This window comes from Ambystoma mexicanum, chromosome 12 (assembly GCF_040938575.1).
Source record: "Ambystoma mexicanum isolate Mex_15411 chromosome 12, UKY_AmexF1_1, whole genome shotgun sequence".
NCBI classification, from domain to species: domain Eukaryota; kingdom Metazoa; phylum Chordata; class Amphibia; order Caudata; family Ambystomatidae; genus Ambystoma; species Ambystoma mexicanum.
Genome location: NC_090936.1, coordinates 144,854,755 through 144,926,843, shown reverse-complemented (window position 1 = coordinate 144,926,843; position 72,089 = coordinate 144,854,755).

Genomic DNA, 72,089 nt, shown 5'->3' with positions numbered 1-72,089 from the left:
GCCATGGTGAACATGTACTGTGCATGGTACACCAGCAGATTTGTTGGGGCCTGTTAACCATTACTGAGTGCCTCTCAATGCTCTCTTTAGTTCAAAGCACATTGGATCCAATTCAATCCAGTCCCGGTGAAGTCTGCCTTCCCCTCCGCTTTCCTGTTGTCCGCTCCCTTTTGTGTGGCAGTGTCCTTGGTCTCTGTTTCTCATTCCTTTCTCATATCTGCTTGTCTCTTTCAAGCCAGTTGCCTCAGTTCCCTGCCTTCAAGTATGACAACGCCTCTGCGAAGAGCTGCCTTCTGCCAGATCTTGTCTTCTGTGCAATTGTTGATATTTTTCCATCACATTGTCTTGGACTTTACATCACCGGATCCCCTGATAGTGTTTACTGCACTGTCCCACTGCCATGTTAATCAGGAGATGCGATATAGTGGCACTGGGAGTGCTTTCAAGGTGATCCTGGGTTTCTAACCTCTTAGTGGTCTCTTTTTAGGAGCCTTCTCAGTGTCATACTGACTATCGCTGGATCACAGGGTTCACAATGTCCCATAACAATGATAAAAGGTAAGTGTCACTTGGTCATTCACTGCATGGCACTCGGGGGCGGGGGGGCAGGCAGTGTAGGTGTTGTGGGTGGGTAAGGTGTCACTGGGCCTCATTACGGGACTGGCAGTAACCCTGCCGGTGCTACCGGTGGGTTGCTACTCGACCTATAATAATTTACTGGCGCCTGACTCCCGGGTGCCACCAGGAGATTCCAAGTCTGGCGGCCAGGGAAGTCAGGTGCCGACAAATTGTTAGTCCCCATTCCAATTGAGTCCTATGGGACTCTATGGGAGTGGGGACACGGAAGCACGGTCACTGTTAGCAATGGTGCCAGTGCTTGAGTGAACAGTCTGCCTACTGTGGTGACAGAACCCAGCAGGGTCAGACCTGTCAGGCACAGCGGCCATGGCAGGCAGACTCAGAGTTTGCTGATCCAGAAACAAGGGTGCTGGTGAGCTTACCAGCACCCTTGTTTCTGGACTGGCAAACTCCTAATGAGGCCCACTATGTGGGGTGTTCATATTGTATTGGTGTGAGGTGGGCAGATCTGGCTGCATGGGTGCAGGGAGACATGGTGATGGGTGGCTGGTGAGTTCTTGTTTGCATTTGTTGCATGTCACTCAGAGGGGCACATGTTGCTGTGTAATTGGGTGCATGCACGTGCTGCCTGCTCTCATATTTCTGTACAGAGGCATTCTGCAGTGGACGATAGTCACTGCAATTGATGGGGAAGTTGCTACTATATGTATGTACAGGACACAGCATCCTACAGAGCGGGACATCCATGGATTCCAGGGTCTGGCTGGTGCAGGCTGACAAGGGATAAGGTGTGAGGCTAGATGTCCATATTTCTTGCAGTGCACTTGCATTTTTCGGAACCTGCTTGACTGCTATGATATGACTGTGTATTGTGAGCATAGTTGGTGTCAGGGAATGGGTTGGCCATTCAACCTGTTTATTGTGGTGGAACATGCATAGTGGGTCCAGGGCACTTCTCACATGTCTTTATTGAAAACTTCCATTTTGGACTATGCCTTCCTACTTGTGGTCTCATGTGTGTAGTTTGGTGTCTACATGCAGAACAGTTGTCCATGTGACGGTAGTCGGGGACTTAGTTTTTTGTGCTGTGTGCTTTTGGGTGTACTACATCAGCGCTGTTGGTTCAAGTTGCTATGACTGTGTTTGTGATTTGTGCACAGCCATACACATTTGGGGTATATCTGACAGTTTTGCTCACTTACAAATTGGCTTATACTCTGTTGAAATTTAAATATGGAGTTCAAATGCTCCCTGGTCACAGTATGTATGAGACATGTGGAATCTTGCACCCCTTCTTTCACACTCGCAGCTGCATGGATAGGTTTCGGCCTGTAGTGTACATAGTTCCACGGGTGTACTATAGTATTTTGACTGGCTGATTGAAAAAAGTAAACATGTACCTTTTGATGGCCATGAATGACTGGCTGCTAAGAAGTGAATGTTGCCAAGTAGATGTTTTTTTCTGTACCAACATAATTTTACTTGTTTATGTATTTCTCACTTTTGTGTTTTGTACTTACATTTTGTATGCCTCCAAAATCATTTTACTCCCAACTTTGCAAAGGCGGAGTGGAATACTCCCATGTACAATTCTTATCTGGGGCTCTGTTTGTTATGTCAAATGGACGCACACAATTTGGCTCTCCCAGAGACACATTCCCAGGGTGTTGTTATGGCCACAGAGGATCGGTCCCAATTCATCACTGAATGGCACCTGGGATGTGGTCTCACTGTGTGTGCTCCACAGGGGCAGGTTTTTATGTGAAGTATGATTGCACCAGCTGGGTGCATGCAGCCACTCCACGTGCCCTTTGGCCAAACAAGGGCAAGGGCGGTGCCTGTGGGTGCAGGCAGTGTCCTACCTACTTTTCCCCTGGTACACCACACTGTGTGGCAACATTGTGCAGTACACATGCAGCCACTATGATTTTACATACTACTAGTGGTGCATTTAGCAACACCCCACCAGAGTGGTCAAGGGAGCAGAACAGTGACTTCCGCAATATGAATGTGTGCACCACTATGCCAATAGTGGCAACATGTGCTGTATTGGATGTCCCCTCAGCTGGTGCTCTGGGATTCCGGATTGGTGTCATCATGAATGTTGACAGCGGGTAGGAACTGTCCCCTGTAAATGTTTACATGGTTGTCAGTTGTCATTGTCATTTATTGTTAGGATCTGCTGTTGATTGTGTTACATGCATGCATGTGTATGACCATACATACTCACTGATGAGCCATGCATTGGCATGTTTTCCAGATGTCAGAGCCCCGTGCAGTGGTCACTGGCAGAAGACGAAGCTATCAAGTGTGCTGCCTGGAAAATTGGCATACACTTCCATGAGGATTCTATTGACATCACACACTACCTGCACATTAATATAGTGCCATTGCTTTCAATTCCGGTAGATGTGCTCCGTCAATCGGGGGTGAGGGGCATAGCACAAGATGTGTGCAGTCAATTGCACCTTCTACACGGGGAAAGTGTGCTACTGCATAGAATTCCTGGATCACTGTCTGCCTTTGCGCCAGTGTTCGGGGCATATATATGTGCCAGGACACACATGCACGTGCTGTTATGCATGACAATACCTTGCGGGATTGGGTGGCCTGCGATTTCTTTTTTAAACCTTTATTTTTGGTTATTTTCAATAATAACAATGATACATTACAACATATTACAATGCTGCACTGCGTGATACCTGTACCCCCACCCACCCCTCAGCATATCCAAGAAAGTCTTTTTTCTACATTAATCAATACCACGATTATTACACTGTTGTTACAAATAGAAAGGGATCTGGAATCAGGTTAAAAAGTAGGACAGTGATATCTCAGTAGAGATTAAGTCTGTTGCCGTTAACAAGTGGTTGAGTAGGGCCCCCATATATATGGAGGTCTTGTATGAAGGGGCAGAGTTCTGATGAAATTCGCCTCCATGTCCTGACAGTATGCCACATCTTGTAGCCACAGTTGTAATGTGGGAGGGCGACCCTTCCCCCATGTTATGGCAATACGACGTTGTGCCAGTACTAGCAGTAACCCGGCTAATCTCCTCACCGAAGGCTGCAGGTTTTTTGTGTACCCTAGCATTGCTACCATGGGGTCTGGCTCCAGGTGTTCCCCAATGATTGCTGAGGTTTTCTCTAGTATATTGTTCCAGAACCATCTGATCTCTGGACATTCCCAGGCAAGGTGAAGGAACCACTGCATTTTTCACAAGCTGCTGATTCAGATATGCGATGTCTATGCAGTCTGGCTGGTGTATGATATACCTGGTGCACAAAGTTAAAATGGATCAGTTTATATTTAGGGACACCTTTTGTGTTTGCCCTAGTATGTATGTCCAGTCCTCTTCCTCTATCATGTCTCTGAGTGCTCTCTCCCATCTCCCCTTTGGAGCAGACAGTTGCTTTATGACATTTGGCAGTAGATCTTTGTAAATATTAGACACTATCCTGCCCACACCCTGTGTTTGAATAACTCTGTGCAGGAGTTGCCATGTGGGTGGTTGCTTTGGGAATGTAGGGAGTAGTGATTTAATTGTGTGCCTGAGACGGAAGCATACAAAGACGTCTAAGGCTGAGTCAGCCACGCGCTCCCTTGCCTGTTGAATTGTTAGAAAATTAACATCCACGAACCAGTTGTTTAGTGTGTCTATTTGTAATTTATCTGCCCATTGAAGGTATACTTTCTTGGTTGTAAGTGGTATCCCTGGGATGAATCTTTCCGGGAGCAGGGGGAACAACCGGACCTCTACACCACATTTTCGTGCAATCTTTTTCCATATCTCATATGTGGTCAGTACTATATTCGTAGTTTTGAGGGGTACGTGGAGATGGCCTATGATGGCTCCTCGTAGAAGATTAGGGCTAATCAGGGCTTGTTCAACTTGGACATGCGGACGGATGGGTTGGGTGGCATACCAATGACCTAGGAACTGTGCTTCTGCGGCCCAGTAGTTGCACTCCAGGTCGGGTAGCACTAGTCCTCTCTTCGTTATTGGTTGAGTAAGGGCCGTATGGGCAACTCTCGCTGGTTTGCCTGCCAATATTAGCTCCAGGATTAGGGTTCGCAGTGGCCTGCGATATCCCACCAACTATTTCAGTGGTTCGCTGGAAAGACCTGGTTGCTATGAAATTGAGTACAGTCAGCACTTTTTCTAGGGGAGTAAGGGCCTCGCAGCAGATGGTAGGTGATATTAAGCCATCTTCATACACCCTGATGAGGTGTAGAATTACATGGCGGGGGACCTGTACCTAGCATATACCTGGTCATCTGGCATTGCAAACAGCGTGGTTCATGTTGTGAAGATCCAGGCCCTGGGCATTCTACTCCTCCTGCGGTATCCGTCCACGATAGCTCCTACTATTGCTGGGTTCATCGTGGCTGTAGATGTTAGTTTGGTGTGCACTGTGTGCTTTATACGCATTGGTTCTTATACAAGTTGAAACTTATGCCTGCTATCATGTGGCGGATGGATGACAGGGTTTGCGCGTACCTTTTCCCAATGCAAGGTCGCACCTTGACATCCACAAATTCTTTTTTGTTTGCGTAGGAATGGGCGTATGCTTGCTTAGCCATGGATGTCCCTCAACAAGCCCACATTTTCTGTGTTATACTCATTCTGCATGTTCCGCCCCCTATTCCAGCCTCTGCATAGGCCCGGCCCACACCATGCGAGGAGCCTTGTGCAAGGCAATGTTCCTCTCGCAGAGATGTGACAGGCCTGTGCAAAGTCCACGCAAGTCCCTTGCAAGTCCTGCTCAGTTGATTCCACGAATCTTTAAAAAGGGTTTCGTGCACGGTTTGCCACGCAATAAATTCCTTGAATCAGGGCCTTATTGTCTCCATAAACCTCAGGGGATTTGCTGAACCTGGCACTTATGCCTATGTATCAATGTATGTCATAAAAGTGGCTAGTATAGCATGTGTTCTTTGATGTTGCTTCAAAGAACTGAGAGACAATACGAAGGGACATGAGAGTAAAGTAGTATTTAGGAAATGGTGAAGGAGGGTTCAGCAGAAATGTAAGGGGGGAAGCATGGTGTTATAACATTGCTAACATAGCAACTTGTCCACCTTCTGGTAACCCCAAAGTTCTTTGCGGAAAAGAGGTAGAGACTTGAGTCACCAGTAGAGATCAGGGAGGAGGGTAGAGGAGACAAGTTAGTTACTTGTGGAGTCTTCTGCCCCTTTTAAATCAACTCAAAGGACTAAAGCAGAGCAGAAGAGGGGAGGAGAACTCCTAAGTGTGAAGGTGGGATAATGATGTCAAGTCATATGTTTTGCTTTTCCTATGCTTTTGACACTTTTAGGCCATCATAAACCACTGGAGTAGGAAGGGGGAGCAAAAGAGAGAAGGAGATGACATGAGCGAGAAGGAGGGAACAGGAAATAGGGATAGGAGGGAATAGGAAAATGGCAGAAGGGAACATTGTTTTATGCAATGTTATTCACTTTTATAGTGCTTGCTGCAGACTAACCCTATAAGCTATTGCACTATGAAAAGTTGTCCATGGAGCGCAGGGGAAACAGTAGTTCTGGACTCCTGTTTATTTTAGTGCTCCTCATCCCCCCATCTCACTCTTCCAACTCCCTGGGCTCTTCCAGTTAGAAGATGTGAACGAGAATTTACATTTCTGAAGGCAAGGCCTACAATTGTAAAAGGTATACCAGAGGATCAAGGTTTGTGCTACACAGTCACCGTTCAGCAGAGTGCCCAGGCCCAAGGAACCCTCCCCGGTAATGACAGAGGACTCAGCCAAGGGAAAGTTAGATCTGTTCTTTATTTTGCATAACAGACAGGGATCATACAGGAAAACAAAAGAAAGTTCTATTATATTGTTGCAGGGTTGCAAGATTACCATTGACAATTGCACATTACCCTCCACCCCAGGACTTGTGCTCCCTGATTAGCTGCAGCGGGTCTCTTCAGGCATGGGAGCCTGCTCTGTTCTCAGCGCTCAGTGTACCTTCTCAAGGTAGTGAGAAAGACTCTGTGTCCCAATCGTTTCCACTGATATATCCACCTAGCCTGAGAGAGTGCCTGTGACTTGCAATGTTTGACAGGCAACACATGTATCAGTTATTGTCTGCTTTTCTGGGAACAGCTACTCTTCCCACCACGTGTAAATGGCTATTGTTCGGCTTGGCTGCGTCACGTGGGTGAGGACCGCAAAATGGAGCCTTTTGGTCTGCAATTAGTGAGGATTTATTTTGCTATTTTGCAGGTGGCACCTTGCCCCTGGTGTCAGGAACGTTCCAAGTACCTTTGTCCGTTGCTGCGAGCACTGGCCCTTCGCTTCATTCTACAGGGTCTGCATGTCTTTGTTCCTTGTTCTGAGGCCTGTGGCTTCATGCAATTCCACTACAGTTGGTTTATGGTTTCTCTATGTTTATATATGTTATTGTATTGCTTTCTGTTGAGGTTAGTAGAATTCACTTCTTCCAGGTTCATTACATGTCCCGGAAGTTCCACATGGTTAGTTGTAGTAAGCGGCTGCAAGCTTTTCTTGGGTAACCCTTGCTCTTTTGCATTTCTGTGTTTTTGCATTTGTCTAATGAAATAAAATAAGAAAGAATTCTGACAGTATGTACATGTGAATTTCGACAGTATGTACGTATCTGTCCTCTATTTTATAGAACTGTGTATGCATGTTCTTTGTGTGTGCACGTGTGTGCATGTCTAACTTTGTGCAGGGATGTGAGTTTGCTTCGTGGTTAACGTTACAATGTCATGGTGTCTCTAACGACGTCAGCACAGCTGTATATTTATCATTAGACAACTTGGTCCAGTGATGAGGCACCTGGGTCCGCGAAGATGTCAGCTGGATAGGTTTTGAACGGTTGTCTAATAGAATATCTGCTCACATATATAGGATGTACTTGCCCTCCTGGGGGCTGGCCAAACAGTGACTAGCATTTCTCGTTTCTCAGTCTTTGAGATGTCATGCGTATAGGGGTCACAAGGTATATTTACAAATTTTGTCCTAATATTGTGGAAGACACTAGCACATATGCTGGAGGGGTGTCCCCCTTACATTACTTCCATGATATATTATTCTTGATCCTTACTTGACCCCAAGTCAGGGCTTTCGACTCTCCCGCTTTCACTTAATAAATACACTTTTCTTCAAATGTTAAATTGACAGTTCATTATACAAATTGGCGAGCCTATCCAGCTCTCAATCAATATCCTGGGAGCACTCTGCGCACCTCCCCTTTATAGCCTTCTATTTTTTCTAGCACACCCACTATTCTCGTGCATGCGACTTCCGCACACTGTCTCACAATACCACAACACTGTCGCACCTCCTTGTGCTCTTCAAGTCCTACACAGAAACCTCACTGGTGACGTCACCTCTAAAATGCATAAGTGAAGGAAACAGAGCTCACAAATACCATTTGCCAATGACACTGCTATATTTACAAATATAAACAACATATACCCACAGCCGTCATCCTGCCGCATAACAGAGGATACCAATATTTCACGTGCTCAATCTGTACCCACAGCATTGCCTCATAGATAAAACGCATCCGCGAGACTTATCCAGAACAACACCTTCCGTGGTTCAAGTTAGCTTCAGTTGTTAAGCCCTACACACGGAGATACCATCATCCATGACCCAACCTAAAATGCCAAATCCACAGGAAATCCACAATTGACTTCTATCAACCGTGCCCTTAAGTCAATAGTCTAGGCTAACGGCCTGAACCTTCTACCTCAAGATTGCATGTTCCCTAACCATGAACAAATAACATCTACTTCCACTCCTTGCTCAATGGTACTTGACAACACTCAACAATACTTCAACAATACTAAACAATACTCATCACCACACCGCACCCAATATCTTTTTACCACCTCCCCAATTGCTGTGTGGCTGAGACAATACTTACACTCTGTGATCTGCTGATGCTGCTCGGCCACCGGCTCTCCCCAAAGCTGCCACTTTGCCCTTCTGGTCTACTGGGCTTCTCATGGACCATGGGCAGTATTTTCTCCAATGCGGCTCCTGACGGCCTCTGTATGGAGTGCACCTATGTGTGACTCTCGCGCTCTGTGGGTCACCTAACAGATCTATAGGTGTTGCATCGGGAAAGGCAGCTTCGTGACAAATGAACACAGCGAACCGTCCTCTCTTACCAATTTGTAAAAGGTATACCAGAGGACCGAGGTTCGTCCTGCACAGTCACCGTTTAGCAGAGTGCCCAGGCCCAACAAACCCACCCCCGGTAATGGCGGAGGACTTAGCCAAGGGCAAGTTAGAACTGTCTTTTATTTTCCATAACAGACAGGAATCATACAGGAAAACAAAATCTCCAGCAATCACAGCTCCTGGGCCTGTGTCACTGGCTTTTGTTATCAAATTGCATCATAGCTGTTGACCTCTCCCCAAAAACCCAAGAGCCCACTCTATTGGGTGGCTGGGGTGATAATACCTATAGAAGGCAACAATATCTGTTAGCTAATTGGTCCTTCCATGTCAGGTGGTCTCGACTGTGACTTACCCAAAAACTATCTATTACATTGTTGTAGGGTCGCAGGATTACTATTGCCCATTGCCCATTACCCTGCACCACAGGATTTGTGCTCCCTGATTGGCTGGTGCCAGTCTCCTCAGGCCAGTGACCCTGCTCTGTTCTCAGCGCTCAGTGTACCTTCTCAAGGTAGTGAGAAAGACTGTGTGTCCCAGTTGTTGCCACTGATATATCTACCTATCCTGAGTGAGTGCCTGTGGCTTGCAATGTTTGTTGGGCAACACAGATATCAGGTCTTCTCTACTTCGCTGGGGACAACTTATCTTCCCATGACGGGTAAATGGCTATAGTTCAGCTCGGCTGCGTCACATGTATGAGGACTGCAAAACTGAGCCTTTTGGTCTGCAATTAGTGAGGATTTATTCGGCTATTTTACAGGTGGCTCCTTGCCCCTGGACTCTGGAATGTTCCACCCACCTTTGTCATTGACACTGCGAGCACTGGCCCTTCGCTTCATGCTGCAGGGTCTGCATGTCTTCGTTTCTTGTTCTGAAGCCTGCGGCTTTGTGCAATTCCACTACAGTTGTATGGTTTCTCTATGTCTATATATGTTATTGTATTGCTTTCTCTTGAGGTTAGTAGTATTTGGTTCTTCCAGGTTTCTTATATGTTCTTGACGTTCCATATGGTTAGTTGCAATAAGTGGCTGCAAGCTTGTTTTATGCAACTCTTGCTCTCCTGCATTTCTTCGTTCCTGCATTTGGCTAATGAAAGAAAATAAGAAAGACTTCTGACAGTATGCACGTGTATCTGTTCTCCGTCTTATAGAACTGTGTATACATGTTCTACTTGTGTGCATGTGTGTGTCCGTGTAGCTCCGTGCAGGGAGGCGAGTTTTCTTTGTGGCTAATGTTACTCTGTCATGGTGTCTCTAACGATGTCAGCACAGTTAGATATTTATCATTAGCCAACCTGGTCCAGTGATGAGGCACCTGTGTCTGCGAAGACGTCGCTGGATAGGGTTTTAACAGTTGTCTAAGAGAATATCTGCTCAAATATGTAGGATGTCCTGGCCCTCCTGGGGGCTGGCTAAACAGTGACCAGTGACTGGCATCTCTTGTCTCTCAGTCTTCGGGCTGTCATGCGTAAAGGGGTCACAAGGGCCATTCCAGGAACCCACTCTTCACAGTACTAGTTGCAACTGGCTTTAAATACTCATATCTAGCCTTCTCCCCCTCTCTCTCTCTCCCTCTCTCTGTCGCTCACTCTCTCACTCGCTCTTTTCTTGTTCTCTTTCTCTTTCTCGCTCTCTCTTTCTCGGTCCATGCCACTGTCTCTTTCTGTGTGCGTGAGATTCACGTTGTCAGGTGCGTGTTTGCTAGAGCCACTTCATCCTTTTCTGACAACTATGTGAACAGAGTACAAAATACAAATATGTTGCAAATGCCGATATAAAAAAAAATATATATATATATATTTAATTGTACTAACTTTCTAATCTGGATTTTTCCCACACGTCCTGTGAGAGGAGGGACCAACATTTAGGAAGCAGTCAAGCATTCACTGGCCCTCTGGCATGGAGCGAACATTTGTAACTTGAGCTACCTGCATTTCAACCAAACCAAAAGTCCCTCACTTGTGAGCGGGGGTGGACTAGGAACCAAAAGAGGCCCTTGAAATCATTTTCAGACTGGCCCCATATTGCACATTTTCAGCGAGCCCAAACTCTTTTCCTATATTAAAATTTGGAAATAAAATAGGTTATCACACAAAAGAGGACCAGGGTGCAGAGGCCTACGGGGAACTCTCCAGAATTCCCTAGAGGACAGTCCACCCCTGCTTTTCAGTCAACCCTTTCACACATCAAAATAATTTGCTGACCTTTTGTCACGCAAAATGAAAGCAACATGTACATCTTTGACCCATGCCCAGACATAATACTAATCAGGGGCAACGTGCACACCTCGGATGCAAGACGACACAGAGCAACACAGGTTCGATCCCCGGTCCGCGCTTAGAAACCTCTGGGTATTAAGCTCGTTATAAATAACCTATCATATCATATCATATATCATATCATAGAGAAGCAGATCAGCCCCCAGTGTACAGGCTAATAAGAAGAAATGGGGCACGACTTTCCCAGTACAGGGCTTTCTCTCCACGCAAATCAATTGTGCCTGCTGCGTAAGTACAATGGGCCTCATTACGACCCAGGCGGTAAGTTACCGCCTGGGTCGTACCCTTACCACCATGGTGTAAACTACGTTTACACCATGGTGGATGGTGGATTTACCGCCCCATTCCAAGGTGAGTGGGGCGGTAAATCCCCATTTCCCATTTACCCTTCCCCATTCCCATTTTTGCCACATAGGGCATAATGGCAGTGGAGAAGGCGCTAATTACGCCACCGTAAATTACGGTGGCGTAATTAGCACCATGTTCCCTTAGCACCATGTATTTTAACGCCTGCAAAAAGCAGGCGTTAAACTCACCATGGCGCAAAGGGACACGGAATCAGGCGTTAAGGGTCGGCGCCGTTTACAGCGCCGTTAACCCCTAAACGCCTGACTCGTAATGAGGCCCAATGTGTGCATTCCAAGTTTACGCAGAAGACATCTCACAGAAGGCAATGGTATGTTAAATCAAAGCCCAGGACTGAAAAAGTACCCTTCCACCCACACAAGTCGAGGGAGCTTTTTTTGAGAGGACAGACGCCCCCACCGCCCCCGTGTATTTAAGGAATTTAAAGAAATAAGTTCACTTTTGCTGCACACACTTGAAGGGTGCAGTGCAGCGCTGGAACTCAAACCCAGGTCGGTCGTTTGAAAGGAGTCACACCCAACACCTAGATGAAGTCTGCATGAAGCCATTAGAAAAAGTCTCCTATGTTCACTTTCTGTGATGTCACTGCCCGGCCCAATGCGAGCCTTGCCGGTGGCCCACAGAGGAGTCATCTGGACACACAACTTGTGCAAAGTATGACTCTTCAACATTGTGACATCCTTCCAGCATAGGCCAAACTGTTCAGTTTAATTCGACACGTTTTTTAGAGGTAGCTTGTCTGTGGTTGAAACAGAAGCGGAAAAGCTACATAGGAACTGCCTCTGGAAAGAAAGCCCCAGTCATTGGCTGGAATGCCGTTTTCGGGCGCCCCTCTGTGCCTGGATTCAGCTCAACAAGCGTGGTAATTGGTTCATGGCTTGGATTTCCAGTGGCTCCTCATTCAGCAAGGCATATTAAAAGTGCCTCCTTTGTGGCGCGCTCTTTGTAGGGAAGGTCACACTTGGACAGTTCTTCCTTCCATGGGTTTGAAGTAGCACTTACCGTTTCTCGCTTTGTCTGGCAGTTGGTCTTAATTTATTTCAGCCGAAATGTTTTTTCGCCTTCATTTCAGCTCCCTTAAAGCCAGCCGGTGTCCATGGTGCTAACACGAAGCACCACAGCTCTCCTGATGCTGTGTCATTGTCCGCGAGCCCACATCAAAATGGCTGGCTCTTTAATTCCCAGTATTGGTGCAAGTTACAATTGAGTTAGCTTATTGCCGGATTTGAAAGGCAGAGCTAGGGATCAGACACGGGGAGCTCAAACTGGCATGAAAGTATCAGGAGAATTACAATGCTCTGTGGGGCCTGATTAACTAGCTTGAGAGTAAATACTTTATCTGACAATGAGGGGCTTTCTCTCACCCCAGGCCTCCAGGATTGGCAGTGTAAGCGCGTTCCTTTTGTTCAGCTCCAGGATAGCTGAGAGGTTCAGCCAAAGGAGAGAGGCTTAAATTATAACAAAAAGGGAATCAGGAGATGTTATTATTGGGATGCTGGAAGTGGGAGGGGGTACTGAATTACCTCAACGTTGGGTCTGCTGCATGCAGTGTGCACTAATCACATCCTTGCGTATGCGTCACTACGTTCCCAGGACTGCCTTTCACGCTCGGAGATAGTATGATTTTGTATAGTAAGGCGTAAGCCCAATTGTAAATTGTGTACTTACAGTATGGCAAAGTGTGAGACCTTCTCTGTTGAGAGCAAACAAGGCCAAATAACCTTTTTTATTGGATGGTACCCACTCACAAGGGTCGACAATCACATTTCAGCACCCTTCTACACCAGAGGAGAAATATATGTTTGCATATCAAGTAGTCACGCCCAGAAGGGCAGTCCAGCACCGCAATGCCAGACAAGTCTCTTCTGAACAAGAGTTCTAATTGAAGCCTCCCCAGGTGCCGGTTTCTGCCTTGTTGGGCGACAGTTAAGTGGAGCTGAGCGGCATCCGACTTACCCTTATTTACCCAGGGGAAACATGAAGAGTTTCAACACGAGCCAAAATTGTGCTCTGCTCTCTGAGCCTAGAACGAAACTGCACAACAGTTGGCCCCCACTCATGCAGCCCAGCCAGGCTGAAACACGTGTCTGGGCTTGTGGTTGGTTCTCTGGTTCAGAGGAGAAACGCCTGGCATTTTAGAGGGGCATTTCCCCCACGTGTGGGATACATTGACATGCAAATGAATATCGCTCCTCACGTAGGGGCTGACTTGCCCCCGCAGGGGAGCGCTAGAGGGACAGCCTGCATAGTGGTCCGGCCTTCTGGCCACCCCGGGGGTTACCTACACCTCGCCTTCTCCCTCTGAGGGGAAGGGGCGACCCCAGGCCCAGCCACATCCGACTGGGCTCCGGGTAATAGATATAAGTCAAGTGGGCTGCTTGGCTCATTCTCTTATTGCAGCCTCCCGCCTGAAGTCGTCTCACGGATCCTGGCCAAGTTGCAGCCCCCCTGCCTAAATTGTCTCACAGATCCCGGACAGAGTTGATTTGCTAGCACAAGTCAAGTCAAAAGATGAGTATCCATTGTTCCCTGGCCCGAGGAGTGTTTTGGCAGGCTGCGGCTCACCGGGGGATGGACAAAGTTGCTTGCAACCGGTTTGCGTTATTGAAGGGGGCGCTTGGATGTTTGCCCACGCTCCATGCGTCCCTGTCCAGTCGCCGAGTCGCAGTCGGCGGACAATTCAATATTTTGCCTACCTGTTGGGTTTGTCTGTCGGTCGCCGTGCCACGGGGGGCTGTTACAAATGTTGTTTTCTCTTGGTGCTCCCAGTTGGGGTGCTATGCTGCAGGGGCTGTTATTTTGAATCTTGGTTTCACTTTGTGTGCCCCATCGGTTGCTGTGCCGCGGGGTGATTATTGCTTTTGTGTTCTCTGTTCGGTCGCATTGCCGCGGGGTGGGGGTAGCAGTAAATGTTGGATTCTCTTTATTTCTCTGTTCGGTTGCCGTGCAGCGGGGAGGGGGTTAGGTCAAGTGTTGATTTCTCTCTTTTGGTGCTCCTGGCTCGTCACTGTGCCGCAGGGTGGTTCTTTCAAGTTTCGCTTTCTCTTGAAGTTCCCGGGTCGCCTCCTTTTAAAGAATGAATCGGCTAGTAAATCAAGGCAGCAGTTTTGTGTTGAAACACGCATTGGAAGGGGGTTGCAATGCACAGCATTTGGCTGTCTGCCGTTTCCCCTGGGCGAGTTCCGATATTGATGGGTGATATGTCGCATTGGCACATTCGCGTTTCGCGCCATAAAAGTAGCAGGGTCTAGCACTGAAGAGGTGCTCTAAAAGTAATATTGCCGGAAAAGCTGGGGCAAACTTTTTTCTTATGTCCAGTGTGATCGGCGCACCACCTGGGTAATGCTTAGGATTACACTGTAGAGGAGCAGCCAAATGCCTCTGCAGGAAGTCCCGCCCCCATCCTGCCAATATGTCGGAAACCAGAAATCGCGTCATGCACGAAACCAGTGGTTGTGCCTATACCACAGAGAGTCTATGAAAAAAGGTATCCACAAAGAAAAACCATATCTGATGTATCCCCGTAGAGATGACAATCTCTTGGAAGAGATCCTCGAAGGAATATGAAGATAAAAGAAGACATGAGCATGACGCACTGAGAAGAGTAGCTGAAGAAGAGGATGTATAGAGTTTATGGAATCTGATGATGAAGTAAAGAATGGAGTAAACCTTCTCATGCACAATGAAGAGTGCACATGTGAGGAGCACTGCAGAAAATGCAAGCTGTTTACTAACTGTACAGATGCAGCAACAGGAGTAGACTAAGTGATCGTAGAAGCTGGCTACATGTAGTGAATAGACCGCAGGCGGTGCCACCATTATAAAGAATCTGTACTTGGGTGTCACAATTTTAGTAAGCTTAAGCCCATGAAGAAAATGGCTGAAAATTATGTTGCAGCAAGAAAGCAGCCGTAATCAAGGAAGGACTGAGAAAGGCTGTCTGGCCTGGTTTCAAAGATTGGAGCAGCCAAGAACTAGTTATCTATCCTTGCAGAACACTGAACGTAAGAGGCTGGGTCATCCCTAGTTACGTTGCAAAGAAAGAACACTATGAGTGCCAAGTCTTATTCATTTAATACAATTAAAGCTAGAAAATGAGCCAAATTACGGTCTCCTGTCACGTGGGCTATGGATAGAAATATAACTTGGGCATGCAGCACTAGACTGATAGCGTGTGCTCACACTTCCATATATTCCCAGGAGAGAGAAAACATTGCACGGCCAAGTTCAAAGACAATCTCCATGGCAGTAGACATTGACGATGAGAGATGTTGAGCTAATTGGGTGGGGAGACATGGTCAAAGTCTACCCACTGACACCTGGGGTACCAGCTTGTGTGCTGCTATTGAGCCAAATGTTCCAAATGGGCACAAGCGTGCCAACCAAATATAGGAGGCCATATAACGAAGAGCCTTATAGTTTGATAGCCAATGATGAGCTGTGTCTCAAATAACTGTTGAAGATGACTTGCTCTAGGGATGGGCATAAATTGTCCACCTGACTGTAGAGACCCAATCACAACCCGATCCCTTATAGAAAGTATACTTAGATGTTCCCTTTAAGCCTATCACAACACCCCGTATGTTTTGTAGTTTGCCACGTAGTGTGACATCACACATGACACATTTTTACTATATAAATGTACTTTTTTATTAAATGCTTTGAGAGTTCTAAATGATATTATGCTGTGCGATGTCCGTTGACGTCCGTTGTAATTCCCTGTTTTAGACAATTGATAATAAAACAGCAAACGGCTTTGCCTTCTTCCTGAGTTGTTTGATTATTTAGTGTAGGAGTTACTCTGCATCCCATCTACTGCATGATATGCTACCTATTTAAGGGCCATTAGATCACGACACGTTTAATAGCAGGGGTTTTTTCGTGTGCCCAGGGCCGTCGCCGCCGTGTAGGATTTGTATTTCAATTATGCGCAAGATTTGTCAAAATGATTTTAATGCACACAGGGCAGTCGACGCACCTCCAGGGTTTGTTCTAAATTCATTTCAATGCGCTCTGTATTTTCAGAACAATGGTTTATAAGGGTTTATAGTCAAAAAGTCGAATCCAATAATGTCGAAAGTCAAAAAGTCGAAAACAAAAAGTCGAAAACAAAAATGTCAAATTTTTTTTTTTGGTTGCTTTTTTTTTAAATGGGGGGTTCCCCCCCAAACCCCCTTTCTTTAATTTTTTTGTTTTGTTTTACCCCTTTTTTTTACCCCCGGAGCCCCAAAAAAATATATAAATAAAAAAATAAAAAATTCGATATTTCTGTTTTCGACTTTTTGGATTCGACATTTTTGTAATTCGACATTATTGGTTCGACATTATGACTGGACACCGTTTATAAGATCTATGTCCTGTGTTGGCCCAAGCCACCTGGGGTTGTCCTCAGTAGGTAGGGATCATGGCACAGTCTTGTTGCAGCATCAGGGTGTTTTGTGTGCTTTGATTGTTCCCAGGTTTGTCGCAGTGCCGTCGGGTGAAAGTGCAATGTTTAAATTGTTGCAGTACGGTCGCTGCATTGTTTAGATTTGTATGTTTAAGGGGTGCTTTCATGATTTTAGGGTGCGGCGCATAGTAGAACGCGAAAGGCGACATAGGCGCCCCATAAATCCGTTCTTAATTAGTTTCCCTCTGTCTGCTGAACCCGTTACAGGTACATGCAAGGTGCAATCTTAGGTACGTTTTGACAGATATACTAGGCACCCTGACCCAGCCCCGATTTTCTCATCCAGGCCAGCCCTTACTTGACCGCCCTGCAACTACACAGGACAGTCCGAAGATGTGGGGGAAACAAGAGTTTCTGCTAATAGCACGGTAGCGCCGCTGTGTAATTTCAATGAGCTTTTAAAAGCTCACACGTTTTCTGGGTTATGGGATTACAAGGCGCATGATGAAGCAATAACTGGGGGCCGTAACCTCTGCTTTAGGTACAAGTCAAACAGGGTATAAGAGGTATGAGGGGCCATTTTGGATTGAGTTGCTGAAGGATGATGTTTTAATGGGGCGCTCAAGGGGATGGAGGAACTGCTTGTGTTTGAACAGAAGCAAAGCACAGGTATGTTACCTTAGCTTGGAAGCAAGGCAATGCATCCCAACACAGGTTTGAATCCCGATCCCCAGCAACTACCCTCAGGCATTTGGTGAGCGAATGGGTAGCTTTTTGAGTTTAATCCCCTTAGAAATACCTGTCCATGCTGGGACGGATTAAAGGTGAATGTTCTAGGATGACGTTCAAGGTATTAATAACGATGTATTTTCTGTACAAACAGGTCTAAGGATAACCGGAGAGGAGTCTATTGGTGGGTCGGTCAAAGTACAAGTGTGGGGCTGAAAATTAGTGGTAAGGTTTCCTCATCAGGAAGAGGGTAATAAATCAGGCTTTGGGTGAGCTCAATACCTTGGCAATGTCTACGGGCTAAGTAGGAGTTACAATTGCATTCGGAAAATTTTAATGAGTATTTTTTTTTTTTTGATTTAATTGATAAAAAAAATTTACAAAAGAAGGAAAAAGGAATGCTAGATCCCTTCCATCGTCCATTTTGATCAATCCTTTACTAGTCCGAGTCGACTGTCAATACCTATGCCTTGAACCTACGCTTGCAGCCAGATCCTTGAGTCTCTCTTTGGTGTGTGGCCATTACATTTGCCTAGTCTGGCTCTTAATAATATAGGTGTGTCCTGCAGGTTTATTTGTTCGTTCTCCGTTTTACTTTACTTCCCGTGAATAGTAATCCTCAGTCTTTATGGGGCCTATCTAGGCCTAATGATTGGAAAAAGTGGACCGTGGCCACCACCCAACACATTAGCCTGGCCCACCATTCTTATCATGTCATAATTGTTAATTCCAGTGGCCTAATACTACAAAGTCCAAGGAGGGAATCTTCTTGTCCCCCTTTCCCTGTCACCCACAATTTACCAATACACATTGTTTTCATCATTTTAGGACACATGACAATGTCACAAGTAGGTTCACCAGACATGTTTGCCAGCATTGATGTTAGTTTGAACAATCCCAGCGGTGGCGAGTTTGAGGAAGAGGCTGAAATGTTTGCACTTTTCCAGCAGAAAATGCACAGGAAGGGGAAAGACTGGGCCAAAAGGATGCTGGAGGGTGAGCAAGAGGCCCCCACTCAGCAGCAGCTTGTGCAGGCCCAGGTGTGCACCCTCCCCCCCCAGCGCTGGAAACTCCACCTGCAAGTGAGAAGCCTGCATCACAACAGCATCAAAAACAAAAAGGGCGGCACACGTACCCTGGGGTAAGGTCATATTTGTCTTGTCACAAGAAGCAGTATTGTCATAGGGGGAGGTTCGTCTTGAAGCACCACTACCAAAAACGGGCAGTGCGTAAACCGAGGATTAAAGCAGTGGTTGTCGTGCAACAAGAACCTTTGTTGGTAGAGGTGGCGGGTAATCCCGCGGGGCTCCCTGTGGAAGTGCCGCAGGTGGCCCCACCTGCATCTGGACAGTTAGAGGTTATAGTTGTGTTGGGGACTCCACAAACTGGGGAGCAGTTGGGCAGTGGGTTGCTAAGTACATTGCCTACAGGTGATGCAGAGGTAAGTGAAAAAAGAAGCAATATTTTTCCTGAAATGCTGAAATTACTACGGGGAGTGGTGCAGGCACCAACGGAAGGGGCCAGTGTTGAGACCGTGAGAAGAGTTTGAGAGGGTCCCCAGAACCTGCTGCAATTGTGTGGGTTGTGGGGGTAGGTAGCTCAGAGGTCTTAGAAGGGGCGGTGGTGGTGGTCATGCCAAGTTGTTAAGCACTGTTACAACAGCAGACTTGGACAGCTTTGGGGGACTGCGGGTGCAGTTCCCAGGGGATAAGGAGGTTGCAGCCCCGGCTTTGGAGGTACACACACAGCAGCAACCGTGGGGATTAGCAGGGATGGAAGGTTTTACCAGCACCAGAGGGAATGGTCTTCGCGTGTTTGTCACTCGGTTAGTAGCTAATGCACCTCTATTATCTGGCCGGTCCACCTTAGCATGGCATGTTCCCAGGAAAGTGAAGGAGCGAATTTGGGAAAGGGAATATTTCGATATATTCTCGCTGTTCTGTTATATTACCGTAAGCAAGGAAGAGGATACGAAGAGGCAGAGAAGAAATAGGCCTGAGCAGCACATTTTTTATTGGAACAAGGCTTTCTCTTTGTTGGCAGTGGTTTTGATGGGAAAATATCCAGAACAGGAGCCGGCCTATGGAAATACAGGGATTTTATTGTGAATGGGCAAAGGAAGTACGGCTCCATGGGTTGGATAGATTATGACAGGGATCTTAGGTCTAAGATGGTAATGGTGTCCGACATGACATGGGATCAGAAGGACATGGAAGGTTGGGTGTCATTCATGGGTGGCAAGGACAGGGCCAGTAAACCAAGTTTTGAAGTGTCAAAAGGCACAAGGGAGCCTAGGAATGGTAAGTCTGAGCACACCCAGAAAACCGATTTGTGGCCCTTTCAGCAAGGTCCCTCGGCACAGAGGGTAAATGAGCAAGCATACAGGGGTTTGTCTGCGGGATGGGCCTGCAGATCATTTAACAAAGGGTCTTGTAGCTGGGGCGCCAGTTGCAGATTTCAACACCAATGCTCTAAATGTGGGGGGAATCACCCAATTGCAAATTGCTTCAAGACGGAAGGGGGAGCCAGGGGCAGAGGGCAACACAGAGGTGCCCAATAGTGGGAAGTGGTAGAAGGGGCCCTCCCCTGTGGACAGGAGAGTTTTGCAGGAATGTTTACAAGACTGTCCCAAAAAGAAGGAGTGTGATTTATTGTTTGAGGGCTTTAGCAAGCGGTTCTAGATCCCTTATGGGGAACCACTGACAGGTCAGGTGGCCAAAAATGGCCACAAATGGTGAGCGAAAAAATAAAGAAAGAACTGGAACTGGGCCGGATGGAAGGCCCTTTTTTCCACCCCACTCCCGAATTGCATAGTTTCCCCTTTGGGTATCGTGACCAAGAAGGAATAGGGCAAGTTCAGATTGATTCACCACCTGTCATACCCAAAAGGGGCCTCGGTCGACGATTGGCTAGATCAGGACCACTGCTCAGTGCATTATGTGTCCTTTGACCAGTCCATGGTTATGGTGGCCTGCCTGGGCAAACGGGCACTCTTGGCCAAGGTAGATATAGAATCTGCATTCCGCCTCCTACCTGTACACACCGACAGTTTTCATCTTTTGGGATTTCAATGGGATGGCAGTTTCTACATTGACAAATGCATGCCAATGGGTTGCTCTGTGTCTTGCGCACTATTTGAAGCTTTCAGCACCTTTATAGAATGGGCGGCACACGGGGTAGAGCCTTGGGGAAGCATCATCCATTGTCTGGATGATTTCCTATTCATGGGCAGGGAGGGGTCAATGGACTGCGCTCATGCACTATCTTCCTTTAAAAACTTGATGGGCAGGATGGGCATTCCGCTGGCATCGGAAAAAATGCAAGGACCGATAGAAGCATTAACCGTTTTTAGGCATTGAAATAGATACAAGAAAGGGTACTTGCAGGTTGCCACGGAAGAAAGTACATGAGATAGAGAGCAACATAGCAAAGGACAGGACCACTTTGGAAAAAGTCCAAAAATTGTTGGGGAAATTACATTTTGCTTCCAAGGTTATTCCTGTAGGTAGGGTGTTCGCCCGCAGGTTGGCAAGGGCAACAGCTGGAGTTTCACAGAGACATCACCATATGTCTGGGGTCAGGCCTAAAAAATGACTTTTACTGCAAATTAATGGGAAAAGGTGACCCCACCAAAGGTTTTGTGGTACGCATGGCATTGAAGGGGTGGGGCTGGTGAGAGGGACCCAAGCAGGATGGTGGGAAACCCATTGACTTTGAATTATTGAAAATATTATTGCTTGCCCGGCCCAGGGTGTGCACGGATACATTTGAGGCAGCATTGTTTAGGGCGGCATTCACACTGGCATTTTTTGGGGCTTTTTGGGTCAGTGAATTAGTGTCAGCTGGCCAGCGGGACCAGTTGGGGAAGACCCTCACCCTGGAGAATGTTGAGTTTGTGTCGAGGGGTGACAGTGAGGGGTTAAGCATCAAGTTGAGGCAATGTAAGACTGACCAAGAGGGTAAAGGAAAGTGGGTAGTTATGTATGGGGCCCCTTGCAGTGATGGCTGTCCAGTCTTGTTACTGAGGTCCTTCTTGGCAATCAGGCCCCAACAGCCGGGGCCCCCTTCTGATGCATGCTAGTGAGGCGCCCCCGACCAACTACCAATTTAGAAAAATTCAGTGTACCGCACTGGGAGCTGTGGGAATACATGGTAAGGGCTGGTCCTCACACAGTGTTCAGATAGGTGCCGCCATCACTGCCTTTATGCAAGGGGTGCCCGCATCAGCAATTAAGAAAATAGGGAGATGGGTCTTGAACCGCTACCAACTCTATGTGACGCTGCAAGGCAAGCCTGACCTCACTTTTCATACTGACTAGAGGGAGGTATCAGCATAGGAAAAATTGATTTGCCCTTTTCACACTTTATGACACTATGCTTTTGTATCAACAGATGACGCAATATGGAATATGGGGCATTAGTTTGTAGCTCGGGCCGAGAAAGCAGTCCGACAATGGATTTTGAGTCCTGATTTAGGATTTCTAAAAAATAGGGTGGTTTGGCTTGGGTAAACAAGTATGAAGTGGAATTCCTTGTTGCCCGTAGTGCGCAGGCAGCTGCAGTGGAGACCTGCACCCCGAGTTATGGTGATACACTGGGGTGGAAATTCCCTCGCCATCATGGGGAGGGGCCGCCTGTTTGCTCAGATACTAGTGGCTCTGCGCATCTCGGTGCAAGAGTTGCCTGGCACGGACATAATTTGGTCGTAAATTGCGCCCAGACTAAAATGGCTGGGTACAGCATCCTTCGCAAGGATGGAGAAGTCCACAAGGAAGTTGAACAGAGGAATCAAAAAATGTATGAAAGCTGAGGGCTTGGGATTCATTAGACACTGTTGCTTGAATTCGCTCCCTTCCTACTGAAATGTTGATGGGGTGCATTTAGCCGACACAGGGAATGATCTCTTCCTCACAGCGATACTTGGGGCATTTTTAAAGGTTGGTTGCAGTTAGGTGCTTTGGTATGTATTACTTCAGTGTGTGGGGGTATTGGGGGCACTGGTGGCCACCCCCAAAGAGTGGCAGAGTTACGGAGCAGTCCTAGGCACGGAGGAGTTTGACGCTGCGGTTTCGGCCGTGGGCGGTGTCAGATGGATGCATTCGAGCCAAATTCAGAGGACGGGCACTGAGTCCTTATCGAACAGTTGAGACTCCTCATCAACGAGATTCAGCGGTCCCAAAGAATTACTGCTTTACAGTTTATAATCAGAAACAGATGCCCACTACTCTGAAAACCAGAAGTGACAAGTGTCCCTGGGAACTATAAGATAATGACAAGCCCAACAAACCAATGGGCTGCCTTCGAAGTCTAAGGAGATGTGACTTTCCTTAGAGCTGGGACCGCCCCCTCAACATGCTGCATGACTCGAATAAATGTGATCTTGTGTTTCCAAATATGCACGAGTTGTCCTTGTTATTCTTAGGGTATGTGTAACCATTGCATGATGTCTTAGACCCCGAAGGGGGGTGGGTAATGGGGGATGGCCCCGCTATGACACAGAGAGGTGTGGAAGACCCTTGTGAGTGGCCATCATCAGGGTCGGATTGGGCCATACAATTGTCTCAGGCACCAATGAAAAATTGGACCACAGCTGCAAGTGGCAATTCAGTCCTTTTGTGTCAGACTGTTTGAATAGTACCCGAGGGGAAGTTTTTTTTATAAAAATGTAATGGAAATTGTGCAATTTAAAGAATATTTATTCAACAACAGTGGTCAAATCTAGTAGCCGCATAGTGAAGTAACTCGTCAAACTGGCCCACATTTTTGCGGTTTTGTTTCGGGCATTGCTGCATTGCCCTGTAGGCCAGTCCGAGCCTGGGCATCATTGCGCAAAGCAGGTTGTTTGGCCATGTTCATTTCCAGCAGAGGGGCTCTCACATTTTTGACACATGTATATCATAAGCATATTATGAGTCCCAAGGAATTTGGTATTGCGATGTTACATACAACATGAAGTCCCAGGACAACTGCCTTGTAGAGTGACAGGACTCCAAGATGAGTTACATGTACTGAAAGGGAGTTTGCTATTCTGTATCATACTTTTGCATTTGAAGTAGGCAAACAGTGCCTCCAAGCTAGGGACATAGTTCAGTGTGTACACAGTAGGTCATTTGTTTATGGGATGTTAAGATGTCTGTGAGGCATGGCACCCATGCACCATTTCCCCAGAGTGTGGGTGGGTGCCAGGGGCTGTGGAAGCCTCTTTTCAGTTTTGCTTTGTCTTAGCAAGTGCTCACCTACATTATAGCAGGAGGATTATAATATAATCTGGCAGTTGTGATGTCCCCTATAGGGAGTTGTGCAAATTCTGAGTCGCGGGAGGATAGTGCCGTCCCGGGAGGATAGCTCAGCAGCAACGTGCTCACCTTGGAAACAAGACGGCAGGAAGCAACTCAGGTTCGATCCACGGGTCCGCACTTAGAAGCCTCCGGGTATTAAGTGCGTTATAAATACGCAACTAAGAGACATATTCCTGTAACAGCCCCTCGATGCCTCCGGGCTGTGTGAGCGCTTCAAAAATGCAAACAAATAGAAATAAAAATGATGTTTAATTACATGCATTTCATGCCGTATACAGAATAATAATGCAGCTCCCCAAATATATATGAAAAGGATATTAAAGGTCATCAAGAAAGTCTGTGGTATGTAATTCACAAGGCCATATGGCAGCACTTAAGAGTTACGGAACTCTTGTGCGGAATTAAATATACCTCTTAATATTGTATGGGGCACTGTATTCTATAATTCCCTAACAAAGAAAAGTCAATACATTACACATGTTTAATTTTGAATATCGAAAATAATAATATAGTGGAACCGTTCAAGGGAATAGTGTTCTAGATAAAATAGCATTTTATTTAATTCCCAACTTCTCACCCTAATAATGAATATGGATAGCCCTCTAGTGGGAGGCAAAGAGGGTTCCTTGGTTGAGGAGCAGGTATGTGCCTCAGTTATTTGGTGCAGGGATGGGACTTGGGTGAGAAGCCGGAAAAGATATATGATAATATATGATATGGCATTTGTAACGTGCCTATACACAAGTGTTTCAAGGCGCGGCGAGGCAAGGGGGGGGAACAAGAGGAGACAGACACCGATCCTACTAGGCCAGGTGTCATTCAGATCGCACAAGTGCAAGGGTAGAGGGGAAGGGAAAAGTGCAGTACGGGGTTAGTAGAATACAAGATAAATAATAGGACCAGCTGGTGGAAAGTGCAAGGTAACTGCCGGGAGGAGGGGCTGTAGGATACAGAGACAGTCCCGTAGTGCAGTGATTCAGTGCAGGTTCAGTGGTTTTAGCAGGGCAGAGAGGGAGAGAAAGTGTAGGCAAAGATGAAGGTTTTTAGGTGCTTCCGGAACCGGAGATGGTTCTCCTCAAGTTTCAGGGGGCAGGGAGGCTGTTCCAGAGGGAGGCCCCTGCTGTGGAGAGAGATCTACCCCCAACTCGTTGCTTGGAGAAGCGGCTGACCCTGAGGGAGTTGGGGGTGGATGAGCGAAGAGCTTGAGAAGGAAGATATTTAGGAAGAGAGAGTTGAAGGTATTTGGGCCCAAGGCCCCAGAAGGCCTTGTGGACAATGCAGAGGGTTTTGAGCTTAATCCTCGCAGCCACTGGGAGCCAGTGTAGTGATTTCAGTCTTGGAGAGATACGGTCTCTGGGCTTGAGGCCAAGGACAAGTCTCGCAGTCCTGTTCTGGATGAGTTGCAAAGGGCGGAGAGTAGAGACAGGCAGATTTAGACAGAGGCTGTTACAGTAGTCCAGCTTCGAGAGAACCAGGGCTCTAGAGACAGTGAGCATCTGGGGAAGGAGAGGAAAGGAAGGATACCTCTGAAGAGATGCAGCTGGTAGTGTGACTTCTTAGAGACATCAGATATGTGAGGAGAGAAAGAGAGTGTGGAGTCGAAGATGACCCTGAGGTTTTTTGCCTTGCAGGTAGGAGCAGGAAGAGGGCCAAGGGAGGCAGGCCAGAGAGCTGCAGGGAAGGAGGGAGTGGGTGTGCCGATGAGTAGAATCTCAGTCTTACTGGCATTAAGGCAGAGGTCGTTGGCGCACACCATTCATGGATAGCAGAAAGACAGTCAGAGATGATGGAAGGGGAAGAGGAGGCCGAGGGTAGCCTGAAGATGAGCTGGGTGTCATCCACGTAGCACTGAGAGTTGGGACAGAGAGCGGCGATGCGGTGGGCAAGAAGTGCCAGATACTGGTTGAAAAGCCAGGGGGAGCAGGTAGAGAAAAAGATGTCAGAGAGGAAGGACCCCAGTTGGACCTGGGAGGGTGGATTGGAGAGCAAGGAGGTCAGCCACGCCAGTGCCTGACCAGTGATACCCAGGTTATCACGGAGACGGTTGAGCAGTATGGTGTGGTTGACAGTGTCAAAGGCAGAAGAGAGATCGAGCAAAATGAGAAAAAAAGGGGTGCTAGATTCAAGGTTTGAGAGCAGGTCCTCACGGATGTTCCGGAGAGCAGTTTCCATGCTTCTGGCAGCTCTGAAGCCAGACTGATGGTCATGAAGACTACCAACAGATTCAGCATGGAGATTAAGCTGGGAGATGGCCAGTTTCTCCAGGAGCTTGCCCAGGAAGGGAGTGATAGAGATTGGGCGATAGTTTGCTGGGTAGGAGGGGTCAGAAGAGGGTTTCTTAAGAAGGGGGTGTACAAGGGAGTGCTTGAGGGGGGATGGGAAGACTCCAGAGGCGAAGGAGTGATTGCAGAAGTCAGCCAGGGCAGGAGCCAAGGTGTTGATGTGGTCCTTGATAGTTTTGGAGGAACAGGGGTGGACCTGTTTAGGCGAGACTTTCATAAATCGGACTTGTCTCGAAACCTCGTCAGCAGAAAAAAGGGGAAAGGCAGAGAAGGAGGAAGGAGGGGAGGCTGCAGAAGGGCCTGAGGAAGAGCAGGGAATAGAGGGGGGGAAGGTGATAGGAAGAGAGTGAGGACAGGATGTCCTGAGTTTTTTAAATGAAGTGAGAGGCCAGTGCCGTGCAGAGGGCCTGGGAGGGGACAGGAGAGGTGTAGACTGCAGCAGGGCTGGCCAGCTCTTTGCAGATTTTAAAGAGTTCGGCCGAATTGTTAGATGCCGCAGAGATGCGGGCTTGGATAAGAGCTCTCTTCTTGGTGAGAACAGAGAGCCGGTATTGCCTTTGGAGCAGACGGCAGGCCAGTTTGTCAGAGGATGAACATGAAGCACGCCATTTCCTCTCTGCCACCCTGCACTTGCGTTTAAGGGTGACGAGATCCGAGTCATACCAGGAGTTACATTTGGCTTTGGGCTTCAGGTGGATTCTCATGACAGGGGCAAGGATATCAAGAGTATCAGATATGGCAGAATGGAGAGTGGAGAGGGCTGTGTCAGGGTGGTAGTCAGCCGGAGGAGGAGGGGGGGGCGAGAAGGTGGTAGCGAAAGCCTCAACTGACACGCGCTTCATGGGTCGGATGACCGCGAAGGTGGGTGGCAGTGATGAGGGTGGCTTTGCCTGTGGGGTAGGGAGGGTGAGGTGGGAGGATAGGAGAAAGTGATCACTCCAGGAGAGAGAAGTGGAGAGAGGGACAGAGAGGGGAAGGTCAGAAGAGATCAGAGCATCAAGAGTGTACCCTGCAGAGTGAGTCGGCCCAGACGGGAGAATAGAGAGTGAGAGAGAGTCGCAGAGGTCGCAAAGGAGTCCAGAGGGAGGACAGGAGGCATCAAGGTGGATCTTGAAGTCTCCAAGAAAGAGGAGTTGACTGGTTGAGGACAGGAGTGAGGAGGAGAGGTCCGCCCACTCAGAGAGGAAGGAGGAAATTTGACCAGGTGGCCGATAGATAGTAGCCACGGTAAGGAAATGGCTAGGAGAGAGAGTCGGCAGACAAGGCATTCAAAGGAAGAGTAGGTCTGCGTAGGAGTGACAGTGGCAGGAATCCACTCAGGGAAGATAAGGGCCACACCCTCCCCAGCACGGTTTGGGGCTGGGCACGGAGAGGATCTTGTAACCGTCAGGTAGGAGGGGGTCAAAGCTGGTGACAGAGCTGCCCGTGAACCATGTCTCAGTGAGACCGAAGATGTCAAGGTCCAATTCCTCAAGAAGGCGACAGATATGAGAGGAATGTTTGACGGCAGAGCGAGAGTTGAGAGTGGCAATGTGGAAAAGGTTGCCATCCTTGAAGGACTTCCGGGGAGGGGTACAGATCAGAGGTACGCCCTGTGGAGGTGAAGAAGGAGCCCGAGAGAGGGCAGGGTGAGAGGGTGGAGGCAAGGTAGCCGAGGACAGAGAAGAGGGGACAGCAGGAGAGGAAAGGAAGTTGATGAGGCGCTGGAGGAAGCGTCTATCAAAGAGGTGGAGGTTGGCTTGAGGGCCTTGGACCAAGACAGACCCATTAGCGTAGACATTAATGATGGCCTTAGAGGAGCGGAAGGGGGCCAAGAGGACATCCCAACCGGTGCCACCATTAATGGGAGAAGAGGAGAAGGGAGAGAGCACAGAGACCATATGAAGGGTCCATAAGTCAGGGGATGGCACGAAAAAGAGGATGTCAGTAAGAGTTTCCTTGGAGGAGTCACTGGTGTAGGTGTCAGCGATAGGGAGGCCTGGGTTGGAGACCAGGATGTCCTTTTTAAACTTTTTCCTACCAGATTTAGTGAGGAGAACAGGATAGTCAATGGAGAAGCAGTTAGAGAAGATAGGCGAGATAGAGAGCACCATGGAATAAGGAGGGAGAGGAGGGGAAGACAGGCGAGAGCAGGCGGACAGGAGTGAGCGGCAGGCCGTAGTTTACCAATTTCAGAACAACAGCAAACACAGTAATGCGTATTAGGTACCCAGAGTAGAGGCCACCTAAGTTTGAGATCCGGCGAGGGGAGAAAAAAGCACTAGTTTATCACATTTCAGAGCAACAGTAAAAACAGTCATGCATATTAGGTACCCAGAGTAGAGGCCACCTAAGTTTGAGAGTCCTGCGAGGGCAGAAAAACAGAACTATTATACCACAAATGCAGAACACAGTGAAGTGTAGAACCATGCGCATGAGGTGAGCAGGTGTAGGAAGGTGGGCTGGGCGAGCAGGTGGAGCTAACCAGATAGAATGGCGGAACGGCGGCTGGCGTCCCCTGCGGACACCTGCAGACACACTGGGAGCCGCAGCCATATGAGCCGCCCTTAGCCGAGGGGGCTGCCGGGAAGGGGGCTGCCCGGGGGGGTAAGATTTAAGGCAGGAGGAGAGGAAGGGGAAGGGGGTGTGGGCGGGCAGGGAGGCGGGAAGGGATAGGGAGAGGAGGACCAGGAAGTGAGGTGGAGGGAGGGGGCAGGGGGCAGCACAACGCGTACGGAGCGCGAACAAAAACACAACTGCCTGATTTTACTTATGGAATTGGATAGGAAGTGATGGGCCTACCTCTCTCAGGAGGAAGAATGCACCTTTGCAGAAAGCACAGATGGGTCTTGTATGAGCAGTAGGCATGGGCCTCAGGTGAGGAGCATGGGCGGGTCTTGGTTAAGTAGTAGGGATGCATCATGGATGAGGATAATGGAGGTCAGGGGTTGGAATGGGCCTGATCGGTCCCAGGTTATCAGTGGCAACTTCCTTTTCGCTTTTACTTTCTCTCTTCCTCTCCCCTGCTGATGCACCTGACTGCTCCATGCACTGGTCACCTGGATACCCTCTGAACTCGGGCCCAGGCTCTAGCATGTCCAGCTGCCCTCGCGCTGTCTCTGGGCTCCCCCAGCACCTAAGGGTCTTCCCTGCAACTCTACAGTCCCTTCTCTCTGCACTTATGAGCCATTCACTGGCTGCACTTATTGAGTTACCTGCACTTCTGCCTTCCCCTCCCCCCTGGCACTTCTCCCCTTCCATCTTCCCCGCACATGCGCAATCTGAATGGCGCAGGGCCTCGTAAGATCGTTGTTTTGTCCTCCCTTTGTCCCCCCAATCCCCATTGTCTTGTCGCGTCTAGAAACACTTGTGTACAGGCGCGTTATAAATGCCATATCATATCATATCAGAAAGGCAGGACTGGGCTTCAGGTGCAGAATGTATGCTGTATCTTCGATAAAGAGGGACAGATGGACATTGGGTGAGGGACCGGGATGGGCTTAAGAAGAGTGTTTGCCAAAGCTATGTGGCAAACCGTCAAAAGAGGTTCACGTAAACCAGTGGTAGGCAACCGTGACGTTTCAGATATTTTAGTGTTTTGTGAGGCTCCCGCCACCTCCCTATTGAGTATAATGGCTGAGGCTGATGGCAGTTGTAGGACAAAACATTTCCAGAGCCACAGGTTGCCTGCCCCTGACCTGAACAAGTCATTTATTTTTCCACATTTGCTTTTCTTTCTCGAAATAAATATTATCAAGACACTGGGCCTCATCACAAGTTGGCCGGTAACGCCGGTGCTATTAGCGCCAGCGCTAATAGCCCTACCGCCGAACCCTCCGGCGCTAATAGCGCCAGATCACGGGTTCGGCGGAACGAGTATTGCCCATTCCCCATTGAGCCCATTCGGGAATTCCCCATTCCCCATTGGGCTCAATGGGGAAATTTCACGCTCATACCGCCCGCGGATTTCTTGCCGGCGATAAGAGTGCGAAATTTCGGCGGCTTTCCCCCCCAGCTCAGAGCTGGGGAGAAATCCGCTAAGGCCATGATCTGGCAGACCCTTAAATGCGGCGGTAATAGCGCTACCGCCGCATTTAAGGGTTACCACCAGACTCGTGATGAGGCCCAGTGTTTTGGCTTTTTCACAATGGGCCTCATCACGACTTGGGCGGTAACGGTAACGCTAATAGCGCGGGCGGTATTAGCCCTACCGCCGAACTCCCCGGCAGTAATAGCGCCGGATCACGAGTTCAGCGGTAATGTAAGTCCCCATTCCCCACTGAGCCCATTCGGGAATGCCCCATTCCCCATTGGGCTCAATGGGGAATCTTCACGCTAATACCGCCAGCGGATTTCCTGCCGGCGGTAATAGCGCGAATTTTCGGCGGATTTCCCCCCAGCTCAGAGCTGGGGCGAAATCCGCCAAAGCCCTGATTCGGCGGACCCTTAAATCCGGCGGTAATAGCGCTACTGCCGGACTTAAGGGTTACTGCCAAAGTCGTGATGAGGCCCAATGTCTCCTGCAAACTTCGGGACTTCCAATGCAGTGTCCGGGTTGATCTTCTCTCGCTGCCCCATTTTTTATAGTCTCCCATAATGCAGAAGGTTTTCATCCATGTAGAAGTCTGAAATCAGCTTTATTTGATGTGATGGATGATCTTCTTTGATTGGGCGACGGTGGTAACATCAGCCTTCTGATGCTGCAGGTTATGTCTGCAGCCTTTGATACCTTAGGTCATTCTGTAGGGTCTTTACAGTGGGGCAAATATGTTAGGTAGTGATATCACTTGGATTGAGTCTTTTCCAGCCAAACGAACATGTAGAGATAAGATGGATGGACTTAAGTCAGAGCCTGAAATGTGACATGTCGGGTCCCCAGGGATCCTGAATTTTCCCTCTTCACTTTAAAATTGAGGTCAAACACCTTTGTGAATGTTTGGAGCATCTCAGTTTGACCGTCCAGAACTATGTGGCTCGTTACAAGTATGTCCGTGCAGGAAACAATTGTCAGTAATGGAATTACTGCCACTTTTCCCACGCCATACTACAAGGATGGCATTGGAGTGGCGAATTTACCTCCAGCATAATGCTGGAAGTAAATCCTCCCACGGTCTGCTGAAATTCCAGCCTAATCGGTGGAAATACTGCAGCTGTAATTCTGCCAGCAGCAATTCTGCATAAACAGTCCCATAAAGTCCAACAGACTCTGAAAAAAATGAGATTTACTCCGCCACCACCACTTATATGCCAGTGGTAATTCTGCCAGACTAAGTGGAAGTAAATGTAATTCAGTTGGGTGGTATTCTGGCAGATTTACCACTGGAATACCACCCAACTTGTAATGAGGCCCTATGTGTACAACACCCAGATCATCTTCCCATTAGAATGGCTTCCCCAGGACAAAATCCTACACATCCAAACCATGTTCTCAAAAAACTGAAAATGGAATGTCTTAAAACAGGCTTAGCTTAAACCAGGACAAGACAGAGCATCTATTTATTCCACCCTCAACCATGATGTGTACGGGGACCAGCTCTTGTCTCATGCTCATTCATGACTGTCTATCAGCGATTCAGGATTGGGGCGCCTCCAACGATCTCTGCCTTAATACCAGTAAGACTGAGATCCTTCTCATTGGGACCCATTGGGACCCATGTTCCTGCTTTCCTTCTTTCACTATGGCTGTCCCCCTTGAATCCTCTTCCTGCGCCTTCCTGTGTGGCAAAACCCCTTGGTGTCATCTTCGACTCCACCCTCTCCTTCTCTCCTCACATCATGGACCTTGCCAAGAAGGCCCACTACCAGCTGCACCTCCTCAGAGGTATTCTTCCTTTTCACACTTTCCCCAGAAGCTCACTGTCTCCAAAGCCCTGGTTCTCTCTAGGCTAGACTACTGCAACAACCTCTTTCTCAATCTGCCTTCCTCTACTCTCCAACCTCTGCAACAAATCCAGAACAGGACTGCGAGACTTGTCCTTGGCCTTAAGCCCAGGGACCATATCTTTCCAGCCCTGAAATACCTCAAAAGACTCCCAGTTCAATTTCAAGACCCTCTGAATTACCCACAAGGATTTCTAGGGCCGGGGCACACGCTTCATCCAACTCTCTCTTCCAAAACACCTTCCTTCTCGAGCCCTTCGCTCAGCCACCCCCAACTATCAGAGAGTGGGGGGTAGATCTCTCTCCTCTGCATGTGCCTCCCTCTGGAATGGCCTCCCTGCCCCTCTTAAACTTGAGCCAAACCACCTGAAAATCCAGAAGTAGCTCAAGATCTTCCTTTTCGCCTCTGCTTTCTCTCTCCCTCTCCCCTGCTGACCCTCCTGTCCGCTGCACTGACTGGTTTCCTGGCTACCCCAGAGTCTTACTAGGACCCAGGCTCCGCCATGACCAGTCTCCCCTGCACTGCCTCCGGGCCTACTGCGCACGTAGGGGCTGTAACTGAAACCCTACAGTCACCTACCTCCTTGCACTTACCCAGAACCGTGCTGCCCTTGCTGCTCATCCTCAGAGCAATGCTGCCCTGATGGCACTTCCCCCTTCCCTCTTCTTAGCACTTCTCCTTTCTCCCTCCCCCTGCACTTTTCATTGTTTGCATTTGCACAATCGGAATGACACAAGGCCTGGTAAGATTGTTTGTTTTGTTCCCCCCCCCCTTGTCTTGTTGCACCTAGAAACACTTGTGTTCAGGCACGTTATACATGACTTATCATATCATATCATATCATATCACACAGTCCCTCTGACTCTACCAATTCTTGGTAAAGTTAAATCACTAGGGATGTTTTGCGATTTATCTCTCTCTATTGGACCGCATGTTAGTAGTTAAGTCAGTAGGATCTCACGATACTTAGCCAGTTTAGGCCACTACTGTCAAAGACCGATAGGTCTACCATTGCCTGTGCCATTTTAGCATCCAAAATTGCTTACTGCAATGCTTTATATTCAGGATCTGCAAAATATGTAGCAAAACACTTGACGTTTCTCCAAAATATGGTTGCTCTCATTGTAACTAATGCCCATAGGTGAGCTCATAGGTGATCTCGGGAAGATAGCCCAGGGGCCACGTGCTTGCCTTGGAAGCAAGACGACACGGAGCAACACAGGTTCGATTTCTGGGGTCCGCGCTTAGAAACCTCTAGGTATTAAGCGCCTTATAAATAACCTATCATATCATATCATATAAATCAAAGATTCTAAAGAAGCTTTATTGGCTTCCTACTTATAGCTGAATTAAGTTTAAATTACTTACACTGGTCCATAGAGCCCTCTATGGCCCAACGTCTATCTACTTAGTACATCAATATGTCCACAACATGCAACAACACGATTAACAGGGGCCGCTGCAGATTGCACGAGCGCAGGGTGCTTGGCCGATCTGGTTAATGGCTAGCAGTGAAACTCTGGAACAGCCTGCCCTGAGAATGTGTGGAACCATGCATCTACTTTCTTTTTTGGAGGCAGATCAAAACATTCTCATGGACAAGCCTTATTTCTCCTCTTGTTTTTTTTTTTTTTTAAATCAACTCTGTTCCTTTGTAATTTGTGCGCTGTGATACCCCCGCGTTGTGGCATTTGCCTTTCAAATTTCAAGTGAAATAAGTACTATCCAAACTTTTCTCCTCTCATAGTCTTTCTTGGACACTTTGTTAGTTGTTTTACAATTCCCATAATTCAGCATGTGACCTTCTCTTCTTAGTCTTTATCAGACACCTTGGTACTTGAACTACAATTCCCAGAATCCAGTGTGCAAGCTCTCCTTTTCTCATACTCGTTAATGAACACTTTGGTACTTTGACTAACTTTCCCAACATTCTGGGGCTTGGAGTCCTGGGCTTATAACGGGGAAATTCAGAACAACAAGTCCCACAATGCAAAGTTAGATCAAGCTTGGACTAGCGTCTCCCGAATGCCATGGATAATGTTGCCATGAAACAATACCTCTGGTGTAAAATATAATAATGCCACAGAAGGAGGATTATTTTATGATCGATCAGCTTGCTCTGGCATCATCACTGAACGATTACAAGATTACCACATGCATATTGTATATGGTTTGTGCATTACGTGGTTTTGTAGTCTGTATAAGTCGATTCCTTCAGAAAGGAGTCTATTGACTGGGCTATTGAACTCCCACAAAGTTAAAGAGCAAGATTCTCATTTCCTGAATCAAACACGGTTTGGAATAGTTCCCCATGGATTTCAAGTGCATATTCCATTCATTCTCTGGAATCAAGCTCTCCAGGTGAGCTTTCTCATTTATTCTTTCCTTATAAGTGTCAGTCAAATTATATTCCTTGTTAAAAATCACAATCCTGACCCGAAAATGATTTTAAGCCTAGGACAAAAACACAGAAAAACATAACACTTTGCAGATATTCATCGCAGAAGCTTTGAAAATCACCACAGCTGCCCATTGGCCTCATGGGACATTCTTCAGCAAGATATGTTTAATCTGCAGCACTCTGCTTACAGGGTAGTGCACATATATAGGTGCTCATTTTCAGCCCCTCGTGCTGGAAATTCAATGCATAAAAAGCCTTTGCGTAAGGTCCCTTTCAGCAAGCCCAACCCATTTTCTATGAGAAAATGTGGAAATGCCACACAAAAGAGGCCCAGCGTGCAGAGGCCTACCAGAGTTCCCTATAGGCCAGTCCCCCCTGACGAGGGTGCAGAGGCCTACCAAGAAATCTCCAGCGTTCCCTATAGGCCAGTCCAGCCCTACCCAGCGTGCAGAGGCCGACCTAGAAATCTCCAGAGTTCCCTACAGGCCAGTCCAGCCCTGGCCAGGGTGCAAAGGCCTACCGAGAAATCTCCAGGCCTATCGAAATCTCCAGAGTTCCCTATGGGCCAGTCCACCCCTACCCGTGCTGCCGGCTTATACTTTCGTTGTGAATTCTGACAATTTTCATTGTTTCCAGGTTTTTTCCTATTTTTCCCCTTGGATTCCTGGACAAGGCTCCTTTTAAATCTCTGCTGCCTCAATATTAGCTTTTTGTTTGTGGGTGGCTGGAATGATGCCTTGCAACCATTCATTGGGCCTCATTCCGAGGTTGGAGGTAATCATGGCGCTATTAGCGCCATAACTACCTCCAATACTGGTACCGAGTCCGCCCTCGTTCAATGGGGACTTACCGGTCTATTCCGACCTTTGCGGGACCGGTAAGTCCCCATTGAAAAAGTCATTCCCTATTCCCATTTGAGACCCCATAGGGCTCAATGGGAAGGTGCTAATAACGGTGCCGCAAATTGCGTTACCGTTATTAGCTCTGAAGCCCCTTAACGGGTCCCGTCCTTAACGCCTGGTAGAACCAGGCGTTAAGGAAGGGACCCACAAAGGGACCTCGGAATAGGGCGCAAAGGGATTACCGGCACCGGTGTCCTTACCGGTGCCCGGTATCCCTTTGCGCCAAACTCGGAATGAGGCCCATTGTGTTGCTTGACCTACAACTTGACAGACGACTGGCCAATCACTGCATTTCTTCTTTATGGTTTTCTTTGTCTTTTTTCTTTCTTTGTTATCCTGTTATTATATTTCATCATTGCTGAATTTTGTACCAATTCATTCTGTTTTGTAAAGGTCCTTGGCAAAGGCGCTCTATAAATAAAAATGACAAGTGTAAGAAAACGCCGCTCTTTTCTTATGGGGGAAAATAGGGCGAGTTTTTTTCCCCCCACAAGTCATTGCCCCAAGTACATAGGCTTCATTTCTTAAATTATTTATTTTTAATGTATGGCATTTCTGAAGCTCTTTTGCAGTATAAAACCACCTTATCGTATAACATAGCATAACATCTGTACAAAACATATGGTGATGTGATGGAGAAAGCCTAGTGTCATTCCAGCTGTAAAAGGAAGTTAAAGACCAGTTTTGAACAGAGGGAGCACAACAGAGGAAAGACAGCGGAAGGCAGTTCCAGAGAAAGGGGGTGAAGAGAGCAAATGAACGGAAGCGGAAGGAGGCCCGCAGATCATCAAGGCGAAACTGGCAGGAAGGTAACCCAAACTGAAACTCCCAGGTTTCATCGGTCCATTAAATATAGACCCAGGGCTGGGAAACTGACACCCCAGTGACATGGAGTCCTCTGACTATCCGGTGCCAGGGTGGGCCGGGGATTCAGACGACTCCCTTTCTAATTTGTTACATTTTGCAAACTGTATAAAGACATATGGGTGCTCGTGTTCCTCATGGCGTTGCGTGAAATGCAAGCGTAAAATGCGCACCTACAAATGTTACACATGCATTTCATGCCCCACCATATTTTCATTCATTTGTAGAGCGGAGAGGGGACTCAGACTGTAATTTACGATTCAACCTCCCCCTCCCTGCCTGCCACACAAATACTCCAGCATTTACGCCATACGGCATTTTTATGCTAGCGTGAATCCCATAGGAATCCATTGTAAACGCTGCCTGCCATGCGTAAAGGCAGGCAGCGTGTGCTCAATTTGCACGGCGGAGTACAGAAAGCAGACGAAAGGGCGAGTACCCCTCTACTTTACACCTCCCTTTCGCACTCCACCATGTAAATGATTGCAAACGCAACAGGCCCCCTCGGCTTAAAATGCAGGGGAGAGGGGGTTAGAAAGTGAGCCTCATTATGTGCTGTGATGTGCTCTAACGTCAATGAACTATGTTGGAGGAAGCAGTACATCAATCTGTGCTATTGTTCTACAATACCTTTATGCTGTATTTAATTACCTAAATTTAAATTATAGTTCAAATGCAATGATCTTTTCTTTTCATGTTTGCACAGACTAAGGTTTTCCGAAGGGCCTTCCACCCCACAGCGCTTCACGGCAATAACACAGGCAGTAGGCGCTATACAAATATCACATAACGTAACATAAAACATAAGTCAACTAGATATCTCAATTATGCAAAAATCTAATATATTTCTCTGCATTCTTATTGTTCTCCCCTTGTATTTTAAGGAAGTCTAGTTTTTAGCTCTCCCTAAAGGAATAGTAATTGTGAACCATGTTTTTTTAAAGGAGACGCAGAAATATTACAAATCATTGGTCTTGTTGATATTACCCGACGGGCGGTCTCCCACACACCCGTACTCCACATGCAAAGTGCATCGCGTTCTCGAATACAGTACGGCGAGTGGTGGGAATTTTGGATTTCAATGAGACGGTTCTGTTTCTTTTCAGCCAAAATTCAGACTTTGAATGAAAAAGCCAGCAACACACTACATTTCATGCTGTCGGCCGGATTCTGAAATTTTTTGCAATCACTGGCGGCGCATCGCATCCACTTTTGCCCAGAAATATGTGCACAATGCAGAAAGAGCATCAGCATGCATGCATCATAAATTAGCACTTTCAGATCACTTGGCTCCCTTTGCGCGGTTATGCCAGGCAGGGAGTTAGAAGGGGCGTTACTGCACATTTAAAAGTGCACCACAAATTCACGAACTGGATCTGATTTAAAATGCCCAGAAAACAAAAACATTCTCCTATCCCTGCTTAGAACAGGTTCAGGGGCATCAGCAGTGTGCAGCCACACTGCACCTTTCCTTCCATCTTTATGTAACCCCTAAACGTTTTGCTCTTTATTTTTGAATCTGACTTGTACTTTTTGCAGTCACTGCACTGCCCTTTGCTCATATGTTATTGGGGAAAGTGATATGTCCTTCAGGCTATCAGTACTGGGAAACAGTGTTTCCCTTAGTCGTGTTACTGCTTTACTACTTTTGGTTACTTTTGTATCACTTGTAGTAACTTTTTATAATTGCACAATGCAGTTTATACTGCAGTGCAATGGGGTGCATTTTTGTTTTGCCCTAGACTAACACTCAGAGGATTTTTTGGTTACTCTAGATGTGCTTAAAAGATGGGTTGGTGGCAGCAGTGACTTTTCCCCACTTTTTGGGGAATTACTTTTTAGCTTTACCGCTTTTACCGCCGTTGGCTACTAACTGTGGCTACTGGTTAAACATGGCTGTGCCATAAGATTTTTCACCCGCCCTTTTTGCATCTTGTTGTTTAGTCTTCTTCCTGGCCTCAGAGGCAAGGAAAATCCTTATAAGGACTTCCAGTGCCCGGGAAAGCAGCAGCTTTTGGTGGGCTACTGGAGGGGTATGTGTGTTCGCAGGCAGTATGTGGGCTGGGTCAGTCTAACTCCAATCCAGATTCTGGTTTCTGTGTGTCTGAGTGGTATGCATGAATGTTCCCACCAGTGGTCCTGATTGGACCACTGCTGGGGTGTGTGTGGGCTAGTCCTTCTATTGGCTAGTGGGAGTTTCAGCTCCTACCTGGCTTTTAGGATAAGAAGACCTCTGCACCCATTCTTCAGTGATCCTGTAGAAACATGAATGAGCCAAGTATCCTGTCCAGCTGCGAGACCTGCGAAGAAACCTGAAACCTGACTGAAGGAGACCTGGCAACCAACTTCTGCTGCAGCCCTGGTGGACCCCTGCCTTGCTTGTGATCTTTTGTAGTCCTGCGAAGGTTCTACAACCCTTGAAGTGGAGGGGCCATCCATTCCCAATGTCTGCTCGGTGCCCTGCTAAAGACAGCCTTCGGAAGTGCACAGGAACTGTCCTTAGGCAGACCAGCTTAGTTTCTGGGCTACTGTGCTAGTCACTGCACCGAGTATCGTCCTGAAACTTAGTGGACCCTCAGCTGCCACTGCAAGGCTCCCTCCTCCGGCGTCCTAACACAAAGGGGACCTGGAAAGTCCGACCACGGCTACTGAGTACCGTTCCATCCCTGTGCAAAGCGTGCACCGTTCGAAACCTGCTTGCCTGACCAGAGTCCAATCCTGAGAGGGGTGCTGCATTGAGAGTTTTTGCATTCTTCGACCGCGAGTCCTTGCACCAACAAAAGACACCAACCGGAGTGGAGCTCGAACCTGCAATGTCTGGAAATCGAGGACTGTGGATTGCAGCAGGAAAAGCAACGTAGGACACCCTTCCTTTGTTCTACCAAGTCTGGGTAAGATTTGGAGTAAGGGGGGTAAGTTACTGAGCTTTTTACCTACCCCTTTACTCCCATTATAAGTCAAGGGGCTTATAATAAACCTATTTCTAATACTTTAGGCTTTGCCATAACTTCCCTAGGCAAGAATTCTGACTGTTGTGGCTCATTTTGAGCATTAGTCTACATTGAACCCTAACTCTAAGAAGCCTTCCCTGGACCCCAGATACCCTATCTGCATCTTTTCCTGCATCCTAAATTATGTGGAACTGTATCCTGAACAATTGGGCACAAGGCCCCAGGCAACTTAGGGCTGGACAATTTTAGCTAGGGACCATCTCTGTAGACCTTTTTGTGCATAATACTTGTCTAACCTTTCCTTTACAGAATATTTGATTTGTACTATGCTTTACACCCCAGTGAATGTATATATGCATTTAGTTTAATAGAGTTGTAGTCATTTTCCTATAGTGCGTTTTGGACATAATTAAATAACTGTATTTGTATACATCCTGTCTAAGTGTAATTTGTGATGCCCATTGTGTGACCACATTGTGGACCCTTTACACACTCACCGCCTCTGAAGAGCGGAGCCTAGACCGCATTTCACTGCTATCTAAACTGGTTAGGCTACAGTTTCCCAGAGTTGTTCCTGTCACAATATAGGTTGGCCTTCTATACATCTGTCCACCAGGCCAGAGTATGGAAAATCAGTCCTAACAGTGCACCGTCTGCAGAAATGAGCAGGTCACCTTTGTTTTGTGAACAATGTGACCTGCTTATTGCTAAATATCGTGTATTATCTGTGCTATTTTTAGGTGCCTGATTTTTGCAGGACCTGAGCTCTATGTAGCATGGCTTCCCTCAGTCCTTTAAATTACTATGTTTACTTTTCTGTTTGCTCCTTTAGACTCTTTTATAACTTCCTGTAAATCCACGTGCACCCCCTCTTTTTACCATTTCCTCACTCTGCTAGTGAAATTTAGCTTTTAAATATAACTATGACAACTCCCTAACCTTAACTCTCATCCAATGTGGACCCGATCTGTCCCTCCCCTCATAAAATCACTAACAAATAATGAAGGTCAATTCTCTTACAGGATGACACTAATGATGGGCGCTGATGCAGTTTATCGTTCTGCTAAGGGGCAATCGAGCTCACTTTCTCAATCTCCTGAAAGAAAGGCCAGGAGAAAAAGAGAAGCAAATATCGATAAAGAGAGGGAGTGAGAACCTGGAAACAAAAAGGAAGAAAGGAGAGAGTCAAAAGAGGTAACAAGGAAAGGAACGAAAGAGGAAAAAAAATGAGGGAAAAGCTTATTCTTTAGAAAAGAAAAAGGGTTTAAACATGCAATGGACATAGATAAAAAAAAGAAATTGCCAGCACCTTGAGCTTAAATATACACAAACATCTTCCTACGTGTGGTCCTTTTCTTTATTGAATAACATACTTCTTTGATTGGCCAGTAGGTGAGCAATAAGGAAGATAGAAAGTCACAAGAGATCCTCAGGGCTTAGATAGAAATGTGGTCTCCACAGTCACCAGAGTTGTACCCACTCCAATTCATAGCGGAATATTCGATTATCAATGAAACAAGACCATGTGCCAATCATTACACACTGCATAGTTTTCATGTCTATGCAAAATTGAATGCACTTTTATAGTCCCTGATCCGTGTGCCAGAAGGCAGACCTTATTATCATGCACCAATAGCTTTTGCTGCGCAATCTGCTTCTTGGCCAGTCTATACCTAGCTAATGTATAGGGTATGCCAACCCCTCCCTCTCAACTGAATATGGATAACATGATAGGCAGATCAAATAGTTCCATCCTTGTAGAAATCAGGATTAGATTGAGTTTATTAAAAGTAAAACGTTCACATCGCACTGCACATATTTGGGTTGGGATGGCCCAGGAAATAAAGGGTGCTTTAAATATCACATACATACCATAAGTATATAAAGATATATTATGAATAAAGGATACAAAGTGGGAGATGCTTAGTTAAATAAATAATAGCTCCCTGAAGAAAAATACAGTGTCAGATAAAACTATATTTCAAAATTGATACTCAAGTGCAGAATGGTTTCCAGTCCTAAGTCAGTTGTGGAAGACTATGAACCATGCCAACAGTTTTCCGACACCCAACAGAGGCTGATACATTGGAGACAGTCTTTGGCAGCATCTCAAAGTGATGTAATTAGGTTTATTTGTTAAAAATGGAAATTGGGAGAAAAAGCAGACAAGATTGTGATGAGGCCAGATAAGTAAGTGAATTTTAGATACATGTATCTATGTTCTTATTGAAGATGGCACAAAGTGTGTTATGCAAACTATTCTGAGAGACCAGCTGTATTATTTTAGCAGCCATAACATCTGCTCTAAGGGAGTATAAAGCAATAACTAACTTGGCAGGACCTCAGCATTTAGATAAGGATTAGATATTGGTGCATGAAAATGTTCTTGGCAGGAGTTGAGCACTGTCATATTTATGTCCAGCCAAGTCTAAAATAAGCTTATCAGTTTCATGCATCAGAGAAAATTGTGGATGTCAGCTATGCTAATGTGGGCTTGTTGTACACAAACGATAAGCCATCCAATGATACTGAAGAAATGTTTTTTCTCTGACTAAAGGGACCTATCAGAAGCATGCCATGTACAAGGTGGTCATTTGGATAAACATGTTGCATCATCTTAAAAGACTATAAAGCCGGTTAGAGGCAAAAATGTCTTTGAGTTTGTTCTGTTATTGCAGCAAATAAAGACCATGATGAAATGCTCCCAGGCATCTGATCTCCTCTTGTTTCTCTCTAAGAAGTGTTCATAGATGTCTGGTGCTTGATGGAAGATGGGAAGCAGGACACCCAGTTCATGTGGTGCCCAACGTGGGGACATAGGCTTTCATAAGATTCAGGGACAACAACCCAAAACCCTTTTTCTTGATAGTGATGTGCTGACAGACAGGGGTAGATGCCTGAAAAGATGATAGGTGAGTGACAAACTGCAGTATGATCTCATTTCTATCAAGAGCAAGTCCTCATGACCGCCAGCATAGGACACCTGCCATCGTTGAATTATAGTATGCATTGTGAAGGACACAGGTAGGAGAAAATGAATAAACGTGTTTATGTACAAATGAAGGGGAATGTGATCATGTTTAGTAACGGGAAATATTGTGATGATGAGAGAGACCGCCTAGGAGTCCTAATTTAAGGGAATTAGAAGGAGACATTTCAAACTCCAACGGGAGTAGAAAATAGAAAAAACGCACAGGTCAGGACAGTGTAAGGTGATGTCTCAAACCCTGTACAGGGTAAAATAAAGCAGAGGGAAGAGTGATCATGGTGTTTTATAATATGCAATGTGTGACTAGTCTAAATATTGTTTGTTGAATAAAGTATCGAGGAGCTATAGAATTGTGCAGAGTTCAGAAGGTAACATTGATTAAAGATAAAGTGTAGAAAAACGATTGGCGCCAATCAAAAAAATAGATAGGTCATTGAAATAAGAGGATTGAGCAGCAATTGATGGTGCTTGCTCATATATGTTGTTTTAAAATATTAAAAGTTGTGATTTAAGTTAAAGTAAAAGGTTTATTTATTGATCTGTTAAGTATTGATAGTCAATTGAGGCTTGTCATTGTAGAGGACCCTCCTATCATGCACCTATGCAAAACACCATTTGTGTTACAGGTTTTAAACAAAGGATGGACATCAAGTAAGGGGTTACAAATAAATAAAATCAACATATGCATAGAGATAAAACTCTAGACAGATTATAAAACCAAGAACAATATAAATCCGACTAACAGAATATATCAATGAAGGATAACATAAGACAGGAGTGAAAGAAATCTGGCTAGGAAAGTGTGCAGTTAAAAGCATTCCAGGCTGGGTTGTGAGCTAAAATAACAACAGTTATTCTATTTTTTCTTTGAACAAATGAAGATAGTTTGAATATGGAGTGAAAATAAAATAAAAGTATATTTATTTTAAAACATGATGTGTGCATAGTTGACAGAAACCGTGCATATTGTGCAGCACGAGATTTACATTTCAAACGGATACAGAATTCTGTTTCTTTGAAGAAAACAAAGGCTCTTTTTTTCAAAGCTGACGTAAGAGCTGACACAACGCGAATGAGTGATTATAGTTGCAGGAAAACAGCTTCTTGCATTTCTTGTGAAAGACAAGAGACGAGTGAAAACATGAAGTAGCTCTGGTGTTGAAGCAGCTGTGGATCAGTTCTGCATGAAAAAGGAGGAATATGCTGGGTTTTTTTGTAAAGTGACAAACTTATATAAGAAACCAGCAAAAATATGGGAAGCTTAGAGAAATGACAAATGTCTATGAATTAAGGAGAAGCTTGGTGTAGATGTATATATGTATTATCATTGAGACAGAAAATAAGTAAATATTCCTGAAAATGTGATCAAAATGTATAGGAATTGGTAAGGACAGATCTTTAAAAAAAATATTATGTTTTGTATACTAGTAGAGTGATTTTGGATCAACATTATTGATAAAGAGAGTATTATACTGGTTGACTTGTGAACAAAGTTGTAAGTGAGCCAGGGCTGACTGACACCCTTATGAAAATGTAGCCTGGAACCAGGACTCATTGAACTGACTTTCATTTTTTAGTGATTTTTGTGACACACGCATGTAATGCTTGTGTTTCTTGAGTAGGAAAGCTCAGCTTTAGGTCCAAATGACAAACACCAGTTGAACAAATAGAAAATTGAATAGGTTTTGAGAAAAGCATTTTCGTGATATTTGTGCATGTTATGTTGAAGCCAGGTGGTATCATTGAATTATATGAGATTGTGTGGTGACTAAGCCTTTGGTTGTTTAGTTAAGTAAAGGTATATATTTTGAAACATTGTTGTTTTGCCAAGAAAGCTATATGTGACTAAATGATATTGTGAGCCTGCTGTTTTACACTAGAAATTGTCATTACACATATGTGAAATAGATTGGTCCCATTAGGTCACTTTTTTAAAATGACACTTGCCACTTCCCATTTTAAAGGGTTTGTTCATTATTTTGGAATTGATGCCAGATACTCTCTCTGTTAGGCACACACTAGATCATCCCTGATTTGATTTGTTAATCTCATTTTAAGCAATATAGGTATTTTTTATTAGTGATAAATGGGACATTTTGAAAGTGCATATATCATAAGCATGGATAGGACAATTATATACATGAGAAAAAGCAATGGAAATATAAATGTTTAAAAGGTCTGGACACATTGATGAAAAGTAATTGGGAAAAAGGAAAGGTGCTTCGCTAACAAGTTTCAGTGCGCTACCAAAAGAAAGAGAAGATGCACAGAGTTTATTTTCATAGAATTTGTAACAAAAGACAAGGAAGTATATCAGCAGAAGGAAATGGGAAGGTGATTGCAGAAGGAAAGAGGATGAGAAGGGGCACAGTGTTGGGAGAGCAAAAGTAAGACAGAGATGGAAAATGAAAGCAGAGGAGAGTGCTATAAGTAACCAGAACAGTGAGAATATTGGTAATTAAGGATACAGAGGGGAGGAATGGGGTTTGCGCCATAATACAATATAGAGTCATAGGGATATTACACATGCAGACTCAAGCATATGCACCAAAGCCACAGTAAATGAGGCAAGCTTCAAGAGGGGGGACAGCATCTCCCCCATTGCACAGCATAGAGGCATTCAAAAAAGAAAATGTGCTCAAGAACACACAATCTGTGTCACATGAGAATAAAAAGACATTTTGAATGCAAATTACATTAAAAAGTAGGTTAAGACAATAGCAAATGATACTAGAATAAGCACGGTAAATATTTATGGGGAATAGCAATAATTAATAAGATAAAACACCTTGTTTCAGCAACAATGTTAAAAATACATGCATTGCTGCAAACATTTGTATCTAGAATGGGGAAGAAACAAGTAATGAGAGGAAGTGCTCTCAAATACACAAGGCCTGAGGCTACACACACTATTGATAAAAAAAGCATGATATAGTTTAAAACAAATTAACAGTTGTATTGAGGAAAGATCTCAGTAAGTAACTAGGAGATAACATGCACTAGTTTTAGAGATTAGTTATGTAGGCACACAATGATTCACACTCATATTTTTAAGGCCTGAACATGTAAAGGAGTGTTCCATTAGGTCAAAGGAGGATATGTTTCTTCTGTTATCATCTTATGTGACACTTTATGTGATTGTATTTTATGTTTGTGTAAAGTCCGAATTTGGACTGTATCACAATACTATTATTATTATTATTATTATTATTATTATTATTATTATTATTATTATTTGTTATAGAGCACATACCCTGATTAGTATGATTTTCAAGAATAAAGAGTGCATTATTTAGATTTCTTTCAGGGTTTGTTTAGATGAAACATATTCATGAATAAATGCAAGCAGGCTAGGAGCTGACAGGGAAAAACAAGGAAGGCTTGGCACAATTATTGAGCATGATATGGATTACTGCTATGCATGATTAATTGATTTATTAGAAGGAATAGAAAGATTTGAATTTGGAGCTATGAAAAGAGAAGGCATTTTTATGAGAATGGGGAAAAATAGAGATAATTAGGTTAAAGTCCTTGTCATGATATGCTTATAACGAGGGGGAGTGATACACACCCACACACACACACATGCACACAGACACACACACACACAGAAACACACACATGCACACACATACACACACACGTACACGCACAAACACACACACACACACACTCACACACAGATATGCTTATAAGGAGGGGGTGATACACACCCGCACACACACACGCACACACACATGTAGACACACACACATTTTATTTATTTTATTTTAATTTTTTGACGTTTGTATAGCGCACAGGCAGCCCTTAGGCATTGCAGCGCTGTTACTTGTGGGGAGATTAGTTACAGTTGGTAGGTGCAGGGTTACATGATAAGAATACTTTCTTAGTTACATCATAAAAATACTGACTTAATTACATCACAGGAATACTTTCTTAGTTACGTTACAAGCATGATATTTCTGTTACATCATACAAATACTTTCTTAACTGCATGACAGGCATACTTATTTTGTTACATCGCGGGAATACTTTCTTAATTGCATCATGAAAGGCATACTTATTTGTTACATCACAGGAATACTTTCTTAATTGCATCATGAAAGGCATACTTATTTGTTACATCACAGGAAGATTTTCTTAATTGCATCATGAAAGGCATACTTCTTTGTTATATCACAGGATTCCTTAGTTGCATTACAGGAATATTTGTGGTTAGCGGAGGCGGCTCCTGCATCGCATGAGTACCATGTACGGGAAAAGGCGGTCCACCTGAAAGAGGGTTGCTATATCCTTGTATGCAGCTGCAGTGCTAATTTCGGCAGTGAGAGAGTGCATAGTGCCTACCCGTGTAGCAGGGGGGCAGGCACGCATATGCGAGAGTCTGACAGTAGCACAACTTTGGGTGTGAAGGGGCATACCAGACAACACAGCAGCTGGCATTACCGCAATATTTTAATCATCACAAATGAGCAAAACATGCCCCCTAGTCGGGCAATGTTGGAGACCTAAGATATGGTAGCAAAGTATTCTAGGGTGGCGGAGATGCTGACGGGAGCTGAGGTAGATTAATAGAGGGAAAGAGGCCAGCGGGGGATAGGGCGTTAATGCTATGCATGTTAGTGGACTCATCCAATTGAGCCGTTTACATTTTGTAGTGTTCACACAGAGAGCTTAGATAGTGCACAGCACAATTTGGACTGCGTTGGACACTGAGCAGGTAGTAACGTCTAGGTAATGTTCAATATGCGGAACAATAAAATACTTTGGCAATGTCAGGGGTGCTTACCAGGTCGAGGTAGCGGGGATATAGTTCCAGGGTTGGCCGAGAAGTGCTCACAGATGGTTGTGTGGGCGTAGTGGATCGAGCAGGGGTTCTCACAGATGCACAGCGTCTCAGTCAGGCTCAGTCAGGAGCCTTTGTGGTTGCCTTCGTGGGGGGCGGCTAACGCCTGCCGGTGCCCCGTGATAGGCTATCTGCTAGTGGCAAGCCAATCCTGCGGCAGGGACTTTCAGCTGTTAAGGAGATGCCAAATCTGATAAGGCGGCGGCCATCTTGGAAATGCAGACCTCGTGGTTTGCGGGTACAGTGAAGAATAAAATAGCCCAGCTAGTCACCCAACAGGGGCTGCCTAAGATGTTGAAGTAGATGAGAATGGTAAAGTCTGATCTCGTAGCTGTAGATCGATGGGACAAACAAATCGAGGTAATGAAGCCCAGAGGATACACACACACACACATGTACACACACATACACACACTCTCTCTCTCTCTCTCTCTCTCTCTCTCTCTCTTTTGGAAGCACAGGCAATCAATGGGCCACAGACTCAATTCACATCAAAACACATTTAGATAGGCAGAGAAGGAATTCAATACTGCAATGAGAACACACACACACACACAAGCTGCTTTCGCTTTACTTTAGGAACACCAGTTAGAAACATTATGTCCTGCGGAAACACAAAATAAGAGTAACTGGATTTTTGGGGACTATAAATGGAAGAGAGATAGAGATACCTTGAATTTACAGGCTCAAGAAGAGGCAGGAAGGGTGCACACTATAACACTTCATATGAAAGTGGTAAGGATTCCTACTGGCAGGGCCAGTTAGAAGAGCGCACATCAAATTCCCAGAAGGGGTAACAAAAAGAGAAGACAATACATCCACTAAGACAGTGGAGGAAAATGTACATAGGTGTCCAAAGTAAAAGTACACATTTGTAAGGGATATTATATGTCAAGCATAAGAGTTTGTGTTTTGTTTAGATGAACTAATATAAGATAATAATAAGCAGTTGGAACTTAAACGCTGAAGTAAGAAGTTCCTAACCAGAAGTTCCTAACCAAAAGATCGACGTCAATCCAGGGGGAGAAAGAAAGAAAGAAAGAAAGAAAGAAAGAAAGAAAGAAAGAAAGAAAGAAAGAAAGAAAGAAAGAAAGAAAGAAAGAAAGAAAGAAAGAAAGAAAGAAAGAAAATGAATGAATATTAAAGCAATAATATAATACAAGTTGATAGAAGGTGTAAATAAAGGAACAAAATAACATTGTGACACAAGGTAGAAGGGGTTGATGAAATATTCTGATTTAAAAAAAATTAGCCGCAATGGATGGTGCCTGTTTAAATTGATCAGTGTAGTATATTTGATCGAATAAATGTGATTAATGAAAGGCCAAGAAGGTACGGATGGCCAAGATTGATCTAACAGTATGAGAGAACTTCTAGCAGAATTGCACAAAAGAACATATGAGAGTAAGTAACAAGAAAATTGTTTATGTTTATATAAACATGTTGATTTATGTATTGCAGATGAAAAAATTGTCGTTTTTGGCACACGGAAGGAATGTCTATATGGCCTTAGCAGAGTATAGCGGTATAATGGGAAGAAACATTATGCAAAGGTAAGTATTAGTGACAAGTAGAACAAGAAAAGGTAAGTACCAGTGGACACAGTAAGTGTATGAATAGCTCCTTGATCAGTATCAGGAGAAAGAGGACCAGGTGAGTACAGAAAAAGGTAGTAAAATCTCAAAAACGTCTTGGTCATTTAGCCAAAGAAGAAAAGCTTCAAAAGAGGGCACATCACCATTCCATGCTACCAGGATACCATCACTATAAAGCTTCCACTGTTGGATATTCCTGATGAATGGATTGGTCTCAGACAGACTGTATGTACTTGGAGGGATTCAACATACAAATTAGGGACTGTAGTACTACAGCTGACCCCATAGTAGTGCAGGGTTTAGATGAGACATTTTGTTGTTGAATACAAAATAATTCACGGTCAGTGCCCCAAGGAATTAAGCTGTTCGGAGTACTACCATCATTTTGTCTTGTTAGTAACAGCTCTTCATTCACATTCGAAGTAGCCAGCTGTGGGATGCGTGTCTAAAGGAAGACAATGGCCCTATTATGGGGTTGCTGGTAAAACCCGCCGTTAGGCGGCTGGTTACTGGCAACCCTGTAACACTGTTACTGCCACCTGACATCTCAGTGCTACCGGGTTATCACAGGCGGTGGCGGTCCGGTTATTTCCCATTCTCTTGAATTCCCGTAGGACTCCATGGGAATGGGAAACCTGAAAAGCCTTCGGTGAAAAGCCTGCTGGTAGGGACCTGAACTCCCTGCAGGCCAGGCCTGCCGAGAGTACTGTGCCCCTACAGGCAGACTCGTAGTTTGGTGGTCCAGAAAGGGTGCCTGTACGTTGCTACCGGCACTGTCATTTCCAGCCCGCAAACCTTATAATGAGGCCCTATTTAGTCCCACTAATAACTGAGTATTCATATCAAAGGGGTAGTGCTTGATTAGATTAATGACCTCAGTACTATCTTGTAAGAATGAGGTCCTCTCCTTAACATAGTGTTTAAATGGAAGTCAGCACATTTTGAAAGTGGCTCTAATATCGAGCCTATGCCAGCAACAATAGGACATGTTGATCATAGATGTATTTATTTGGGTAACACATAACATGTAGGGGTGTCAGACTTTCTGCTTTCAAGAATTCACACTCTGGTCTAGTGACCCAGCCTCATTTAAAAGCTTTGTCTACTTTAGTTTCAATTAGTGATTGTAAACAAGGGTTTGGATCCTCACTAATCTCTTCATAGAACGATAGATCGTTCAACTGGCATTTGCATTCTTGGATCCAGCATAACGATAGCTCTGCCTTTGTCAGCTTTTCTTAAATGAGTTCACCTCTAGACAGATTCTGCATTTTTTATTGTTTATCTTGAGTTTCGTGTAGCTCTAAGTCACACACCACCCTATTCTCAAAAACTATTGATCCAGGAGTGAAATTTACAACTTGAGGGCCAAAAGTAGAAGGATTACGCAGTCCACTAGGATTCTCTTAGCTCTCATTACGATTGCTGGAAAAATATGGTTTAAGGTGTATCTACCTGAATAATTGGTGGATCTCTGTTCTCTTTTTGTACTTGTCAAAATTTGTCATGGGTACAAACCCAAACCCCTTATTAAGAACAGAAATGTTACCAGGACTAGATACGTCGACTGACAAATTGACTAGTAAGTCTGGTGACTCAGTGTTTGGCGGGGTTTGTATTCCCATTCGCCCCTCATGGGGTCCCGGGCTAAAAAATGCTGCTGATGTTGTTGTGTACCACCTCTATGTCCCCGTTTACTGTGGTTGGAACTTCTACGATTGTTAAAGCTACCTCTGCCTCTCGATTGGTAATGACCTTGGGTCCTATTCTCATTCTAGGCTACAACATCAGTTGTACTTTCGTCACTTGAGCTAGCAGAACTATATGATGTATTACCAAATATCTAACCATTTTCTTTCTCCGTTGTTGTTGAGGAAATGGTTGGTTTTGGAAAGGGTCATACCCATCTTGAGTGTATTTAAAGGTTTTCTCATGTGAGAAATTAGATAGATAGTTTTTCATACGCCTTATTTGTTCGCGCGTAGAGAATTCCTTAAACTCTGTGATTTCCTTAAGTATCTCATGAAGCATTTTCTCAAACGTATTCCAAAGAGACTCATTTTTGAATTTCTTCTTCTATTGATACTAAATCAGTAGTAATTTTATCTGGCATCTCATTGGCTGTGTCGAAGATCAAGATCACCCAATCACAGTCATGTTTATTTGCAATATTTCTCCATTGGATCACAAAATATATGTTGTCCACGAACAATCTTGGTTCATTACGGACTATTAGTCCTTGAGGGAGGGTGCCATTTCTCTTTGGCAACATGCCATTACATGTACTGGCATTAACAATATCCCCTTCCTCGAAATAGACAAATACTGTATCTCATCCCATGAAGTCCTCCTGTTTCCCTGGGACCCTACTCCTCCCAGGTGATCCTCCAGGCTAACACCGCCCCCCAGGGTCAGGATCAGGAAGCATCTGCCTTTCCCTGGCCATCTGAGATGAGACTTTATGTACGGTTTTCGTGAGGACTCCATAGGATTAAGCACACCCAGCAAAAGCACATACACATTTACTCACCCATTTAAACACACATTAAAGCAGCATTCTCACAGCATTCACTCGTTCATTCAAACCTTCACGTTCACTCTGAAGTGGGAGAATGGGACAAAAGACTCCCCCCAATCTCCTCGCGCCCCTGGCCTAGAGGATCACGACCCAGACACCCGCCACGAGATGAATTTGCCTACCTACCAGACGACCAAATACCCTGGTACAGGAACATACGGATGTGCCCATCAGCCTGCCCACCAGCCTGCCCTGCTCAAGCCGACACCTGCGGCATGGATGAACTCGACTAAACCTTTCAACAGTAAATAAACACATCGTTAGAGATGCCATGACAACCTAGCCAACTGCCAGAACACCCGTGCAACCATGCACACTGGACACCCCCACACCAATCCACACGAATAACATATTCAGTGCTATGACGTAGGTGACGGACACACCCACTGACGCGCATCTTTATTATTTTTCACATAGGTTTTTCAAAATGCAGAAACGCAAGACGCACAAAGTATTCATCTAAAATGCTTGCTGACTCTTCCCCTAACCCTTGCATTGTGATGAAAATACAACGAAGACATGATACTGCCTATGAAGAAATGTGATACCGCAACTTAAAGTGCCGTGCATTAAACATCCCCACCTATGCACCAGGCCCAAGTAGGCCGCAAGCAAGAGCCTCCACGAACATTGAACGAGCAAGAGTACAATTGCTGACCCTGCAGAATGAGCCCAGCGAGAACTGACAGCCAAGGGGGCAATGTTGCAGCTCGCATGCCACAAGCCGAAGCCAAGGTCACACCTGCAAGCTAAGCCAGATACACAGTGGAAAATACAACTTTAAATGTGCAGAATTCTGTCTCAACCACGGTCTCTCCTCATGTGACCAAGCCAAACCTCACAGGGTGCCAGACCCAGGAGAGAGAAGTCGCCTGGGTCCCACGTTTAAGATACAGGCTGCAACAATGAAATGACCCAATGGACACCTACAGCGATGGGAATGGTCTGCTCTCAAGCATATGAGCAAATCCACGCATTGTCTGCACGAACACATAGTTACATATTGTTGCAAATGACAGGTACACCGCGAGCTGGGAACAACGATGGTCCCAGGCTGGGGGGCTCGCGAGTGGACCAATCAGAACATGGGGCACTCATCACTGACGCCATTAACCATAGCCAATCATTAGGGGTCTTCGTGTAACAATTTTCAAGTATCTAATAGAAGGGACAACACAAGTATACCACCTGACTGACCCTTAACCACTAACAGCGTTCTCTATACTTATGCTATACTAACCCTACCACTCGAGGAACCAATCCAGAGTGGCGATAGGTTTTTGCTAACTTTCCCAGGTGACGCAAGTAGCGCGTCATACTGAGGCAAAAAGGGCCTGCGAGCCCCACGAATTTCGAGAGTCTGGACGGACGCGTACGATCCTAGACCCATCCCTGCCGTTACTCAATAAACAGCAGAACCACTTTGCTTCTTGTGTGTGTCTCATACTCATTTTTGGGATACGTGGGAGGAGTTGGGGCCTCCCAGCCCGGAGGTCCGCGGAAGGCCCAGCCGACCCCGGGAGAAACCCCCCGACAAGTTGGAGGCACTGCTGAGATCTGTTTAAGATCTACCTTTTATTTTATTTTTCCAAATTCTCTCGTTGCGGGGAGGCCCGGCGGCGCGGCCCCCTCTGCCCCCTTTTTTAGGACTACAGGACCATCGCGGAACTGCGAGAAGACCGGACAGCGCAATCCGGATATTGGCCTTCGGGAGCCGGTTGAGAAGTATCCCGCCCGCGGTTGGCAAGTGTCCAGACGTGGTCCAGACGAGGGGAGGTGGCGAGCCGCTTGGAGGGGTGCACGCAGTCGAGCGGCCCCGCATCAAGAGAACTCGGGGAGTATGCCACACCCAACAAACAATGTGAAATTGTGAGGGAGGGGGGAGGAATAGAATACGGAAGGTGGGAGGTGTTACAAAGGTGCGCGGCGAAGGTTTGATAAATTAGTGTTGACGGTGAAGTGAATGGTAGCTGGACAAGTGCGAGAGCAGTCCGCTACGTTACGAAGAAGGGTGGGCGGAGCACGAAAACATCACGTGCGGCCGCTCGTGGACACTGATTGGCCTAGGTCGCGACCACCTGTAAGAGTCTGTGTGTCTGTGCGGTTTCCTACTAATTGGCGATTATTGATCAATGAGTAGATGAGGATCCCTATTGGTCGAGCTGAAAACTCGATAGATAGATGACGTTTCCCTGTAGGCGGTAGCTAGTTGGTTGCCTAATACGGAAGATAATTGGCTGGTTAAGCCCTCCTGTCGAGGGGCGTATCACACGCGAGGCGACGCAGCGTGCGCAGTCTGATTATATTGTTGATTACCTTGTTCCAGGCGTGACAAGAGGACAGCTGTGGGGTTAACGGGGATAGATTGCAAACTTATTTCAAACTTTTAAAACATGAAAAGAACTTACCGTTAGTATTGGAAGAGGTCGGTGACGTCACCAGTAGGGCTTTCATAGGATACCTCGAGCACAAGGCATTGTGGAAGAGTGGTGGGGAAGAGAATAATGGTAAGGGAGTGGAAACGGAGATAAACGGTAACAATTATATCGGGGCAAGGTGAAGAGAGGGACGTGACCGCGCACGGAGAACGCCGGCCACGACAAGTGAAGGAGGAGGAGGAGGGGTGAAATAAAAGTGGGACGGCTGTATAAGAACGTCACACAGGGCACGCAGCCACAGGGGGCTACGTGCGCCTCGACCGTAGGGGGCCGTAACAGTGTTAGGTGAAAGAAGAAAAGAGAGAAAAGAATATATAAATGCAAATGCTATATTTTACTATTTTCTTTTAGCGGACGATCGCAAGTCCCCAAAATTACGGGGCCAGGTAAAACATCTGAAATTGTATAGCGTTCATTATTAGTAAGATAACCGCCCCCATATTGAGGGAGGTAACAACACCGTGCTACTTTGTCATACGGGACAGGATCGGGAGGGTGGGGGAACACCCTGACAACCCCGCTACAGCATATAGGTAAAACACTGTCACCCCATAGGGAGAAACTGATTAAATACAGCATAGAATGGACACAGGGGACGGACAACAAAATGACGACACCATGGCCGCCTAATGGCAGTTTCGACCCATATATCCAACATTCACTATTGACCCATCTATATAACACATGCAAGGGGAAGAAGTTGACACACCATGTGGAGGTGTTTAACTTATGGAGGATGTTCCAGGGGTCCCGACCAGGACCAAATGGAATGTTCACTCTGGGCAAAACAAAGGAAGAGAAGAAGGTTAAGGAGGAAGAGCAGAATGGGGAAAAAGAGAGTGAAGGCACACAGTGCACAGAGAAAGGACAAGAGGGAGGAGAAAAGAGTAGCAACCTAAACGAAAAAGAGATAAAAAAGGAACAGGGTGACGACATGCCCCTAGCGACGGTAGTGAAAAAAGAGGAAGGGGGGTTATATCCTTTAACGGAACTATGAGAAATAGTGAGAGAACAATTAAGGGCGGCTGAGGGGTATTCGAACCTGGCATACAGCCCACCACCATATACAGCTACAGGTGGCTACACGGGAGGGGAGCCGACAAGTACGGTAGGATCAACCTATACGAAGATGCCCTCAGGGGAGGGAAAGAATAGCGAAGAACAAGTTGCAGCAATAGGACATGATGAGTGGGTAGCTGCACAGGTATTATTAAAATTGCGAGGTTCATTAACAGGAGAAGAGAAGGAGGTAGTAAGGAAAACGGATGAGGACAATGAGAGTAAGAGCGAGATGAAAGGGGAAGGGGGGAAAAGAAAGGAAGAAGAGCTGTTAAGAGAAAAAGAAAAGATTTTAGAGGAACGATTAGCAGAATTAAGAAATGAGCAAAATGCCCTGATCAAACAGCTTGAGAGGGAAGAAAGAGAGGAGCACGGGAAAGGAAAGAAAGTAAGAATGAGTTGGAAAAAATGACGGAACGAACTGAAGAACGAAAGAGAGAAGCTGAAAGGGTAAAGGCAGCAGCAGAAAGGGTATCTCGAGCAGCACAGCGCGACAAGAAAAGAGAGGAAGAAGAGAGAGAAAAGGAAATGGAAATATGGAAGAGGAAAATATTATCAGAAACGACCAAGAAGTACGAAGAAGGAAGGGTGATAGAGAGCATATTAGAGAGAGAAAGAGAGAGATGGGAAAGGATGAGAGAAGAGGAAAGGATATTGGAAAAGATGAGTAGTGAAGTAATGGAGGAATTGATAAAGAAAAGAGAGGAAATAGGTAGAGAAATAGTAGAGAAAAAAGAAGGGGAAAGAGAAGATAGGAGAGGGGAGAGTGAAATAAGGAGATATGTACGCAGAGACACAGAAGTAGCAACAACATCAGCACAGAGGGGAGCAATTGGTAAAGAAGAAACGGGAGGAACGGATTTAATAGATTTAAAAACAGTGACGATTAGGGGGAAAAAGACAGATTGGGGGTTGTCGCTCCTGGATGACTTTTGCAGCGAGGAAGAAGAAGGAATGGAGAGAGAAGGAAGAAATAGGGAAAGGGAAAGCTTAGATAAATTGTACATCACCCGAACTAACAGGGAATCACCATGGGCTTGCAGAAGAAAGGAAGAACTAGAGGGAAGTGAGGGGGAAGAGCAAGGAATGGCGGGAAGGCATACACGTGCAGCTACACCCTCATCATCCCGTCCAACATGCTCTACTACCCCACACTCATCCCGTGCAACATGCCCACCTACACCCGCCCCTCACGAACACACACCCTACGCTGGTAGGCTTACAGATCTCCCTGGACGCAGGCAGGAAGAACGAGTACACACACCCACATCAAATGAAGGAAATGATAAAAGAAGGGGAAGAGATGGAGGAGAAACAGGTACGAGCAGGGGAAATATGGACATAACAGACGATGTAGACGACACGGAAGAAGAGGAGGGGTATACAGACTCGACTATGGGGAACCCAGGGGGTCAGATAGGACACAACCTAATGCCACTCTTGGAGAGGGGAGGGGTTAGACCACAATACGTCCCTTGGAAGCATGCAGACAAAGAAAATATAAAGTGCAGGCTCCCATCATTAAGTGGAGGTGCGGGGAAATGGATATATGAAATGGAAAAACACACCGCAGGACAGAAATTGGCAGTAGGAGATGTGAAGGGCCTATTAATATCAATATTGGGGGATGCAGCAGATGACATCTGGAAGAGAGCAGGCTTCCTTGGGGTCACAATAACAAACAAATCACACGACGGGGCGCCATTCGCAAACTGGAGACATGCATTATGGCAAGCACTGAGGGTACAATACCCAGACACATCAGACATAGGAGCAATTACGTCACGCAAGATGCGTGAGAACGAAGATCCTGTTGATTATATCCAGGAAATTCAAGAGAAGTGGCGTATGGAAACTAGAGAGCAATGGGACAAAACACCAGCAATATTTTATCATATACTAATACAAGGGCTCCCGGAAGCAGTGCAGAAACAATTGAAGAAAGTAGTGGGGATGGAAGCAAAGGCGTGGCCAGAAATACAACTGACGATAGTACATCATTGTAGGACATGGCAAGAAAAGATGAAACAAAAGGAAGAGGATAGAAAAGCGGAAGAGGCTAAATTGGTGCAGAAAAAACTTACTAAGTACACGATGGAAGGTGCACTAATAACTACACCTAGAACAATGACACCAAACCCCACACAAGTGGTGGCCGCACAAAGCCCCTCCCAAATACAATCATCACAGATCATAGCACAACAGCTGCCACCACCCCCACCATACACGACTAACATGGGAGGAGGATACTCAACACCAGGAGCTGGATATTATAATTACAACAGGGGAAGGGGAGGAATGATGAGGGGGAGAGGATACGGCTACAACGCACAACAGCAAGGGGGAGGATTCAGAAGTTTCTACCCCACTGGGCAACCAGTATACCAGGACGATTCAGGGAATTTCCCATGGCAGACCAGGGAACCACCTGTATGTTGGATTTGTGTATTATTAGGACACATGTCACGCACATGTAGAATGAGACCCGGCACACCAGCATGGGGAGAACAGGGACAACAAGAGCCTACAAGGGAACAGCAGGGCCACCAACAACAGCAGGCACTGCAACCGGGAAATATGCAGCAACAGTTAGTAACACAACAACAGCCGCAGACATATTCACTACCGCAACATCAGGTTGCAATATCACAACAACCTCAAGTGCAGCAAGTACAGCAGCCCACTCAAATTCAAGACCATAAGGTAACCTCTACTAATACACAGCTACAGCAAACACAACTGGGAAGGGTGATGGTCCTGGGACACAACCCTTACACAGGAAGTGGTCAATCATTATACCCACAATAGGACAGCCCACAGACGACCTTGGTGTGTCCCATCCTGTCGGTAACACCTAATAGTGCGGAGGAACCACGCATAGAGGTAACGATAGGTGACAAAAAGTTATCATTCCTTGTTGACACTGGGGCAACCCGGTCTTGCATGAGGGAAGGTAAATTTAAGATGTCAGGTGAGGCCATGAGCACCCAAGGATTCTCTGGGGCTAGGGGGTTGGTTCCCTTTACTGATAACATCCCCTTATCGATAGGGGATTATGACATGTCTATTCCGCTTTTATATTCAAGGGACTCGCCAGTAAACATACTTGGGAGAGACATAATGAGCAGGTTGAATATGACAATCTCCTTCACGGAGGACGGCATAATTTGTTCCACTCCTGGAATAAACATGCTCACTGCACGGCAAATTATGCAAGCATACTGTGGGCAGACAGTGATTAGGGCTGAGCCAGTAGATGGCGAACTGTTCCAGTATGGAACAGCCATGGCATTCGCATGGATGCCAGGAATAGAAGGGAAGATCAAGAGGAGGCCAACAGCCTATCTGTTCAGACCCGAAACACCAGCCAATGAACCAGAAGGAAAGGTGATTTCAGTGAGCATGGAGAGCATTATAGCGACTGCTGATTACATCGCAGTACATGCCCAAGACTGGGAAGGAAGAGCATGGAGGGCAGTGATAGCACTAGCTGAGGGATGCAGGCTCAGCCAGGTGTCAGACAAGGAGCTCTTTTCAGAAGAAAAGGAAGAGGGTGAAATGGTATTTCTGATGAGTGTAGATATATGGCTATGAGTGACATACAAACAAGTGGCACAGAAAATTGCAATGGCACTTGAAGCACCCACATCCACCCCAGTTCCCTTTTTCGAGGAGGATATGGCAAAAGCTCTAACATCATTGTGGACTACTAAGAATAAAACTGTGGGAGTAAGAATAAAACTGAAAAAAGGCGCAATACTCCCTAGGGTGAAGCAATACCCACTATCAAAAGAGGCAGATGAGGGCATATATGAAACAATAACGGCCCTTATAAATAATGGCATATTGGTACCATCAGAATCACCATGTAATACGGCCGTGTATCCAGTGCGCAAAGCTAAAGGAGGGTCTTGGCGCTTCATCCAGGACCTCAGGCCCTTGAACAACATAGTGGAAGCAGAATACCCCATAGCAGCAAACCCGGCCACAATATTATGTGGAATTCCAGCAGAGGCCTCACGATTTACAGTGATTGACCACAAAAATGCCTTTTTCTCAATACCCCTGCATCCAGATTCACAAGATCTAACAAGCTTCACGTACAGAAATACAAAATGGAAACACACCAGGTTACCACAAGGGTACTGCGAGTCACCCTCAATTTTCAACAGAGTAATACAGATGGACTTGGGAAACATTGAACTGGAAAGTACAGTGTTGCAATATGTTGACGACATAATAATTTGCAGCACAAGCGAAAAAAGGTGCAGGGAGGACTCATTGAAGGTGCTGACAATATTGGCTGAAAAGGGTTACAAGGTAGACAAAGAAAAGTTACAGTACTGTCAGGAACAGGTATTATACATTGGTCAGCTGATATCCCAACACAGAAGAAAGATTGCACCACAAAGAGCACAGGCTATATCAAATACGCCATTACCACAAACAGTGAGGGAGCTGCAGCAGCTCCTGGGATTATGCAATTATGTAGAGCATGGGTATTTGATTACAGCTCATACATAGGACCCCTACTTGAAGCATTAAGAGAAGCAAACAAAGGGGAGAAAAATTGGGGTGGACAATGGAAATGAAGGAGGCCTTTGACGAATTGAAACACGCAATATCAACTGCTTCGGTACTGGCCACCCCAGATTATGAACGACAGTTCTTTATCTTTTCACATTGCGACTCAGCAGTAATGAAAGCAGTGTTGGCTCAAAAAACAAGCATGGGATACAAGCCAGTAGCATTTTACAGCGGTCATTTGGACCCTGTTATGTTAGGTCATTTCCCTTGCGGACAAGGACTCGGCGCAGCTGCCTTCGCGGTAGAGAAATCATCATCTATTACAATGGGGTGCCCAACCACACTATTTGTAGAACATGCAATATTGAACAAGACTAAGTCCACATTAACCAAGCAGAGGGCGTCAGGTTATGAGATCATCTTATCTAGACCAGAACTATCCATTGTTAGATGCAGCACAGTTAATCCTGCAAGGTTTATAGCGGAAGTTATTGAGGAAGGGGACTATGCTCATGATTGTACCCAGACTACTGAAATGTACTCATGTACTAGAAAAGTTGAAGAGGATGCGCTAAACGGAGGAGAGCTCTTGTTCATTGATGGGTCATCGACAATAGACCAGAGTGATGGGATAAGGAGAACTGGGGCAGCAGTTGTAAAAATGACAGAGGAATTGGTGTGTGTTGCGGTGAAATGTGTCAGTTACCACAGCATTATTCTGCTCAAGCAGCAGAATTGGTTGCACTGATCTTGGCGTTGAAGGAAAGCTTTGACAAAAGAGTTACTATATATTTTGACAGAGCATATGTCACGTCAACTGTCCACTCAGGGTTGACAAAATGGCGAAGAAGGGGGTTCAGGAGGGCTGACGGCACCCCAGTGCAACATGCTCTCTTATTAGCTGAGTTAATTGAAGTAATAAATAATCCCCAAGAACTAGCTTTGGTCAAATGTCCCGCACACACTAATGGAGAAGATCATATCTCAAAAGGGAATGAAGCAGCAGACGCACATGCAAAGTATGGGGCTTATTTTGGTGAGATATGGAACCCCCCAGAGTCAGAGAGAGGGAGAGGGAGGGGGATAACTAAAGAGATGTTGATGAAAGAAGGGTACACCGACCTCCCAGCCACACAGATAATGGAGTTACAAGCGGCTGCACCAATGGCAGAAAAAGAAATATGGGTAAAAAGAGGATGTACAATGTCGCCAACTGACGCACTATGGCGTCAGGGTAACACTGGAAAGATGGTCATGCCATTGGCACTATTGAACACCGCCCTGAGCCAGCTCCATCACCCAGCACATACAGGGAAGGAAGTTATTGCAGCACGAATTAGGGAAGACTGGTTCTGCCCCGAGTTAAATTCTCATGTAACACATTTTATCAGCAATTGCCTCACATGTCAACAGTTTACGGCCGGTCACACAGTGATAAAAGGTACTATACCCCGGCCAGAGGGACCCTTCCTGCACATTCATGTTGATTACGTTGATATGATCAACGTATGTCAAGGAAATAGGTATATGATTGTAGTGGTATGCCCATTCTCCAGGTGGATTGAGGCAGGACCCTGCTCACATGCGGATGCGTTCAGAGCAGCTAAATTTCTAGTAAGGGAGGTTTTCCCCAGGTGGGGAGTGTGCGAAGTATTGCGGTCAGATAACGGCCCACATTTCGCTAATGAAATGTTTCAGCACATCACGTCCTTACTGAACATCAAGCATAAATTTGCGTGTGCAGATCACCTGCAGGCCAATGGTATATGTGAACGCCTGAATGGCCTATTGAAGGAGGCAATCGCAAAGATACAGCAAACAACAAAGAAGAGTTGGTTGTATTGCCTTCCGCTAGCTCTATTTGAGCTAAGGAATAGACCAGGCTCCGACCACCACCTCACTCCTCACGAGGTGGTGACCGGACGTCAAATGCGCCTTCCTCTAACGCCAACATCAAGAGCATTCACAGACTATGAAAACACTGCAACTGTTCTTGGTGATGAAATGTACCAATATGTGTCTTCTTTGATTACTAGTGTAGTGTTTGTGTCTCAACAGCTCGAGCGCACGCGGGGCGGGTCTAAGAGTTATCACAAGAAGACGCGGACAAAGAACTGGAAAAGGAAAAACTGTGCAAAATTGCTAAAGGTGACCACGTGCTACTCCGCAATTTCAATAGAAAGTGGAACAGCCCATGCTTCACTGGTCCCCACCTGGTAGAGGAGGTATCTACGAGAGCAGTAAAGTTGCAGGATAAGCGTGCTTGGAAAATACAACTTTAAATGTGCAGAATTCTGTCTCAACCACGGTCTCTCCTCACGTGACCAAGCCAAACCTGACAGGGTGCCAGACCCAGGAGAGAGAAGTCGCCTGGGTCCCACGGTTAAGACACAGGCTGCAACATTGAAATGACCCAATAGACACCTACAGCGATGGGAATGGTCTGCTCTCAGGCATATGAGCAAATCCACGCATTGTCTGCACGAACACATAGTTACATATTGTTGCAAATGACAGGTACACCGTGAGCTGGGAACAACGATGGGCCCAGGCTGGGGGGCTTGCGAGTGGACCAATCAGAACATGGGGCACTCATCACTGACGCCATTAACCATAGCCAATCATTAGGGGTCTTCGTGTAACAATTTTCAAGTATCGAATAGAAGGGACAACCCAAGTATACCACCTGACTGACCCTTAACCACTAACAGCGTTCTCTATACGTATGCTATACTAACCCTACCACTCGAGGAACCAATCCAGAGTGGCGATAGGTTTTTGCTAACTTTCCCAGGTGACGCAAGTAGCTCGTCATACTGAGGCAAAAAGGGCCTGCGAGCCCCACGAATTTCGAGAGTCTGGACGGACGCGTACGATCCTAGACCCATCCCTGCCATTACTCAATAAACAGCAGAACCACCTTGCTTCTTGTGTGTGTCTCATACTCATTTTTGGGATACCGGGAGGAGTTGGGGCCTCCCAGCCTGGAGGTCCGCGGAAGGCCCAGCCGACCCCGGGAGAAACCCCCCGACAACTCGCTCATTCATACAGCATTAATTTCAAACAGAATTCACTTGCTCATTCAAACACACATTCATTAATTCAAACAGCACTCACTAGCTCATTCAAACACACTTTCACACATTCAAACAGCATTCACACACCATTCACTCGCTCAGTGAAGAGATTTGATTTCAGACAGCATTCACACAGCATTCACTCGCTCATTCAAACACATTTACGCATTCACTGAGCATTCACCCGCTCATTGAAACACACATTCGCACATTCAAACAGCATTCACACAGTATTCACTCGCTCATTCAAGAGATTTGCATTCAAACAGTATTCACACATAAGTTACTCACTCATTCACATGCACCCAACTACACATACATCATAAACTCTTGCAACCATATACACATAAATACAAACATACACAACAACACACACATACACAATTACAATTTTACACTTACCTCAGCCCTGGTCTAGATCCTGCTCCTCTCTGATGCAGCCTCCTGTGACAAGGACCTCTGACTCCCTAGCACAAGAACATAAAACAGGAAGCACAGACTACTTCCTGGTTCCTGCACATGACGCAGGAGCCTGAGCACTGCTGAAATGCTTCCCCGCTCCGTTTGTATGTGCGGGGAGCCGAAGGAGTGGCTTCTTGCACATACAAACGTGCAGGTCCCCACCCTGCATCCCCAGTGGGTCATGCAAGGTTGGGGGAGTAAAACGCACCCCGGTCTTGCATGGCTTATTCAGCGTGCACGCTGGGTAACTAAACTGTTGAAGGGAAACCACATTTCCAGGTTCCAGTACTTGTCTTGCCTGAATTCTTTCACTATAGGAGGAACGGTATCATGCATTCCTAGACTTTTGGCCCATATTGGAGGTGACAGTCAGTGGTATGTTTGATGTGCTAGCACCGTCCTCCCCTCCTTGGCCTCAGGTTGGGAGAGATGAGCATGATGTGACTAGGGTATGATTGTACAATCTAGTCATGATCATTGTGTGTGGCTCGAGGTCAATGCAGGGCAGGGCCTGGCCGTCACACATCTGACATGTGCCACTTCCATCATGGCCTCTACATGTACCTAACGTCTCCTTTCCTGTCTTGGATTGCTGTGACTTTGCATGTATTGCCTTTACAGGGAAGTTGCCATGGGGATGTTTGTGCTTGGTCATGTTCGGGATGCCCTATGAATATGCTCAGCATGATGGTTACAGGTGTGGACAGGTAATATTGTGGCCTTTGAGGTCTGGTGGTAGTAGCCATGTTATGTCCCCAGCTGGTAAGTGATCCAGCTTATGCAGGCCTTGTTGCTTGTGTGTTTGTTTAGCTGGATTCTGTATGTCTGACAGGAATGCGTTTGTATCATGAGAGGAGGATAATTGCCCACCATAAGGCTTTCAGGAATGACAGTCAGGGTTAATCATGTTTTAGACATGCATGTGTGTGAGGGGTTGACATGCTATGGTGGTAGGGGAGGAGCCAGGGGCCAGCAGACACTCCGAGAAATGGTGCTCGATATCAATGTTAGGTTAGTGATGTTCCATGCATGCTATTTGTTGGTGCAGGTCCCCTTCCCTGGGTGTGATCTGCCTTGGGGCCTGATAGCTGGGACGACTGTTTTGTTTGTCGACATTTTTCATTGCATTGCCTGGCATAGGGTCATCAGGATTCCATGAAATGTATGGCTTCCCATTCATATAATATTCGTCTACTCACCAGGGTCTGTTTGGCTGCCTCCTCCAACCTCTGCCGCTGCAATGCCATCCAGCCATGTTCAGGATGGTGCTGACAGTGTCCACCAAATGGGTTAGCTTGGGTGATCCACTGTGCATGCTGCTGGGGAGGCTGTCTCCTTATGGTGAAGTGCAAGCAGTGAGTGCACCCCGGCCTTCAGGTCATTACAACTCTTACTTATGTATTGAGCCTCCCGGGACACTGTCCCAGCTGCCACAACCTTTTCCTGCACATCATGTTTCTGTGGTTTGATGTAGTGTCGCTTTCTGGGCCACAGAGCTCATCTGCGCGTGCCAGTGCCTCATCTGCCAAGGTGGTTAGCTCTGCTTCAAAGTATTTTGGCTCCCAGAGCTTAATTTCTGTCATTTTGCTTTTTTGCTTAATCCCTGGCATGATACCTGTAAAATAAAACAGTGGATGGCACCAAGAACTGAGTGATTTAACTGGATTGCATTTTTAAAGATGGCTGATGCTGAGTTTCCGTTATGCAGCATGATGCTAATTCAGCTCTGCTGTAATTCCGCCGGCGGAATTACCATTTGGTAATTCGTCATATTTTCCAGCGGTAACAGTAATTCTGCTGAAAATTCAAAGAATTACAGTTCAGAGTTGCTTTTTGGTGGTAATTCCACTGGACAGAATTACTGTTAACGTTTATGGTTTGTGCACGCACCCATCAACTTGTAATGTGGCAGTGAATGTGCTGGACAGTACAGCGGTAACAGTAATTCTATCTGGTGGAATTACTGCTGAACCAAGCGCACAACTCGCAATGAGGACCATTGTCTCTTTTATCAACCTGTCTAATCTGGTCTCATCACACACACACACACACACACACTGGATTCATAGCACACACTATATTCATTGCACGCACGACCACTTTTTGGGGTAACATATACCTTATCAACACAGCAATGTCAATGTCATTGCTCCTGCTGGCCCAATACTCCAGTCAGTCCAATTGTTACCAGACTGCACCTGAAAGGCAGCAAATAAAGTCTACGCAATAAGTGGCTGACAAAAAATGGACCAAATACCTTCACTGAAATAATATCTAAAGAACAAAAAGCCAGTCTGCCTAACGCCTGCTCCAACCTCCACCACTAGTCCGCAGACTTGGGAAAGCATTGTCACTGATTCTGTCATATGTAATATTGCCAGGGTTGCAATATGTGATGTTATTATTGTGCTTAGGTGCTGCATAAAGGGGGCTCATAGATAAGGTGGCATTGGTTCCAAAACCTACCGAATATCAGGGGTTTTATTGCATTAAATTGGCACCTTACCACCCCTTCTACTAAACTTGTTTCACTGAATTGCAAGGATTCTGTTGCACTGAACCTATGCACCTGAACTGTCCATTAACTAAAGTGTATTTACCTAATTTCAAGATTTTAGGTATGCTACATCTCAACCACCTGTAATTCTACATGTTTTTCTTAAGATGCCATTCCCTATGTCATATCCTTTGTTTTCAATGTGTGTTTCTAAGCTATGCAACATGGGTTTTCCCTGCCATTGTGAGGTTTTGCTCTATTGAGGGTCACCTGGGCAACTGAACATGAGCTGTGTCCAAGGACATTGGCGATGTTGCCCCGGGGCAACATGGCCACCATGATTTGCCACCAACAATAAAGATTAAGTGAGTGTGGTACAAGGAAGAGGATGAGAGGCTGGGTAGAGGAAGAGGAGGAGGCACCAAGATGAAGAAGAGTCCCTGCAATGAGGAGAGGTACAGGGACTGTGATGAGATAGAGTCATTGAGATGAGGAAGAGGGATTGCGTCCGCATATTTTTAATTCTATAAATGATAAAAGTAATTAAAAAACAAGATACAAATATATAAACATGTCAATCCAAAAGAAACTTTTCATACCTCTCTTTGTCTTTCATTCTCCTTACTTGTTCCCTTCACCTGAACAAATCTCACCTTGCCATATAAACTATTTTACATAGATTGCCATTTTCTAAATATACATTACTATATAGATTATTTATACAAAGATTGAGATTTCCAGCATACAGTTCCCTGTCTTCCCTGTCCCTGAGTTGCCTCACATACCACTCTTATGGGAATCGAGGTTTTATATAACAGAGTGGATTTCTTTCCCAAAATATGGTACCAATATCTGGAAAAATCTAGCTCACACTTCTTACATCTTCCTTTTATGTTTCTTTCAAACTTTACATTTGTGTTTACTATGTGAACTATATATATATATATGATTTATACCTGAAGATCGAGATTCTCATCGCAATCATCTCAATCTTCGGGTGGCTTGCTCTCAGAATCAAGATGAAGATTGAGATCTTTGAAAAAACCGTGCATATGTTTCTTCTTCCTCACTGTGTCGGTTTCCAAAATGACATGACCCATACCTCTCTTTCATGCTTCTTTCATCTTAAGCTTGATCCATTAAATCGTAAATTGCTGTTTTGTGTATGCATTTAAATGCATCGGTCTTATATGAAGATGTCAGTTGTTAGCTCTGGCATGCTGTGGATGTCGCGATCTCAGCACCACTCACACTTCTTTGGGGCAATTTATTTTTCCTATCTACTGTATGTATGTATGTATGTATGTATGTATGTATGTATGTATGTATATATGTATGTATGTATTTAAATGTATAAAGCACACCAAAACCAAGGCCCAGAGGCATCTAGGTGCTAACAGAAAACTGAGGAAGACAGCAGAGATTAAGCCCTAAACAGAAGAGTCCTCAGCGCTTTCTGCGAAACAGAGCTGAACCGGGATCTCTCGTGAGGACTATGGAAGAGAATTCCACAGTGAGGGTGCCAGGACGGAGAAAGAGCGACCCACGAACCTTGTTTTGCAGAGGTGTGGGACCACTAGGTGATTTTTAAAGGCTGAGCGTAACCTGCATGATGAGGCATACGCCTTAAGTTTTGACTGAAGGAAAGTGGGCCTATAGAATAAGCGGCGCAATATACGATGCATAGAACCTCAAAAATAATCTGGTTTGTGGCCGGCAGCCAGTGAAGCTCAGCAAGGAGCAGGGCCAAGTGAGTAAGCTTGGGTGTGTCAACTGTGCTGCCGGGTTTTGGAGAATCTGGAGTCTCTGGACCAGGAATTCATGCTGCCCCAGGTACGTTCATTAAAATGGTCCAGAGAGCCCATGATGGAGGCTTTGACAACCATAGCTCGGTAGGTAGCCGGGAGAAAAGGCAGACCTTTCCTCAGTATTTTCAACCTGAGGAAACTTGCACTATAGTCTGACACTATCTTGGCCTCACACGAGCCAGAGGGGAGAAGTTTTATACCTTAGCTTTTCACCACAGCACTGGGGACCGAAAGTAAGCCAAGGGAGTCCGGCCAGAAACTAGAGTTCCAGACAGACCGAGGATCAATAGTGCTGGTCACATGGACCTCAGTCTTACCAGCATTAAACTTCAGCCAGTTCTCCATCAACCAGGTCCCTATCCCCGAGAGACACTCTCTAAGTTTGCTGGGAGGCTCTGAGGTCAGGGATCTGAGGTGGAAAACCATATGAGTGTTATCCGTGTATGTATAGAAGCAGATGCCATGAGAGGAGATGAGATTTGCAAGAGGCTGCAATTAAAGATTAAAAAGAAGAGGAGACCCCTGGGGTACCCAGCATGAGACGGGAGTAGGAGTGGAGAAGATAGGGAACAAAGTGACCATCTGCTGGCATAGTAATAAAAAAGAGGTGTGCTTGATACCCCAATCTGTTTCAGCCACTGGACAAGGATGGAGTGGTTGATTGTATTTAAAGCCGCAGAGAGGTCAAGGAGAATCAAAACTCTGACCTCTCTGTGGACATGCATTAGTGCTAGGTCATCGAGGACCGAAATCATAACTGACTCAGTTCCCATAAGCGGGTTGAAACCTGCTTGGAATGAGTGTAAATTACCATTTGTCTCCAGAAATCTAGAGAACTGCGGGGTCACAATGGTTTCCATGAGTTTCATGAGTTCAGGGAGTAGTGAGATGGGGCGATAACTGTCAGGTAGTGGTGGGATAAGTTGGGTTTTTGTTAAAAGGGGGAGACAATGGCATGTTTTAATGGAGCTGGGATAACACCATTCATAAAAGAGTGCTATAGGGCTGCCGTAAAAAAGGTGGCACAGTCCAAGGCAAGGGGCGGAACCAAACGCAGATGAATAGGATCAGCAGATGAAGCAGATTTTAATTTGTTAATGGCTTGGACAATAATCTCATTTGTAACAGGTTCAAAAAGGAAAGTAGAAGTGAGAGAGTCCCCACTGTGTACTGATGACAAAGGTGCAGTATATAAGCTGCCATACCTATTCTCCACAATTGAGTTCCTAATATTAGAGATCTTATTCTGGAAAAAAAGCGGGAGGGGTCAGTCACGGGACGAGGGGGCTGTGACAAGGTGGTGGAAAGGAAGGAAGATCAGAGCAAGGACAAAACCTCTAGCAAGAAGCCAATCAGACCTTGGGGGATGAGGTCATAGGGGGATGAGCCATAATGGAAGGAGGCTACAACCTGGGAGACCTTGGGGATGAGGTCATAATGGAGGGAGGCTACAACCTGGGAGGGACAGACAATTGGACCAATGGTAATGCTCTAGAACAAGAAAGATTCCAAGGATGTCATACTGGTACAGGTCTCTGGTGTTTGTCTTTTGAATAAGGGAGAAGAGTTGGAGGAGGGCCCGCGGCCTGAGGAGGAGGTGGCCTATGAATGGGCCTATTGACGTCTGACCATAAGGAAACAGTAGTTCAAGTCGCACCCGTAGTGCCCTATCCTGTCATAACCCGTTTATAGAGACTTACTAAGACATTTATCCCCAAAGAAGAAGTTAGCCGTGAGAGAGTTGCTGCTGACGGCCCTAACGGCACTTGAGACCCAGCTCGAGGCGTCTGTCATCCGGAAACAAAGGTGAGCGTCGAGTGAATGAGAGGAAGATTGAATGAACAGAGAGGCAGAGGACTGTGTTAACAGTTGTCCAGGAAGCCTTCCCAACAAGGGGAGGGGCTGGGCCAAGGAGGCTGGAGTACAACCAACACCAGTGAGGGCGTGAGCTGGAGACCTCCTCTCTAGAGAACTATAGAGAAATGAATAGATAGGCTTGAGAGACAATACGAGACTTCAATGAATTGATGATGAATGATCCCTAGGAAGACAGTTTCCAGAGAATAAAAGGCAATAGAGTCTCATCTCCTGGAGAAGACTCCCGAACACTGTTAGCCTCAACATAATGATTTGTGAACAGTATCTTCACCTTTTGAGAAAGAAAAGCAAACGGCATGTTGTCCCCCATTTTCCCCAGAATTAAAGAAGCTTGTTGTTTCTGCAAATAAAAGTCAGTAGGTCTAAAGTGTTGAAGGCTGGTCTTCTCATTTCCAAATACCTACATTTGGTGGCAGGGGTGGGATCAAGAAACACGATGGAAGAGCTGATAAAGTCACTAACGGAGGGACAACAACTGCTGCAACAAGCCCTTCAGATACAGAGCCAGCAAGCCCAGGCTGACCGGCAAGCTTTCCAGCAAGCTATTCAAATGCAACAGGCTCTGCTGCTAGAAGCTACCGCAGTTAGAGCCCAGCCACAAGTACCTGCATCAGTGTTGCAGAAATACTTCCCGAGGGGAAGATCCTCCCTATTTTTTTGTTAACTTTGAAAGGGTAGCCCAAAACGCTCAATGGCCAGTCGAGAGGTGGACACACTGTATTGCTCCCCTTATGATGGGGGAAAAGCAGAGCGCATACCAGGCCGCTAACCCCATAGGAGACACTACATATCCTTAGATGAAACGGGCCGTCCTAGAGAGAATGGGCCACGATGAAGAAGGATCAAGTTCAGAGATACCAAACTGTTGCCCGAGGAAACCTCCCGACAGTTGTTTTACAGAATCAAGGAACTTGGGGACAAGTGGTTGCAAACCACTTCTGCTACTGTGCATGAGATGGCAGAGAAGGTGGTCCTCGAGCAATTCGTGGAGGCCCTTCCTCCTCCAATGCAGAGATGGGTGCGACAACACCATAAACCACACTACTCGAAGCAGTGAACATAGCTTCCGCCTACCAGAAAGCAGGACAGGGGAGAATGGCCTCCTACCCTCCTCAAGTTAGGGCTGTTGAAGTCCCTAATAACACAGGCTCTGGACAGGCCAACAATCCACGCTGGCCAAATTCGATGTTCCGCAGAACAGACTGGGACCCGTCAAGACCCCGACCTAACCATGAAACTCCTGGATCAACCTTCCCTTCCCGAACCCCAAGCACCCCACGGCGGGGCCCCCAGTGTTTTGAATGTGGAGAATGGGGGCACTTGGCGAGGTTATGTCCAAAGATAATCAAGTCGAGCCAATGGACATTGGAAGTTTTGAAAGAGCTGGGAGAAAGGAGGTAGATCCATGCAGTTCAACCCCAAGTCACAAGATCACCTATCCATTTGTTTCTGAGGCTGAAGTGGAAGGTCGGCCAACCAGAGCCTTGTTGGACTCTGGAAGTCTACAGACAGCAGTCCCACCGGAACTGGTAAGAGAGGTGAGACGTTCAAATGAAAATACCCATTCGATGTGTTCACGGGGATGTTCAAATATACACTCTTAAGAAAATCAAGATAAAGTTAGCAGGTGAGCAAATGGCTGTAAAAGCTGCTGTGATGCCGACGTTGCCTGAATCGCTTTTGATTGGCTCTGATGTCCGAGATCTTCCCCGCCTTATCCACAAATTGGAAAACCACTGGCTGAAAGAAGCCCCCTTTTATGACCAAGACCTAAACGCCGGAAAGCCTAAGTTGAAGAAGACTAGTCTACCAAGAGATTAGAAAAAAGGGGCTGGATAGAGAAAAATATGTGTCTGGTGGCGATAGATTGGAGGATTGATGAACAGGGGGACAGCTTTCACATGGCACAAGAGCTAGACCCAATCCTGAAACACGCAAGCGCCTCAGTGGTCGACAAACCGGATGGAAGAATGGCATGCTTTGTGAAAGAGAACGGCTTATATTATCGCCTTACAGAATCTACAGAAAAAGCAACCACACGACAACTTTTGGTCCCCAGCAAATACTATCAGACTGTATTAGAAGTGGCTCATCTTCAAGTGGAAGAGGGACATCTCGGGGCGGAGAAGACCACTCAGAAGATCTTGGCGAGAATCTACTGGCTAGGGATTTATGGCCAGGTGGTACGCTTTTGCAAGCGTTGTCCTGAGTGCCAAACGAAGAACAATCCCAAAATTTTAAAGGCACCCCTCCAAACCATGCCGTTGATATTGGAACCCTTTCAACGTATAGGGATGGACATATTCGGACCTCTGGACACTTCAAGTCGGGGCCACAAATACTTATTAGTAATAGTAGTGAAGAGGGAAAATCGAGATCAAACCCATGCCCCCTCACCCCAGGCGCATATACAGAAGAACAGCAGGAAGGACAAGGAGCGCACTTATCATTTGAACCAGGCCCCAGCGCACCCATGGGTGACAAATATGCTGAAACACACCCACTTCACCAACAGTGCAACTTCCATGCTACATTAGAATCAATGCTGCAATATCAGAATCTACAAACACAAAAATCCCTGTTTAAAGGCTTGCAAATGCCTATATGAATTAACATGGTCTAATTGCACAGTGTAAAGCCATGTTTCAGGAAAATTACAGCCAAGTTAATTTCTCTCACTGAACACTGGCTGCAGAAGCCTTCAGCAATGCTCCTCGCAAAACCCACGAGCAGCCAAGGTCGCGCATTCAAGATAAGATTGCTTTCTGCAGACAAACATTTTTAATTCTCCACAAATGCGAATAAGCCACGGCAACCCAGTGTGTTTTTTTCTTTTCTTTCTGGGAAAGAAAGACATTTCCGCAAAGACTCGCACAACATTTGAAACATAATTGTAACAAGAATGGATCAGCCCAGCCAATGAGTGCTCAGAGCTCAGGTGCGAACTGCTTGTTTCAGCTAAAAAGTTATGGGAACAAAGTCATAATGCAACAAGTTAGAATTAGGTAATGGGGGGCTGGCACAGCTAAACCAACATACTGACGCAAAAGGCTAACATCCAATTGTCAGACTCTCTATAAGGGCTACATAGGTAACCTATCACTTAGCAGCCAATAGCAGGAGGAGATAGGTTTCTGGGAGCTGATCCAATTCTGTGAGGTCAGCCTGCAGTGTGATTACAAAGCTGGCTTGCAAGCCAGCCCCGGGGGAGACGGCGCCAGAACTCTCGATGTGCACGATGCTCTGCGTGTTTTTTTTCTTTTTTTGCTG